The sequence below is a fragment of the Mytilus galloprovincialis genome, chromosome 13, assembly GCF_965363235.1.
Source record: "Mytilus galloprovincialis chromosome 13, xbMytGall1.hap1.1, whole genome shotgun sequence".
NCBI classification, from domain to species: Eukaryota; Metazoa; Mollusca; class Bivalvia; order Mytilida; family Mytilidae; genus Mytilus; species Mytilus galloprovincialis.
This window is the reverse complement of record NC_134850.1, coordinates 23,494,172-23,566,260: the sequence shown is the minus strand read 5'-3', so window position 1 is coordinate 23,566,260 and position 72,089 is coordinate 23,494,172. Positions and strand designations below refer to the sequence as shown.

At 31.8% G+C, this 72,089-nt stretch overlaps 2 protein-coding genes across 3 annotated transcripts; both read left to right on the top strand.

The window, feature by feature from the left end:
- The first annotated feature begins 24,528 nt into the window (after positions 1 to 24,528).
- On the top strand, positions 24,529 to 43,761 carry LOC143056517 (neuronal acetylcholine receptor subunit alpha-3-like). 2 transcript variants are annotated; one of them, XM_076229598.1, is made up of 6 exons: positions 24,529 to 24,673; positions 32,642 to 32,799; positions 36,642 to 36,686; positions 41,235 to 41,344; positions 41,662 to 42,194; positions 43,302 to 43,761. In XM_076229598.1, the coding sequence occupies exons 1-6, from the start codon at positions 24,622 to 24,624 to the stop codon at positions 43,670 to 43,672; spliced, it is 1,269 nt and encodes a 422-aa protein (XP_076085713.1). In that variant the 5' UTR covers positions 24,529 to 24,621; the 3' UTR covers positions 43,673 to 43,761. The 2 variants fall into 2 exon arrangements, with proteins under 2 accessions (XP_076085713.1, XP_076085712.1); XM_076229597.1 differs by lacking the exon at positions 24,529 to 24,673 and adding an exon at positions 30,826 to 31,084.
- Positions 43,762 to 48,771: 5,010 nt separating this feature from the next.
- On the top strand, positions 48,772 to 55,413 carry LOC143056975 (neuronal acetylcholine receptor subunit alpha-6-like). Its single transcript, XM_076230186.1, has 6 exons — positions 48,772 to 49,012; positions 50,294 to 50,451; positions 51,054 to 51,098; positions 52,515 to 52,624; positions 53,367 to 53,899; positions 54,625 to 55,413. Exons 1-6 carry the CDS (start codon positions 48,931 to 48,933, stop codon positions 54,993 to 54,995), a joined length of 1,299 nt encoding a protein of 432 aa, XP_076086301.1. The 5' UTR covers positions 48,772 to 48,930; the 3' UTR covers positions 54,996 to 55,413.
- The last annotated feature ends 16,676 nt before the right edge of the window (positions 55,414 to 72,089 follow it).

Here is a 72,089-nt window from a genome sequence, read left to right as displayed (position 1 = left end):
TAATCTTTTATCTAAGTATAAAATAGATTGCACTACAAATCGCTGTATTTGCACAGGCTTAAAATATTCAAATGATGACTCAAGGATGCTGCACACGGAGCGGAGTTTTGTTTTTACTCATTTGTTTAGGTAAGTTCGATACCAACACGTTAAGGTGGCGATTGATGTGGTTTAATAATTGCATCTGCAAACGAAATGAATATATGCCAAGCTGCAAAGTGTTGACGCGATATAAATTTTAATGAGGGTTTTTTTTGTAATCGATTGCAAACTGATTACTCTGATTTTCGCATGTTATCGTTTACATTCGATTACTTCTGTGCTGATATGAATCATCATTGATATGGTCATATTTATAAATAAACTGTTCAAAAACTTTTGAATATTTGAAATACTTAGGGTTTTCTACCTCAGGAATATCTTTGCTGTATTTGGCAAAACGTTTAGGATTTTGGTCCTCAATGCTCTTCAACTCGTAGTTTATGTGGCTTTTTTGATTACTTTTTTGGATTCGATCGTCACTGATGACTTTATTGTAGACGAATTGTCTGGCGTAAATACAAAATGTTATCCTGGTATCTATGATGAATTTATTTACTTTCTACAAGGTAATAACATAACTTGTTGATAAATGTTTTAAATGTAATAATATTACAATTCGATATCTTTATATTTCATAATACAATGATTAGATGGTTATACACAGTAATGATGCTCAATGTCAAGCTCATTTTAATGCAGAATTATTAACCGTCTAATTACGGATATGAAAATGTCATTTTGTCTCTATAAATTTAATATTATACAGCTTATAAAACTGTCCATATAATAAAATGTGTAATGTATGATACTGATATTTGTCTAAAACGGAATTGGAAAACAGTCTATTCTTGCTGCTTTCTACAAATCTTGTATGGAAAATGTAGGTGTTTGCACAAGATGTCTGTAACTAACCTCTTTTGTATAAGTAAGTTGAAGGTTGCTTTTTTATCGGTAATGATTATTGTATTGTGAAAACGTCCAATACGTTGCTTCCATTGTCGGAAAACTAGCAATCACAAGTCTTGTCCTCTGCATTTAATGAGCTAATTGGAACTAAAAAATGACAATAACCATTCTTAACGTATCTTGTTCAAACATGTATCTAATGAATGGTACCGCCTATCAATCATCATGGTTACAAATACCTAAAACCCATAATTATGAAGCAAGTTGTCAGAAAAATAATATATGACTAATGTGAGATTTCGACAAAACCAGTTTTTTTTTAAGTTATTTAATAAGTAGTACTTGTTTTCCAAAGAAAGTTCTTAATTATAAAAATATAAACATGGGTCGAAAATTATTAAACAAAAGAGATATATACATGTACAATTCATTCTATACTTGGTTTTTATGAAGTTAAACTTAAGTTTAAATATTAGAAAATTAATTTTAAAAAAAATGTTATTGAACATGTACAATGGGGGATTTTGAATTGGTGATCTCGCACCTTTAAAGGGACAAGCGGTGCCAAATACAAAAACGATTTCTTGATTTCGTAATTTTTTAACAAAATAATAGTGGATGAATCAGCTCTTAACAGTAACAATGATCAGCAAATAAATTTCTTTAAAAGGTTTACCATAGTCGACAGTTTCAGTCCTCACATGGTCACATATAAAAGAGAAAGGAAATAGGGAATGTGTCAAAGTGACAACAACTCGACCAAAGAGTAATAATATGTTGTTTATAAAACATGTGTAAAGATGCATGCTGCTGCTTCATGTAGCTTAAACTTTATTCTTTTAGATTTATTCGAACCTTTAACATCGTACAACGTGAGCGACGCAAAAAATCTTCATGATAAGTTATTCAATGAATCTAGTTACAATAAACTTTTCCGACCAGACAACCAAGTAACTGTATATGCCAGATACAACTTACAGTATCTCAATTCAGTGGTAAGTATACGCAGTTTTCTTTTTATTTATTTTCACGATTACTCGTAAAACATTTATTGTGTGCCTAGTAGAAAAAAAACGCACATGTAGACAATAAAGATAGATACGACTGATGATACCAAACAAAATAATATTGTTTGTATGAATATAAATACAGAAATGCTGTATAATTGCACGTGAGACAACTAATTATACGCCGACAGTTACCAATTGTAGAGGACATTTTTTGTCAAACTAATTACATCTCTGGGCGTTGAGAAAATTAATTACTACTAGTTAGTTTTGATTACAGAGAGCATTTGGTTTGATGTATTTTTAAACATTTCACCGGTAACGCTAACATTGTTCGAAACATGTTAAGAAGGAAGGTACTTTGTGAAAATACATAAAAATACACAGAACGGGAATGATAAATTACATAAACCGAACTGAAGAATCATCAAAATCGTAAAAGGATTACTACAGCCACATCGGATCCTCAACATTCATTCATTTAATATGTGATTCATTAATTCCGACAGTTCATATTATCTGATCAGCAAACATCAATCAGGATTACGTTCTATATGCATAAATAAATCCGATAGTGGCCGATAGTATGATATTTGTTTTCTGCTTGGACAAACTAAAACACAAAATTTTATTTTATTTTGTATCTTTTAAAAAAAGTATACATTTTTTTTCATGTCAAAACTATAGGGCTTCGACTTTTCTAAGAGAAAAGTAATTAATTTTACTATTTGATAAACGACTTGTCATTTTGTATTTGCCTTGGAGTTTTGGTTTTTTTTTATTTATATTTTCCTTCTCAGATTAGATTATAACTTATGAATTAAAGTTCACATTTTCGGAGCACATTCTATCAAAGTAAACTACAGTTGTACTGACATACCACATATGAGAACAAAATGATTACAGTGCTGTGTTTATCCATCTAATGTTCTTGCTCGTTGTTTCATGGTCGCCATGTCAGGATAACAAGAAACAGAAAGTTAAATTGCTTTTTTTTGTGAAATTAACGTGTATTAATTATCAGTATTTATAAATAAAATTTCCAGATATCAACATTACCATATCTCAGAAGGAGTTGCAACTTTAGTTTTTGGAAATGTTTTGTATGTTAAATCCAAAAAATTCAAAATTTTTACTTTTGTCAGACATTTTTAAGCCCAACAATTGATGGTCTCTATTAAATGTAGTCTAAACTTTGTATAATTCATGGTGATTTAGAGCTTCTCATAGGATAAGATGTATGGTTGAATAACGTATATGCTTGTGTCTTCGTTTTTTCTTTTATTTTGATTACGCCATTTTTGTCATATAATTTTATTTCAATCAAATAGCAAAATCAAAAGCTCAAACACCTTTTCTGAATGAATTACAACTGTCATTATCTTCGTTTGGTACTGGTATTTACTTTTGTAGAAAATGATGGCTTAAACCTTACTTAATAGCTAGCAAAAACTCTTACTTGTATGACGTCGCATAATTCTATGATATTGACAATGATTTATAGACCAAATTTTTGTACCATCTGACGTGTTTAACTTGTTGTCTACCTGTTTTTATTCTTGATAGCTTTTCTTTAATTATCTATTTTAGAATATAAAGACCCAGATTATGTCCACTACAGGATGGTTTGACTTGGTAATTAAATCAATATACGTATATATATCTTTTAATTGAGCTAGGTAGAAACAATTTTGAATTGCCAAATACAAATAAATGTTTTCATGGTAAAAAATCTTAAAATAATAGAGGTCAATAAATAATCCAACAGTAGACACCGAAACATCGTTCTATTAGTTAAATCATCCTCAAATAATGGAGGTTACTATACGGTATAGGTTTTTGGTTCTCTTATAGTTTCTTACATCCATGTCATTTTCATTTTTATCAATAGATGTCTTATTGAGAATCATACTGCATCCCCTTATTACAATTTTGACTTTTCGGCATTTTGATAAAACAAATATTTTATAATCTTTTACTTGATTTCAAATGTTGAGATAGAAAATAAGAAGAGCTGGTAACCTTTCCCTCAAAAGGGTGCCAGAATCCGAACGAGGATAAAAACCCAAAAAATAGCACATGAAGAGGAATAACAATGCGGATATGGATTAATTAAGGATCGTGTTGTTACAAATCCTCATTCTCATCATATCTGGATTTAAGATGTCAATTGTATAAAATTTTATCAAAGTACAATCTCGACATTTGACATTTACTGTGTCATACATTTTCAGATTTGGTATGACAGCCGACTGGTCTGGGACCCATTATCATATGGAGGTATTAAAAATATATACGTACCTGAAGATTTACTTTGGCACCCTGATTTGATAGTTCTGAATTCGTACGTATTTTAAACAATTAACATTAATTATCATTTGTTAAAAAAATAAAGGAAATATTAAAAACAAAACGCATTAAACTTTGTTGATAAAAAAGAAATGTTAAATTAACATAACTATTTACGAGTTATAACAACTTATAATACTTTTATGTTACACATATGTGTATTTATATATAATTCGTATTTGATTAGCATATAAGGAAATACGTCAATATGATTCGGTCGAGAGGGATTATGTTAGTATCATTTGTATTTCGAGTAAAGTGTTAATGACGTTTATGTTCTATATATTTTTAAAACACTTGCATCTTTCAATTTTTACATTGATTCTTTCCAAGTCTACCTTTTTCATATTTTCTTGAATACTGAAGAGTTTTATGAATTTAGTATTCAGGCATTAGAGAATTTCGGTGCTGAAAGAACAATCCGAATATCTAGTGCAGGAGTTTTACGATGGGAACCAGTCGCAGTGTTGTCCACGTCATGTGCCATGATTGTCGCATACTTCCCATTCGACAAGCAAGAATGTAGCTTAGAATTAGCTAGCTTTGCTATTCCATCAAACGCAGTGAATTTAATATTTGCATCCAAGCCAGTTCATCTAGGATTGCATGATGCAAATGGTGATTGTGAGGTATTAAACACAAATTATCGATCATTAAAAATATATGAAGGTGAAGTGTATTTTTCGATTCTGATATTCGAATTGGTTATTAAAAGGCTGCCTGGTCATTACCTTTTGATCGTTATATTACCGACCATTCTAACTGCAGTATTAACATTTGTTACGCTGAAATCTGGAACCAGGATTGGATATATTGTTACAGTTGTACTTGCTTTAGTGGTTCTATTGACATTATTTGCAGACACAATCCCTTCTGCTGCAAGATATCCTTCAATTCTAGGTAAACTTACAGGTTTTTTTAACGTATTTATACAATATTTCTTTCGTTTTTATAAATGATTTGATTTTCGAGTTATTGTTTTACGTCAACCTTTTGATGCTTTTACAAGTAGAAACAAAAAACTGAAATTTAAAACGCATGATTTTTCATATTATATACATGTATATTTAAAGGTAATGAGGATGGTTTTTCATCTTTCATGTTAAAATTAACAGAGTTTTTTTATTACGTTAGATATAGATGAAAGTAAGCAGGATTTGCAAAGCAAAAGAACAGAAAAGAAGACAGAAATATATATTTTATCTAAATTTCCGTCTGAACACTGCAATTACCGAATTTAAAAATCTAAGCAAAGTGAAAAACGATTTAAAGTTCATTGAATGTCGTGAAATCTTTATCTTTAAAATTAATTAAAAAAAAAATTAATTCTTTGTTATGCCCCACCTACGATAGTAGAGGGGCATTATGTTTTCTGGTCTGTGCGTCCGTTCGTCCGTCTGTCCCGCTTCAGGTTAAAGTTTTTGGTCAAGGTAGTTTTTGATGAAGTTGAAGTCCAATTGACTTCAAACTTGGTACACATGTTTCCTATGATATGATCTTTCTAACTTTAATCCCAAATTAGAGATTTTACCCGAATTTCACGGTCCACTGAACATCAAAAATGATAGTGCGAGTTGGGCATTCGTGTACTTATTTTCCAGTGGCAATTTTTACGGTAACTTTGGGAATGGCCTTCCTGTTGATCATCATAACGATATTTGTCATGAGACTTTACAATAAACCGAAGAATTATTCTGCTCCAAAATTCATGCATTCCATGGTAAGGAAGATTCGGAAGTTGAAATCAACGTTAAAGCTAAAGTTCAAGTGTAGGGCCATAAGAATCAATCATCTAAAAGAGCAGCCTATAGAAGATGGAAGACCGACAGACGAAATACGCAGCGGAGAGGAAAGTTTGCCATTAAAACCGTACAGCACCAGGAGATAGCAGAATTCTTTGACAATTTTTTGTTTGTTGTTTTTACTGTTTTATATATTTTGATTCTTGCAAGTGCCCCAGTAGTAGCGACCATTTGGAGCAATAATTCGAAAGCAAACTAAGAAAAAAGTCGTTATTGCACATGTTCCTCTTCTTTACTTTCAGTCTTCATTTTTGTTTCTCGATAAACACATTATTTGTTTTTGTGTAATTAAACCATCTAGTTTTTGCTTCACCTATATTCTATATTCATAAGTATGATGCTTTCGATTCGTTCATTTTTAACACAGTCATATACGTACACCATAATACTACGCATATATTGCTAGTTCTTCTATATTTTAAATGGTTATCTCTCTACGGGCATAAAGAATATAGCTTTCTAAAATGTACTTATCGCCATCTCAATTATGTAACAGAAATATTCATTTTCAAGTCTTACTATTCCTTTTGAATTTTGTGTAATATTGTTCAAATGAGTTAGTGTAGAGCATCAGTGAAGAAATATTAATTGCCGAAATGTGCTGCTGGTGCAGTACAATTGGTTGTACCGTTTTTGTTGTTTGGCCTGCCAGGCATTTAATATTTTACTATACGGTGCTTATTGTTATAGGCCGTACCGTGTCTTATGATTATATACATTCTTCTTTAAACTTTAATTTACATTTTCCCAGTACTTACACTCATACTACTACTTGTGTTTTTGCAGATGTTATTGTCAAATCTAATTCTTCAGGTGAATATGCTAGACGCGATATATGAATTCGCAGCCCGTTATTGAATTGTTTATTGTGTGTTTTATAATTTATTGTAAACATTCTATTTTTTTTTAAAGTGGTTTCCATTCAGTCACAGGACTTCAAATATTTCAATCCTTTATGGGTTGATTTAATATATATATAAGTAAGCAATGAATGTGGTTAATAAATTTGATAGATGCTTTATGTGCTTTTTTGTAAAATATTTGTTTGTTTTTGTTAAAATATAGATTGTGATGACTGCTGTATCCCTTTTTTGACAATTTTACCTATTATGTCTGTTTTATTCACACATCGTTGTAAATATAATGGAATTTGATCCAACTGTTATACCAGTGAGAGGTTTAGCGCTATAAAACAAGATTGAAACCATCATTGTCTACATTCGAAAATGTTGTACCAAGTCAGAAATATGACAGTTGTTGTCCATTCGGTTGATGTGTTTAATCATTTGATTTTGCCATTTGAATAGGGACTTTCTTTTTTTAATTTTCCTGGAAGTTCAGTATTTTTGTGATTTCATTTTTTCTTATGATAGATATTTAACACTTATCAAATAGAAACAACAAAGCTTGGCCATAAAAGATATAGTGTCAAGGTCAAACGTTAAACTGCAGCAGACGCAGTATGTAGTATAACTATGATATACAATAAATATTGTAAAAACGTCTAGAACACTAAAAAACGTTATGATGCATAAGAAAGACTTATTAAAATTCACAGGTTGTGACGTAAGGAAAGGGGACAGCTACATTTCCCGACACTAGAAAGCAAAAGAAAAGCAAAGGTGTAATAGTTGTAAAACATTAATAGTCGTTTTACTGTTTTATTAATTACCATTTTCAGCTTGTATCTTTAAGCTAAAATAAAATGCTTTGACCACGATTTTTTTACTTTCTTTTTTGCTTTTCAACCATCTAAGTCGACCCGGAAACGTACTATGTAGGTAAGAAAACATCAGTGGAAACAAAACATTGTAATAGATGTGATAAACCCTTAATGTGGATTTTCGTGTTGATACGGAAATTACAGGAATAACAATGTAAAACAGTGTATGGATGTGCAATAAATTTTCCGACCTCCATTATATTATTCCTAAAAATGTAATTTTTTGTTTCGATTCAACATATATACCTTATATAACATGTATAAGTATTTTCTTCTGGCATTCGTTTTGCCATTAAACCATCTTCAGTTGCAACTAAAAGTGTAGGATGCACATTTTCAGCTTTATATCAATTTCATGATGATTTTCGTGCAGAAATGATATTATCTTATAAAGAAGAACAAGGCAACTGCATTGACATGTGCATTTACATTATATAAATTTTGAGGACACATCGAAAATATGTGACATTTTTTAATATATCGCAGAAATCAATTCCCATATTTAACCCCGCCACATTATTTATGTATGTGCCTGTCCCATGTCAGGAGCCTGTAATTCGGTGGTTGTCGTTTGTTTATGTGTTTAATATTTGTTTTTCGTTCATTTTTTACATAAATAAGGCCGTTAGTTTTCTCGTTTGAATTGTTTTACATTGTCTTATCGGGGCCTATTATAGCTGACTATGCGGTATGGACTTTGCTCATTGTTAAAGGCCGTACGGTGACCTATAGTTGTTAATGTCTGTGTCATGTTGGTCTTTTGTAGATAGTTGTCTCATTGACAATCAGTGTTATCATTATACTTCTTGATCTTCGAAGGTCGATCGTGTTCTGATAGTGTATACAATCTGATGTCATATTTAGAAGTGTACGTACGCCCGATTTAGTTTGCAAACATTAGCTATGATATTTTAAGTTGTTAATCATACACACTTAAACAAAAGGCCCATTGGATTTTGCAAACATTATTTCCATTATTCACAAAAGATCAACATGTTGAACTGTATTATGTACTAATTCGTAGGTTATAGTCCACAGGAAACCATGTCTCCCTACCTGGACAAATTATTTTGCATCCGAACAAACCAATCTTTAAATCCAGAAGAGGTGCTTTTCTTGATTTTTCTCATCCATAGCTGGGAATAGAAAAAAAAAGATAATTATAAAGATCTCCGGTTATTTGATTCAATTTACAACCGTTTGCACTCGGCACGCGACGACCAGACCGCCAAAGGGGTTGACTAAAACAGGAAGAAGTAAATACAGATAACAAGACGTTGGTGATATATCATAGATAAAGGTGTTTCCGAAAGAAGAAAAAAAGCACTAGTCAAGAAAAAGTCCCCAAAAAAGGGACGGCAGGTCAAATGTTAAGTATATACTTAATATTATTAGGCATTTACGAAAAATCCTTGTTATGTGTTAAAAATACAAAATAAATAAGGCAACGTAGGTCTTCGTCGATGAGCAAAACAATTACTACATAGTCGGATATAAAAGGCCCGTAAATGTCAAATGTATAACTATTTAAACTATACAGCATCAAACCTTAACCACTGATGTACATGCTCCGGACTTTGAACAGATACATACAGAATGTGGCGCAGTTATACATGTGATCGTAAGATAGTAAGATAGTGGTGTTGCAGTACAAAAATTAGCAAACAAATCAGTAAAAAAGGACCTTACTTTGGTATCAGGAAACAAAAAAATCCTTTCTGCTCTATAAGTGCCATTAGTTGATTTAATATGTATGGCTGTATTTGTAGTTTAAGAAAAACGGCGAACATAATAGTATTAGGTTTTTGACTTTCAAGTATTGTTGTCTACGGCATCAATATAGAGACTTTAATTGCGTAAATGTACATCGAGTGTAGTTAAATATGTACCAGTCATGTCATTTAGCCTGTTGTCTATTTTACACTTATTATACCATAGGTTTTGAAAAATATCCCATTGGCGTCCCCTTAGTTTGATATCAAATCACCAACACCTTTTGAACATTCTTTAAAATTAGAATTTTACAATAAATTACTTTACATAGAGGCATAAAACATATAAATGAAATCGATTTACACATATTAAGCTTATGCATCTTATCCTAGTTATGTTACATAAGATATTACACTATTCCCATACTTGTTTTATTTAACAGGTCTTGTCTATATAGACATTCAAATGAACACGAAAAAATAGGTTTATTTTACCTTTATTCAGGTAAGTCAGGAGCCTGTAATTCAGCAGATGTCTTTTGTTGTTTGTCAAATGTTTGCATTGATAATGTTTTCTGTGTTGTTTTTGTACAGTATATCAGACTTTTAGATTTTTCGTTCAATTTTTGTTTTCATTTTTCATTTTTTTGTCTTGTATTGTTTGCTACGCGGTATGATTATGTGCCCATCGTTAAAGGCTGTGTGGTAACATATTAATAGGATTGTTGCTTCTATGTCATTATGGTCTTTGTGGAGGTTGTCTCATTGGCATTCATACAACATCTAAGTATTAACTAGTTAGAGTTTCAAACACATTGTTCAAATAATATAACTATCGTTTTACGAATTTTGATTGGTCTTGAAAACGCTTTCAACACTAGTATGCTATTGTGTGGCGGTCAGTTTATATATGGCAAGTGCCCGGTTAGAGCAATCACCATTCGGAAGTAAAACAAACAATCCTAGTCTTTGATGAATGTATTTGCACCCACTTGCCTCTGTCAGGATAAGAACTCACAATCTCAATGTTGACTGGCTATTGATTCAATATAGTTCGACTACTTCGACATTAGACCTTATGTCACAGATGTACGCATATAAGTAATGGAGAACTATTTCTGATAACGATTCAGTTCCCAATTACTCAGTATTGCATTGATGGTTTCTACATTTTTACAAGGAAATGTGTGTACCAATCAGTAATAAAGCCATTTGTTTTCCATGTTTTTTAAGTGTTTGACTCTCTAAATTTGCCAATTGAATAGAATTTTCCGTTTTGAATTTTCGTTCGAGTTCGTTTCTTTTTTGCTATTTTTTTTAAGACAATGCCCGGCTTAACACAGCACGTGTAGCTATGGATTTTTTCTTTACAGATCTCAGTCATATTACCCTTCCACAACACCTCAGATCAACCCCAGATTTTGGTGGGGTTCGTGTTGCGTAGTCTTTAGTTTTCTATGTAGTGTCTTTTATACTATTATTTGACGTCTGTTTGTCTTTTCAATTTTAACCATGGCGTTGACAGCTTATTTCTGATCTACGAGTTTGACTGTCCCTCTAGTATTTTTTGCCCCTCTTGCATTATATTGAAGCTGTTAACTAGTTCATTTGAGTCTAAATAACACATGGTAAGATAGTCGGTAAGATAAATTCGTTACATAGTGTGCTAGTGACCTAATATGATAAATATTGGGTAAGTTAACTCGCTCTCACCCAATATGAAATTTACTGACCCCATATATATCGTATTAGGTCACAAGCACACTATGTAACTAAAAGTAATCTAGTAATCAAGTATTACATAATAGACAAAATGCATCAAATTTTACCTCTCTTATATTTGCTTTAACCCTTCGCAACATTAATCCAATGGAAACAGCAGAATTCAAAATTGAACAAATATTTGTAAATGTTATATATTTTGTCTTTTTTGCTGTGTAATGCTGGTCGTCAATAGAACCCACAACCCTCCTGAATCGACGCTAGCACATTACGACCAGAACTCAAAAGGGGTTATTCACGAAGGACGTGTCAATAACAGGTTACAAGACTGTTAAGAATTGTTGACAGTTTATGGTGAAAAGAATTAATTATCAAAATTATCAACAGATGTAAAAACGGACGAGAGGTCAAATACTAGTAAAAAGTATAGAACGTTCTGATTTTAAGGGCACATTGTAAATTTTTTACCTTATACTAGGAATGAGAGGGCAATATAACCAGAGAACAATCATACAAAACAGTTAAGGTGTTCCTGGGTGATGTGTAGATTCTGCTACAGTTTTTGTATACGAAATGAAAAAAAAAGGATATAGCGAGTATCATGGATACGACAATTGAAAATTATGGCATGTGTCATGGAAAAATAAATAATCTTGATATAAGCCAAATACAAAGTATTGAGATCGTTTATTTCAAACATTCGTTTCTGACATAAACTTAAAAAAAAATATAACAGATTACAAACTTTTCATGGTTAGCAAGGTCGTACAAATTTAGCGTTACAACAACATGAAAAACGAACAAAGAAAACTCAAGATTAATCAAAAATAAACACAAATTAAACGGTGATGATGATCTTAGAAACTCATTGGTAAGCATGGTCTGCTATTACTGTGGTACCCATTATGTTAATCGTCTTAGGAAATTCTTCGTCATTCGCTAATTAGATGAGATGACGTAGGCATCATACCAAAACACGTTTCTCTAAGTAAGAGTGGACGCACTTATCAACACTTAGAGCAATAATTGTATATATTTCGTTTTTGATGCAGATACAAGTTGTTGTCAATACAGCCTAGCCGTGACCAGACGCATTACCTCATTTTCTAAGTACATAGATTATAATTATATTTATAACAAAAAGTAATTGTAACAGGATGCTGTTACGGAGTCTCCCAAACAAAGCTCCCATAATTAGCCATTCCCATGGTCCCATATTTTATTAGATTTGTTTTATTATCCCATACAAGAATATATAAGGTTTAGAGGTGGGAACCTCTACTGTTTACAAGTATTCTAACAAAAGGGTGTGGGGTAACCCCATAGACCCCCCCCCCTATATTTGGTTTGATTTGTTAAATTGTCCCATTCAAGGATATATATGGTTTAGGGGTAGGGATCTTGGCCGTTTACAAGTTCTCAAACAAGAGGGGATGGGGATGACCCCCAGGGACTTCCCTTTTATTTCATTTGACTTGTTTAATTGTCCCATACGAGAATATATATGGTTTAGGGGTGGGGATCTGCATGGTTTACAAGTTTTCAAACAAGAAGGGGTGGGGGTGAACCCCAGAGACCTTCCTTTTATTTCATTTGATTTGTTTAATTGTCCCTTGCAAGAATATATCTGGTTTAGGGGTAGGGATCTGGACCGTTTACAATTTTTTAAACAAGAGGGAGTGGGATGACCCCTAGGGAATTCCCACTTCTTTCATTTGATTTGTTTTATTGTCTCATGCAAGAATATATATGGTTTAAGGGTGGGGATCTCGATCGTTTACAAGTTCTCAAACAAGAGGAGGTGGGGGTGACCCCCAATGACTACCTTTTTATTGTATTTGATTTGTTTTATTGTCCCATACAACAAGAATATATATATGGTTTAGGAGTGGGGATCTGGACGGTATATAAGTTAATAGCACATTCTCAAATTGAAGGGGTGGGGGTTTTCCCCAGGGTCTCATCCTATATTTCATTTGATTTGTTTTATTGTCCTGTATTCATTTCTGAAGACTGCATGGGTTTATCACTTACAGTTTTCAAGTTATAGTCATTTGAAAAAATTTAAAAATAAAATCCCATAGTGTTCTATAGTAAACCCCTCTGATTTCTAATGAGTAAGAAATACTACGTTTTAAATATTCATAAAGTGCCAACATAATCTATCTATAATGTTAGAGTTGATCGAATTCTTTACTGCCTCCTAGACTGCGGATCATACCTTCTCTTTTCACTTCTTATTTCTAAATAGTATATATACATTTATCTGACTTTATGCAATAAAGGGTCTGTAAAATAGCTGATATTTTTGTAAAATATGTCTGCTTTAATTATTTGCAATACACAATATCTTTTTTTGCTATGTTTAGCTTTTTGTTGATCAATGTAGGCGTATATCCTTCTTTCGTTGTTATAAATTGTGTCAATTTGTTTGTTCTGCTGGATTTAATTTGACAATTTTGATAATATCGACACACGAAGATATGGTATCAGTGTCAACTCCTTCAAAAAATGAATATGACCTATACAGTATAGTAAGTATCAAATGTCTGGCTGACAAAAATGTGACATGAGTCCGATCAGAAACCCAAGTACCTGATTCAAAAACAAATAAGACTGACAGCAACATTTTGATAAACATTATGTTTGGGTATAAGAAATAATCAGTTCGTCTGAAAATAAGACACAAGAAAACACTTCACTAGACACATTCAACGAGGTAGCCGTTGTCCATAATATTTTAACAATATTTAATCGATTACGATGAGCATTTATAAGAGAGTACGAGTTTGACTTGCTAGTGGTTACCCTTATAAAATTGTAAAAGAAATGATTTGTTGTTAGTATTTTTGAAATATATAAATTGGCACTTTTAACGGATCAATGTTAATTCATTTTTCATAATATTTCTTTTGGAATGAGAGTAGTTTAACGAAGGCATCCAAAAATAAATATAAAATAACCGTTAGATAATTTAAGAACAAACAGCAACCTCACATGAAATTAAACAACGTAAAATATGAACTCTGTAGAAGATTAACGAGTAACTCGACTAATGTTGACTGCTGTATCTCATTTTTTATTTTTTATATCTATGCTTTGTTCACACATCGGTGTTAATATAATGGAATTTAAAAAAAACTATCATACAAGTGAGATGTTTAGCTAGATATCAAACAAGGTTTAATCCACCATGTCCTATATAATAGTTATCAAAGGTACTACATAAAGGAAGAGCTGCATAAGTCATGAATATGACAGTTGTTATCCATCAATCGGATGTGATTTGAAAATAGAAATATGAAATCGCATGTATGTTTATGAATCCAAATTACATGTTACTCAATGATTCTGATCATGAGAGTGATACAGAAGGCATGTACATCCCTAGATTAAAAAAGAACAGCGTATGGAATCCATCAAAAAATTAAGAACGTTAATTGAGAATCGTTTATATCATCAATTATAACTGAATTCAATTCACCAGTCATTGGCAAACGCAAACAAGAAGGCACAGTAAGTGTTGTTGTTGTGATGAACAAAACCGAATTCATTGAAGAATGGCAATGGTGTTTATATTTCACAGCTCGTTCGCTATGCCCGTGTCTGTTGTGTCGTTTTTGATTTTAACGAACGCAATCTATATATTACTGGTAAATTATTAAACCAGGGATATCGTTACCATACAGGTATCGACAGAATGTAAATCCATGAATATGTATATGTATATAACATACTAGTTATATTAAGTTAGCTTTTTATTTACTGATAACAAAATCAATATTAATACCAATAAAAACAATATTCAATGATCTTATTACAGTTTAGAATATGTAACCTTTTAGAATAGGTTTATTTAAAGGAGCGACAAGTTTAAATGGATCATTTCTAAATTTCCGGGCACAGTTAACAACAGTTCCGTAAAAATGGAATGTGCTATCCCTTTTGAAATAAATTTTCTACAGGTACAACTAAACTTCATAACCAAATCTTTATATCTATGGACAAATTTAGTAAAGGTTTAAGGTAAATCATACCACATTTTCTTTTTTCTATTAAACTTTTACTGCAACGTTAGGTAATTTAAGCTACACATATATGGTGTTATATCATTGAAAAGCCCTAAAGTATCTCCCTTTGTTGCAGTAATGCCATTTTATTGCATTGAAATTGAAAGGTCGTCTTTAACTCATCGGTGACCTGTATTTTTTATAACTATTTTCCGATAAATTGTATTGAAACTAAACAATTGTAACATTTAGGGGATTTCTGTAATTTAGTTCTTTTTTCTTCTTTTTTTTTCGATTTTACCTTTATTTCTCCTATTAGCAAATGATTAGTTTAACAGAAAAAAAGTACCTTAATATAAATGCATGCTTCTTTCGAAGGCAGATGGCTTGTATGATAATGATCATTTATAGAAAAAAAAGCGAAATCCTTTATTTAAAAAAAAATTGATTTAAACCTGCGAGCCCCCTTAACTATTTATAAACACAAAAACAATCAAAGTTTAATAAGTTTGTGTTTTGTTTTTTCGTCTTTTAAATTACGACTTACATTTATTCTATTCAATATATAATGTTTTAATCATGAACAAAAAATACATGGATTTTAAATAAATTGACGATAGCATCTCCTTGGTTGAATCACAAAAAGGCTGACCTAAATCTCTTTAAAGATAATTTTGTTATTTAGAAATCAAAATCTGACCGATATTTCTTTACCAACCTTCGCCTCTAGACAGGTTTAAAGTTTGGGAATCATTTCCTATTGAACCCATTTATAAACATTCTTTCGAAGTATTCACAACGATCTTTATTAAACCAAGAGGTGAAATTGATTTGATAATAATAGCAATCTATACATTTTGAATTTCATTCCTGACAATTATATGAAACGTAGATATATAGGTTTTTACTAAGTATTAGTATCCAATTATGTAGAAGAGGGAAGACATATACCAGAGGGACAGTCAAACTCGTAGATTGAAAATAAACTGACAACGCCATGGCTAAACAAAAAGACAAACACATTAATAAAAGTACATAAGTGTATTAACCAACAAAACGAAAATATATCGTTTCGGACCTTGACCTAATTACCTGTGCACTATCCAGCAGCGGTTGTTACCGGCATGTGTCTTGGTTACCTTTGTATTGTATATATTACGTGAGGCGTCTGTGCACTTTTCTGCGGTAGTTGTTGTATAGTGTTCACCATTGGTTCATATCAGTCATTTTTTTTTTGTAAATCGTTAGTTTTCTCAATTGAATTTTTCATATTTGTCATGTCAATGCCTGTTAAAGCCGACTTCTTTATTTTTATTTTAGATTTAAAATGCCATACCACTAATAATCATACAACATCTCCTAAACTCGGGAAACTTGTGACATGAATCAGAAGAGGACATCACACTACTTATCTAACTCTACAACCAACAAACGATAACCCAAAAATATAGCTGACTATGAGGTATGGGCTCTGCTCATTATTGAAGACCGTACGGTGAACTATAGTTGTTAAATTACATGTATGTGTCATTTGGGTCTCTTCTTTTTTATATAGACAGGGACAAGTTTGATAATACATTGTCTATAAGGAACATGTAAATGAAATTGTATTGCGTCAACAAAACTGATGAAAAAACACTCTAAAAGTCGCTTCAATGAATATTTGAGCATAGCATTTGAATGATTGGTTACATTTCAATACTGAACCTTTATAAAAGAGAAGTGCAAGATACCAGAGTGACGTTCAATATAAATATAAAATAAATTGACAATGCCATGGCTTGCCACAAAAAAAAGAAAAGAAAAACAGACACAACTATGAAAAAAACAGGCTCAGCAACACAAACCCCACCAAATACTGGGGATGATGTCAGGTGCTCCTGAAGGGTAAGCAGATCCTGATCAACATGTGGCACCCGTCATGTTGCTCCGGTTAGTAAAAACCCGGTAATAAGTCTAATTCAGTAGGTCACATTTGTGAAAAGGGAACGAGGTTGTAGTTAGGAAATAAACATATCATATATAACCTGTGAAACGAATATTCCATAACCTTAAATAACTGGTGATGGCGTCCGTAAAATTTATGAAATATGATTTCAGCTTTACTATTTATAAGTCTTGGTTTAATATAAGTTTGTCGACTGCTATTTCAATAAATTGCATTAACGACTGTTAAGAATTAAGTTAATTCAAATCACGTTACGGCGTTCTGTTTGCATAAGAAAATACCTGTACCAAGTCAGGAATATGACAGTTGTTATCCATTCGTTTGATGTGTTTGGTCTTTCCTTTTTAGATTTTCCCCAGAGTTCAGTATTGTTTTGATTCTACTTTTTATATCTTTTTTTTATGGATGGCAACTTTACCCAAAGCTTAAATTGTGTAAATGAAAAGCTTAACAGTAATGCATTCAATTGTTAAAATTGAGAAAAAAAAGCAGAATGTGTCAAAGAGACAATAACCCGACCAAATAGTTTGACCAAATTTTAGCTGGTTAATACCTAAATTAGAAAATATCATTGTTGTGTTATGTGTCTCTTTTACCGTTAACGATAGTAGGTAAAATTTGTAGACACGTGGTTACCTACATATTTATTCAAAATAACTACTTGTGAGACATGACATTAAATTTATAAAATGGAATTTTTGTCAGATCAAACTTACTTCTTAAAAGTCTTAGTAATCAATAAGAAAAAAACAGGAAACAGAAATTTAATATTCAAAATTGTTTTTATGATCGATTACAAAGCAGCATACTTCAGTTCTTTCAATCGGTTTCTAGAAGGACATATACATTGAATTGTATATATCTGTGAGGGCAAATATTCATAAAAACAAATCAAGTTGAAGGCATAATGCCAAATAGTTCCAAATTGAAATGATTGAAAGGTATATATATATTGGAAGCATTTCACATCCTTGACCGAATAATGTTGTGATCCAAATTTTAAGAATCAAGGTTCAATGCTAAAGAAAAATAATAGTTTAAAGAGGATATAGATATTTTATATTATTTCTCTGTCTGGGGGAATATATTTATAAATATAAATATAGATATATATTATTAATTCGTATATTTTAACAAATTTGATTCGTTTAGGGATAGTCACATGTTAAACTATATTTTCGAAGTTAGAGAGAAAACGGCGTATAGCAAGAAGCATATTGACCGGCAAAAAGCATATTGCACGGTTATTTTTAGAATATCTAAAAACTGATATACTTTGTGACGTGATGTAATGAATTTCAGGATATTGTTTAACGTTTTGAAACAAATGATATCTGTGATTTATTATTTGACGAAAAAAAATCTTCAAATACATAAGATGTCAAAAAATAAAGTAAATAAAATAACAACTAATATGTTGTTATTGTCAAGGAGACAATGTAATATATATAAAGTTCCAACAAACCTAAATGACGATTTTGATACAAACATGGTGGGAAATTAATAATATAACAAATATAGCCTTTGTATGAGGTCAATACAGGATATATCGACCCAAAGAAGTATATCGACCTCGGACTTCGTCCTCAGTCAATATACTTCTTTCCTTGTATCGACCTCATACAAAGGCTATATTTGTATAATACAATGTTGATATATAGAAACTATTAGTTTGTACACGTGTTTTATTTTGGCTCCACCTTTTTGTGATTTAAAGGTAATACCGTCAACAAATATAAAAACCAAGCATTCCCGATTATAAGTTAAAATAAACCATCGTCTTATAGATGGATAAGTTGCGGATGACAGAGACCATCAGCAGATAAAATTTTATTTTACAGTGGCTTTCGATAAAACTAATTATCAAATACTAAATCGAAATATAATACATTAAGAAACAAATATCATTACTTGCAGCTTGCCTATCATTTTAATCGAAAAATGATAAATAGAGGATTATCCACAAGCAGGGGAATTTTATTTGTACTGATTTGTACAGGTACATTGGAGGGAAGGAGGGAAGAACTTTAACGGTCATGTTTATTTAATTATATAATCAATCCATTAACTAAAACAAAAAAATACAGGTTTCAAAATAAGTGTTTTGCTTTCTATGAAAAAGATAGGTATGATAAATATCCGCAGCTATAGATGATAGATCGATTGCAAAATATTTTTTATACAATCGAAAATTATCGATATTTCGGATTTTGTTTTGCATGTTATCGATTACAATTAATTAAAGAAGTCGGAGCTTTCTCAATATCAGTACATGTAGCAAACTGGTTGGCTCTAAACTGTACTAGGAGTTTTGTCAAATCATTTAATTTTGGTGGTGTGTCCTGTCCATCAGACAATCATTTAGACTTGGATGACTTGGTGATTGACGACAACTGCAGTCGTATACTATTCGTATAGGAGTTGTGCTAGATTCCTTGTGTATAGGGTGGTGTGGAATGTAATGAATTTTACCGCCTTTTTGTTCTTTTTCATCTACTGTCTCAACAAATCCTCTGTGTTCATGTTCGGCGATAATATCTCCATACTTCTTTAGTAGTTTGGGATCTTGACTAAGTTTCTTAATAACGTTCTCTGTTCTTCTTCTTGTGACTGTATAGTTTGATGGTAGTTTGTCATGTTCCTGTTTCCATAGCAATTTTGCAAAGTATTTATTACCTCTGAGTTCAATCGAAGTGTCTTGATATGTTTCCAAAAAATCCGTATCGTCTTCGTCTGTTTCCTTCGAGTTAATACCAATCGATTCCAATCTCCACAATGTTTCTATATCATGCTCCTCCGTTTTATGAGAAACAAGCATATTAAAAATGCTAGTATCCATCAACGAGTTATCCCTCTTGTCGCTTACTTGACCGAAAAGTAAGAAACCTAACTTTGACCTCACGGTGGTTGGACCATTTCCCCGTATGACTTCATCCTCGACTAAGTCCCAGTAGTAGTCAGCTCCGATCAATAACGATATTTCGAAAGACTCTTCCTGTGTTACCGGATGTGCTAACTTAAGTCCCCGTAAATAATTATGTCCTCTGTTGATGTGGCGAATATTGTTCTGCAAAAGTACGGCAATCATTGGTACAATTAGAACGTGTATCGGTATTTTCTGTCCGGCATCTGTTTCTACGAACACTGTCGATTTATCTAAATGTCTTACATTTTTGTTTCTATCTCCAAATGCTGATAACTGTTAAATTAAGTTTTTTTCTTGCTAAATCTTCGGTCACAAATGATCTCTGTGCTCCCTCATCAAAAAGTATATGGGTGTCTCTACATGAGTGGTCTGACCATACGGGTGCTACTGCAGTTTTTAAAAGAACATTTGTACGTACTTCGACTGACGATGAGTATAAAATTGAAGTGTCCTCTTCCTTCTGATTCGTGTCATTTACCAAATGTACCGATGTCTGGTTAGCTTGTCCATTGTTACCATGAAAATTCATATGTTGTTGGCTGTAATTTGTATTGTGCACGCTTTGTCTACTCTTGTCATTATCGTGGTTCTTGTTGTTAAATTGGCGTACAGTACACAGACTTGTGTGGTGTCTTTTGTTGCAATTTCGGCATAAGTGTTTTGACTTACATTCATTTATACGATGTGTTCCAAGACAGTTGAAACACAATTTCTCGCGTTTTACAATGTTCATGCGTGATGCTGGATCAGATACGTTCGCGCAATACGCTGGTGCGTGTACATCGTGGCAAAATATACAAGGTTTAGTGTCTAAATTCTGGCGTATATTTCTTGTATTTAGAGCTTGATTTTGGCGGGGTTTTGTTGATTTAGTTCCGGTAAAGAAAGATGATGTACTTGGTAAATTGTTAGAAGATTCAGTGTCTTGTCCCGCATCAATTATGTTTATTTCATTGCAAATACTTTTCCGGAGGTCTCGTAATAACCAGTTGTCTGTTCCATGTTCACGGGCAAGGTTTTTTTTAATTTCTCCCAGTAATTTTTTCAAAATAATTGGTACAAGTAATGTTCCATACGAGTCTTTTGACCGGCCCAAAGATTCCAGCCCTCTGACGTAAGTTTCCATTTGATCATAGAATTGTCTCAAACTGACAAGATGGTTTCGTGGTGATGGAATTTCTAAAAATGCTTGTATGTATGCTTGCGTGATTTTGTGTGTTTGTCCGAATCTTTCCTTCATTAAAAAAATGGCGTCTGCGTAGTTTGAATTAGTAAGTGCAAAACCAGCTATGGTGCGTGATGCTTCATTCTGTAACAGCGCTTTGGGGTAATTAAATTTCTGGACATCGGTCAATGAAGGGTTTAAATGTATGGCGCATTCATACGAATCGCAGAAAGTTTGCCACTCTGATATATTCCCTGTGAATATCGGAAGTGTAAGTTTGGGTAAGTAGTGATTCTGACTGCTTGCGGATGTATACGAATTTATATTAGTACTCACTGTGTTACTAGTAGCTTGAGAGAACGGATTTTGGGACGACTGCGTGCATGAGTTTTCTGTGAGGTTTGATGAGACGAACGGTTGAAGGTTAACATTTAATATGAGTATCTTGTACAAAATTTCTTATGTGTCTGATTTTGGTTTCTAACGTAATACAATACTCATCTGAGTCTGGAATTTCACTTTCAATATCTTCTGCTTCCGTTAGGTTGAGTATCTGCTCATTCAAATTGTTCAGTATTTTTTGCTTCTGAAGAAGGTTTTCAAATGTTGCGTTCAATTCTTCTGGATCGAAATCTGTATCTTGCTTCGCTGCATCTATCTTCCGAATAAGTTTTGTAACAGCACTTCTGTTCCCGGATCTTATCGACTTGAGCTTGCTTAAATCCATTGGTCACGGTACCATAAATGTGGAGGTTAAAAGTAGGATACTTTCGCTAATATAACAAATACGTCTGTTCAGCCATAACTTTTGATAACAACTCAAAGAGCCTACGGCGACGTCACTGAAGTCGCCAACGTCGCCAATGGTAATGTACAAACTTAGGAACTTCGTAATCTCGCGGTAATCTCGACAACAGTAATACAGTACAAAAAAATGTAGAACAAGTAAGAATTATATGCGAAATAATATTTCGATATTGCTGATTTATGTATAAAATAAATGAAACAATTAGAGATATTTTTACGAATGGAAACGGCCTATTTGTAAGAATTATATCTATTCTTATTTTCTTGTTTTTTTATATTTTCTAAAAGATACATATATATAAACAGTAACAGAACAATACTTTATCACTTAGCTGCCACTATAGTTAACTAATATGTAAGCTTTTTGTAAAAGCTACATTTTTCTATACTGTTATTGCCTATTTAATTTAAATGTAAGCCCTTTGTTAAAGCTTCATTTGTCTATACAATAATTGACGTTTACGGTGCTAACATTATTTGCCATCTTTGCCGGCCGTATTTTTGACGTTAATTCTATGATAAAATTATTTCAATTTATTAACGGCAGTTTTATTATTTGGATTGTATTTAGACACAAAATATGAATTATAAGAGAGCATACTCGGTAATAATATAATTGGTCTGACTTAAACATTATTTCTTCAACATTAATTAATATTGTTACAATGTCCCATAAATGAAATATCTTGATTTAATCTTTCGTATTTTATTGGAAAACGTGTTTCTTTATCTTTTATTGTCGACTGAGAAGTAATTAATACACTGTATTATCTTTTTATGATTATTGGAATTTGGTTTCACTATTATTTATGATTTAGAATGTATGAACTGCATATAATCGTATCGTATACATCAACATTCAAGAATCAATTAATATTCATACTTGACTTTGTTTTCATTTACTGCGTGGATCAAAACACCTTTACTTGCATGTGTCAAACCTGATAGGTGTCGTTTGTTGATCTAGTTCTGCTTGTTATATAGATGAAACCAGTAGTTTTCCCGTTTGACTCTAGTTATTCTGCGACCATTTATAGCTAGCTGTTCGATGTAAGCCATGGCTCCGTGTTGAAGACCTTACTTAGACTAATAATGGTTTACTTTTACAAATTGCGACTTGGGTGAAGAGTTGTCTTATTGACACTCATACTCCATTTTATATCAATGTAACAGAAGATAAATCGACAAAGGGTTTTTGATGCCAGTTGTTATCTTTGGCGGTTTTGTTATTATTATTTTTAGTTGCTTCATTAGGTGACAACTGACAGTCGGCATTTCACGTGTTTCATAGTGTGTTCCTCTAAGTCTGAATATATCAATTGTTATTATTGACTAATGCCAACCCTCTGCATATAACGTAGAATAACAAAAGTAACACGACGGGTTTCACACATTGAGAACACAATGTTAACGAATAGGGTACACTTTGGTCTATCCCCGGTTTTGTTTTGATTAATTTAACCCCTGAAATTGAATACAAATAGATTCAAATAAATAAAAGGGGGATGCACAATTTCCTATTTTGCTACCTGAACTATCACCGTTTGACAAACCTGTCTTAATATAATGGAGAATAGAAAAGGGTAATGTACAAAAGAGACAAATACCCGACCACAGAACAGAAAACTAATACTCATGAAAACAAAACTTTTTTTTGTTTTTGTTTCTTTGTAGCTATGTTAACTGAGAGAAAGTTTTGGAATTGACTCACCGATTAACCGATTTGTTTTTATTTTTTAGAATTTAATTTCATTAATTAATAATTATACCTGAAATTAAAACCCTTATAAATTTGAGACTCGTTTCATTTTGTCACGTTCGATTTCTTTAATTAACAATACAAGTTGTTTGTTATCAAGTATAAAGAAACAGGAAAAAGAAACATAATCTTTGAAATGTTCCTTCCAAAACGGTATCTAGCATCAAATGACTTGCATATTAATTCTTCTTTGGGGGTAACTGATTATCAAAATAATGACACATAAATGCAAATTGATAAGCATGTTATTGTAAGGAATTTAAAAATGTATTTAAACTTCTGATTTTTTTTTGATTTTTTTCTGTAATTAGATTTACTGAAATCAAAATATATAACTATAAAAAAAATATGACATTTAGCACTAAATGGAAATTTGATACTATTTCTCTGTGGTGATGTATATTAATCAATATAGATTATTTTAAAGTTATTTTGATAACTCGGTTTCGCGATCAATCAGGAATATCATGAATGTGTTACTATGCAAGTTATATTAAGCCATGTGCTCTAGATTTATCATTTAAGCATTATCCGTTGATTTTTGTAGATGTTTGTTGTTATTCTAAAAACAGTTCAATTCATTTGATGTCGGAGTTCTGATCTTATAGATTTAAACTTTAATTAAAACAGACATCCGCGATAGAGACGATATAATATATAGTTACTTCCATTTATTTTTAAAACTCTAAATCAAATCGAGAAACGGATAAATTTGTTGCTGCTGCATATTTTTCTAGGAAATAATGTCTAAAGGATTCTGCACAAGAGGACTTTTACGTTTCCTTATTTATATAGGTAAGTGTAGAGGGTGCTACGTGAAAGGTCGTGTGTATTCTATTACATCAAGTGATATAAAAATAAGAGGGTCGGTGTGAATGTTTTTCATTAGCTTATTTCCTCTACCGATACTGGACCAATTACTGATCACAGTTATTTTAATAGTAACTTTTTGAAACATAAGTCCGAGGATCCTGTATGTAAATCAACATTGCTGTTAAGGCTAAAACTTGATTATAAGAGGAAAGACGCAAATGTTGTTGCGTGTATGTAAACCGTTTAAGATAGATAAAATGAGCAGATTAACAAGATCTGTATACTGTCTTTTTAACCAAACTGTTCTGACGACTACTTGTTGTCCTTGAATTATCTGAAAATCATTCAGATATCGAAGTTTGATAGTCGAGTGCTCAAAAATGATGTTGTCGATAAAAAAAAGTTTCAACCTATTTGGCATTTCGGGACTAATCATTAAGATAATGAAGTAATTTTGACAATAACCATGATCAGTAAATCTAGATCTAGCAAAAGGCAACATAGCTATAATTGACTGTTGATACCTGGCCTTGGAGGCATAAAACTTTGCTCAGTGCTCGGAGCACAAAAATCATGCTCGAAACATGAAATCCAGCAATTTGATTGGTTGATTTTTGAATCTGAGTACAAAAATCATGCTCGAAACATGAAATCCAGCAATTTTATTGGTTGATCTTTGAATCTGAGTACAAAAATCATGCTCGAAACATGAAATCCAGCAATTTGATTGGTTGATTTTTGAATCTGAGTACAAAAATCATGCTCGAAATTTTTATTACCGTGAGCAGATACTGGCATTCGCTGATGATTGATATTGATGTTTGACACTTTTTAAACAATATAATAGTAAAATTAATGATTGTAAAGTGCCAAAAAAAGTCGTCAAAACAATATATCACTACACATAAGTTGTTCAAAATTGCGGACCAATCCCTTTTTGCACTATAAGCGTAGTTAAGAGAGAACAGTAGTAAGCCTAAGCAAAAAAAAGTAATTAAATTTTAAACAAATCCAACATAAATGCTGCCTTCTTTGTACATGTTGTATAGAAAACAATTTGTATACAATAAAATTGAGAATGAAAATGGGGAATATGTCAACAACCAGACCAAAAAGTACATGACAGACGAAGGCCATCAGATGAAAATCCAACACACTACTCCCACAAGGGGTTAAGTTATCTACCATTATATAAAGATTTTTTGTAGGTTTCAGGCAGATATGAAGAATCAACGAATAAGAAATATGAGGAAAAAGTCACAAAAGAACACGAATTTACAAAACTCGCAGTTCAATGTGATTTTGGTTAAGAATGTATACTGACACTCAACAATATCGTAACGAAAGATATTGAACATAATTCCTAAGAAGTAATGTATTTCATGCCTTGCATTTCTTATCAAGAGGCTTGATCATATTCTACAAAAATACAAACAATTTTCATTATGTATTCAAATACATATTATGAATCAAATTAAAGATTCTGTCTTCCACACATTACTATTCACAATAATAAAAAATAACAGATAAAAAATACATTAAGTCGAGTGTGAAGGCGGGAAACTTTACGGCACCGATAGCGAACCTCGAATGACAATATCTTAAATTCGCATAGCCGCCAAAAGTATAGCACGAAATATTTGAATTGACCTTCTTCAAATATTATGGTCAGTTGTAACTCGATCAATGAAAAAAATGTAACCTATTATATACTTTCAACACATGTATAGTAATAAACAAATATACGTGGTAATGTTCATATACCGGTTTACATAACTTTAATAAATATATTTAGTATACCTCAGTATTTTTTTTTTATATATATAAAAAATAATGAAATAGTTGTCCTATTTCATTCCACAGACGATTTGCCAGTCAATAGTTTCAAAGACTATTACTCCGGTTAATAGTTTCATAATCATCTTTCCCGCACTTTTGCATGCTTATTTTTTATTGGACAATAATGATGTCATTGACTATTTTGCTTAGCAACTTCAAACTCTAATATTGCAAACGGTATAATCTGTTTGTGCCGATTGTAATTTAACTTACAAGTAGCAATTATAAAAGAAAAGAAAATCTTCGCGTGCATTTTTTTAAGATTTTAAATATAGTAAGTACCTTATTTATAATATTGGTTCAGTAATCGTATTCAAAAAGTGAATTTGCGTTTGGTGTACTTTAGCTTAAATGTATTATGTGCACGAAAAATTTAACACAAGTATTTCTAGTCTTGATTGCAATTTATGAAATATTTAAACATACAAGAAGAACTTTAAAAAAACGTATGTTTCATCTTGTGCATGTCAATTTATGTGACATTTTTTTTTCTTTTCTTTCAGATGATATAAACAAATGTACACTATTAGAAAATTTGTTAATTTGGTATATAAAAACACTTAATGACTGTGTTGTTCAGTATAATAAAACACTAATGACTGGTTGTGCGGATAATAGCAAGTTTGTTGTCCCTTCCATACCGACTATTGCTATCGGATTTGCCTCGAACAATAGTCGATAGCTCAGGGACAACAAACTTCCTATTACTCTCACACCCAGAAAAAAGGTGTATATTATTTTACAGTGACGTTGTATCATTTTAAATATCATCATAAAATATTTGCATTATTTCGTTGATATTGACTAAATACGAAAACGTAATTTCAGTCAGTTTAAAAATATTTAATAAAAAGGAGAATACATGCAATACGTATTGACATCCTTACACATTCTAAGATTCTAATGATATGCTTCATAAAATTGTCTGGGAAGATGCAAAGTTACAATGATTTACTAACAAATATGTAGGTATGATATTTTTTTGTCTATCCAACGCAAACAAAAAATAAATAAATAAAGGTAACTGAACAGTACTAAACAATGAGCAAAATCCATACTATTTATATATCTATAAAATACCCGTTAATATGTTAGCAGCTCTTCTTGTATGTGTAAATATTTCATAGATTTATGTCAATATATTAGGCATACTTAACTGTATGTGTGGTGACTTGAATCTGAGGTTTGATATGTTAGGTGCTTTAAATATGGGCACCAAATTACAATAACATATTCTAAAGGTTACTGTACAATTCGCGCAAATGATCGGAGGAGTAACAAGGCTTGATGTCCTTGTAATTCACAAGAGAGAAGAGTGCTTAAGTTATTCATAGATGATATATCTAGCCAGAAATGCAAATAAATATGATAACTCATACTTAGTAATCTTCATAGATAAAGATAAATCATATTAAGTGAGTAATGCCTTTTCATTTTCCAATATAAATCATGTAAGCAGCGACTTTGTTTCTTTATTTTTCGGCTCATTATTATTTTTTTTTTCAACCGCTATGACTAGAAAACAATACATTTTGTAACTAACTAATAAATACACAACGTGGCCGGGATGACAGACAATTCGGTTACACTGTCAACCTATATATTAGCAATATATAACGGATTCATATTTTAAACATCAACCTCCGATTTCGTGAACGTTTGTCGTATTAGTAATTTAGAAAACAAATCGACTTGTGTGACATCGTTGTTATACAATTAATAGTTGATTAGACGCCTACGACAGAAACAGTTGATTTGGATAAAGTAATTAATTAATTATTTTATCGAAGTTTTGAATAGATTTGAGAACAAATCCCTGTACTTGTACAGACGGGATATATTCATCAGAAAATGAAGTATTAAGGAAGCTGCACACTGAGGGGAAGGTTCTTTTTACTGCTTTAAATAAGTTTGTGTTTTTGTTTTTCTTCTTCCTAAAATTACGACTAACATTTATTCTATTCAATATATAATTTTAATCATGAACAAAAACACATGGATTTTAAATAAATTGACGATAGCATCTCCTCGGTTGAATCACAAAAAAGCTGACCTGAATCTCTTTAAAGATAAATTTTGTTATTTAGAAATCAAAATCTGACCGATTTTTCTTTACCAACCTTCGCCTTTAGACAGGTTTAAAGTTTGGGAATCATTTCCTATTGAACCCATTTATAAAACGTTCTTTCGAAGTAATCACAAGAGGTGAAATCGATGTGATAATAATAGCAATCTATACATTTTGAATTTCATTCCTGACAAATATATGAAACGCAGATATATAGGTTTTTATTAAGTAAATTTGCTTATCCAATTATGAAGAAGAGGGAAGAAAGATACCAGAAGGACAGTCAAACTCGTAGATTGAAAATAAACTGACAACGCCATGGCTAAAAACAAAAAGACAAACAGACAAATAATAGTTCAGAAGTAGATTAACCAACAAAACGAAAAAGATATCATTTCGGACCTTGACCTGATTACCTGTGCAGAAACGCTATCCAGCAGCGGTTGTTACCGGCCTGTGTCTTGGTTACCTTTGCATTGTATTAAATACGTATACGTAAGGCGCCTGTGCACTTTTAAACGGTAGTTTTTTGTTTAGTGTTGATCGTTGGTCCATGTCAGTCATTTTTTTTTCATAATTTGTTTTGTTTTAAAATAGATCTTTAGTTTTCTAATTTGAATTGTTTCGTATCTTTCATGCCTGTTAAGGATTACTACAGGCTTAAGGTTTTTCTCATTTGGAAGGTCATATCATTGACAATTATATCACATCTCCTCAATCTCATATGACAGGAAACGTGTCACATGAATTAGAAGAGAGCATCATAATACTTATCTACTCTACAACACATGTCTGTAAGGAACATATAAATGAAATTGCATTGCGTAATCAAAACTGATGCAAACATACTCTACAAGTCGCTTCAATGAAAACTTATCCATACTATTTTAATAATAAACATTTACAACAGAGGGACGTTAAATATCAATAGAAAAAAACGTCAACGATATGGATTGCCCCTCAAAACAAAAAAAAGACAAACATACATTTAATAATACACAAAGCAGAACATGGACAACTAAATACTAAGCAACACCAACCCCACCAAATACTTGGGGTGATCTTATGTGACCTGAGGGGTAAGCATCCTGCTCCACATGTGACACCCGTCATGTCAGTACAAACCCAGTAATAAGTCTTATTTGGTAGATCCCATTTGTCAAAAGGGGTCAGAAATGTAGTTAATATAAATTTGTTCACAGCTATTTCCATAAGTTGCATTAACGACTATAAGGTAATACTTTCATTCAAATCACGTTACGGCGTTCTTTCATATCATTTATTTTCATGAATGGCAACTTTACCATAAGGTCAAATTATGTAAATGAAAAGCTTTACAGTAATGCACTGGGAATGAAAATGAGTTATGTGTCAAATAGACAACAACTCGACCAAAGAGTGAGACCAAATTGTTAGCTGGTTAATACCTTAAATGTATTTAGAAAATATCATTTATTTGGGATTTTTTTCTGTATTACTATTAACGATAGTAGGCAATATTGGTGAACAAGTGGTTACTGTAATTTACAATCAAAAACTGGTATTTATGTCAGTTCAAAACAATTTCTAAATGTCTTTTTTGACAGCCAAGGTTCCGCAGGATGATGTTCAACAAGCTTGATCTATTTCCAAAAATTTCTTTGTTAACATTAAGTAAGAAATAGGAAACAGAAATCTAATATTCAAAAATGTCTTTGTTATCAATAAGAAAGAAACAGGAAACAGAAATCTAATATTCGATAATGTCTTTGTGATCGATTACAACGATACATGCCTAAGTGCTTTTGAGACAGTTTCTAGTTGGACATGCACGTTGAATTGTATTCTCTCTACGTGAGGGCAAATGTTCATACAAACAAATCAAATTGAATACACAATGCAAAATAGGTGCATATAGAAATTATTGAAAGGAATGACATGAGAAATGTACAAACCTTTATATATATATTGGATCCATTTCACATCCTTGACCGAATAATTTGTAATCAAAATTTTAAGAATTAAAGTTCAATGCTAAAAAATTGTTTTTAACAGGATATAGAAAATAGATATTATTTCTCTGTGGGAGAATATGTTTATAAATGAATATATATATCTATATATTGTTGATATATACTATTAGTTTGTGCACGTGTTTTTTTACTCCACCTTTTTTGTGATTTTAATCCGGTGGTGATACCGTCAACAAATATAAAAACCACGAACTCCCGATTTAGGATTTAAAAATCATCCGTCGTCTTAATTAAATATTTTTCGTAATTAAGAAAATATAGATGGATACGTTGCCGATGACACAGACCATCAGCAGATACATTTTATTTTACAGTGGCTTTCGATAAAATTAATTATCAAATACTAAATCGAAATATATAGTACATTGAGAAACAAATAACTTTACTTGAAGTTTGCTTATCATTTCAATCGAAATATGATAAATATAGGATTATACACAAGAAGGGGGATTTTATTTGTGCTGATTTGTACAGGTATGTTGGAGGGAAAGAGAGAACTACTTTAACGCTCATGTGTATGTAATTGTATAATGCAATCCGTTAACTATAACAAAGATTTACAGTTTTAAAAGAAGTGTTTTAATGTTTATGAAAAGGATGGGCATGATAAATATCCGTAGTTATTGACTAAAGATCGATTGCAGAACATTTTTTTGTATGATAGAAAATTATCGAAACTTCGGATTTCGTTTTGTATGAAATTGATTACAAAGTAAATTTTACGGACGCCATCATGAGTTGGTTGACCGTTATGGAACAACCGTTTCACAGATGATATCGGATATGTTCCTGATGTTGTTACTACAATACCCTTCCCTTTTCACGAATGTGACCTACCGAATAAGGCTATTTACCGGATTTGTAATAACATAAGCAAAACGACAGGTGTCACATGTGGAGTAGGATCTGCTTACTCCTCTGGAGCACCTGAGATCACCCCCAGTTTTTACTTTGGTTTGTGTTGCTTAGTCTTTAGTTTTCTATTTTGTGTCTTCTGTACTATTATTTGTCTGTTTGTCTTTTTATTATTAGTCATGGTGTTGTCAGTTTGTTTTATATTTATGAGTTTGACTCTCCTTTTGGTATCTTTCGTCCCTCTTTTTTAATTAAGAGATTTTTCTTAGTTGGAACGTCACCCATCAGTATATTTGTAGAAACTCGCGTCTATCGTACATAATATATATTCTGGTATCTATAATGCGTTTAAATACTTTTAAAATAAATAAGAACATTTTTATCACTTACAATTACATCCGTCGTATATAACATAGTAAAAAAGACATTTAAAAACACTTATGCTGTTTAATGATGAAAATTCCGAATATATAATTTTACACATCACTTGATCAAATTGATAAGATAATCGAATTGATTTCTTGTTACAAAACTGTTAATTACGATAAAAGGATACGATAGGATCTTTCAAAAAACACGTTTAATTCTCAAGCATGTAATGTAAATATTTACGATCATAGATAACTGTCGATGTCTAAATAAAAAAATTAAAAACCTGCGTATGGGAACGATTGCTTATATAGCTACACACGCCGCACCTAATAAATCATCGATTGAATGTTCTTTTATGAACCTTTTGCTACTACAGTTGTCCAATAAAGCTGTTTGATATCTTAATCTACTAGATTTATCCCGCCGCAAAGTACACGTCTTACATGTCTTTAGTCGGGAGCCTGGTTTGATTTTAATGTATAAAATATCATTACGTGTTTGTTGCTTTGGGGAGTTGCTGTTTGTGGTAGATCTTTGAAATATTGTGAAACAGATTTTCGACGTATATTTAGAGCTTTTTATTTTTTAATATACATGTTTATTGCTTGGTAACTGTTTAACTAACGTTTACACAACATTTCCTTTTTATAACAGATATACAAATATACAACGCACATAAAAACCATTGTATGATATACAATTTACAAAAGTCAGTTGTATTCATGCATGTTCCTGTGTTTATATAAATATTGCAGCTTTCTGTAGTTTAAAATAAGGAATTATAATATTTAATATATTTTCTAGGTTTATTGAAACCATCGACATCTTACTCTGTGAACGACGCAAATAAAATTCACAAGTTATTATTTAATCAGACTGACGAAGGTTACAACAAACTGGTACTACCCGACAAACCAGTTAATGTCAGTGCAGAGTACAACTTTCTAGCTCTCAATTCTTTGGTAAGTATTTTTTCAGATTGTGTTTTTTTTTTCTGAAATTTCTAAAATCATTAATATGAACAAAATGCAAAACATGTATCGATATGACCATGATACCATATAAAAAGGTATATTTGATGTATGTTAAAGCTTTTACGTGATATCTCTTTTCTCTGGTGAATAGGTCAAAGGAAGAAGGAAAATCACAAAAATACTGCACTCCGAGGAAAATTCAATCGGAGAGTCCCTTATCACATGGCAAAATCAAATGACAAAACACTTCAAAAACGAAGGGATAACAGCTATCACATTCCTGACGTGGTACAGGCAGTTTTAAAAGTACATAATATTATTTAATGGACGTCATCATTGCGTTTAGGGGCGTCGTGACTTCCGTTCCAATGTTGAGCGAGTTGTTGGAAAACTATAATTCTACATTGTACGAATTATTCGGCAAATTGAATTCTCAAAATTGACAATCAGCATTGCTGTCATTAGGAAATTGTCATTAAGTACCTAAAGAACAACCATTATTTCTAGTTTATCCTGCACAATGACGATCACTAAGACGATTGATGAACGTAAATAGTGCAGGGATACAGGCGACCCCCTCTTTCGGATAAATGACGTCATAAAGGCGCGTATAATTGACGAGTTTTTTTTCCGGTGACGGATGAACTCGAAAGTGGTCTATTGTTTTGGTATTACCCCATATTCATTCCTGAAACCTCTGAATAGTACGAATGCAACAAACCTTTGCGCATATATTAACATACCTTTAATCTCTGTTTAAGGTAGTTCAGGGGTATAGAAAAAATGGCAAAATTTTCTTATACCATGCTAAAATAAAGGTTTTACTATGCTTAAGATAGTTCATGAAAAAACATATGTTTGTGCATATAAAGAAGTCTGCGAGACAGAATTGTGAAATTAAATATTAGAAGATAGGTTTTATAATAAATATTTTAAGAAAATAAAAAGAAAAAATGGTGTCACCAAACTTGTTTTCTTGCAAGAAGAAAAACAAATGAAAATTCCCCTATTTGTCCAGTATATTAATAATAATAAATGTTGTACTAAATGAGTTATCTCACCTTAAACGGCTTATTTGAAAAACTAATTATAAAAGCACAAATATTTCATATTTGTTAAAATGTTTTCAATAATGCAGTGCATAACTAAGTTTTCTTATAAATTGTAAATCTGTCTCCAATTTGCAGATTTTAGCAAAACAGTGTTCTTGCTCTTTGAACACCGTCTTGGAAGAGAGTTATTAACGTTCTATTTATATCCTGAAAATGATTGAACTTTATATAAAATCATTTCATTCTTAAATTTCAGAATAATTATTTCAGTAATCTAATTGTCCTCTGAATATAAATCATATGATTTGAAAAAAGCAGTTTCAATTTAAATCATCAAAAGGTGAATCTGAAGTTCACCATACAATTATATAATGCAAAGTGGAAAGGAATTAATATAATATAAGTTGCAAAACTTGTTTCCCAATCCACTATAAATAAATATGTTTAAACTAATTATATTATGTTTTTAACTGCACTAACCGAGTTTTATCTGGTGCAATTTATTCAATCGTTATGAAACGGATATACTTCGGCAATAAACAATAATGAAACACATAACCGAATTTACTTCTACAAAAGTTTAAAGATTTTATTATATTCAATTCTAAAGAAATTTCATAACTACATTTAAAGTTACGTACGGTTTGTTATTTGGTTTAAATGGTTTTGTTGTTGATTTTTTTTTTTAAAGGACAGTAAGGACACAATATATTTATTGTAAAAAAAATAATATTTGAATTAAAAACCAATTGTTCAGAGAACAATTGAAAGTCTTTCCACACCAAAGATATTTTGATAAAAAGATAGTTTCTTCATACTGATGCGATAAATAAAAGTTTAATTATATTTTTGAGTGATATAAGGGATATAATATGCTACTTCCGGTGAAAAGAATATCATTTCCGGTCTCATATGATAGCTTCTTTCACACTGATTCCAAAAATATATAGTTTTTATATACTTTTGTATGTAGAAGTGGAAATAATTGGCCACTTCCGGTTTGTTGGAAGTCATGTTTAGTCTTCAGTAATCAGTTTATGTATCTATATAACAAAATATATGGATTCTGAGTACTTTTAGATGAAACAATTGCAAAAATAGCTACTTCCGGTTTTCTCAAGGTCACTTCCGGTAGCCATTTTTCAAGGTCATTTGTCACCTAACCTTTTGTACAAGGTCAAATGCCTTTATAATGAACTTATTTAAAGCTATAATCAAATAACCTCATATCAAGACATTTTAGGGGCAACAACTCCTCTAAGATGCCATATAATAGAATAAGACTAAATGTAGCATATCTTCATTACATTAAAGCTGACATTTTGCACTTGTTCTTTAATATGTATCTTTCAAAGTGTCGGAGAAAATGCAAAAACAAGCAAAAGTCTTAATTGAGAACTTGACCTTGACCTTTGACCTTGACCTTATTTTCTAAGTTTGGACCTAGGGGACTCAATTAAAAACATTCCAAGGTTATACGGTTAACGGTTTATGAGTTAAAAAAACATACCGACAAATTTATTCCGTCAAGGTAGATAACTCCTATAAAATTTAATCGAATCGCTTCGATCCAAATACGCCAAAAATTACTGAGGATGTAACGAACAATTTGTAAAAAGAATTTTGTCGCTATCTTGTTTTGTTACGAAGGAGATGCACACAGAGTGTAAACAGTGAAAAGGGAGATAACTCTTACATAGAAAATGGTTCGCCTAAGCAGGGTGAAATTTAAAAGCGCATAAACTATACGATACCATATGAGAAATATCTAAGCGACATATTGCGAAACAAACATTTTGCGCAGGAACAAAATTTGGCGGAAGAAAAAAAAAAAATAGTAATCAGAACAAAAACAATAAGTCTTTCCACAGAAAAGTGGAAAGACTTAATTATAATGTTCAAACATTATTTTTTTAACATCTAAGCTATAATGAACTTTGTGTTTGAATCATATTTATACTGTATGAGTTATTCCAACCCAAACGTTTGCCGTGTTATCAAAGTACTCTGAAACTAGGTATTTTACTTTAATAAGCAGCGATTTAAAGTATCAATTTGCCATTTATAAGTACGATGGCGAAATTATGCTTTGACACAAAGCCCGATCAATCATCAACCATTCATATTATAGTCAATAAGTACATGAATTGTAATATTTAAAACTTTAACAAAGGCTTTTAGGGGGACATAGCATATTTTTTAAAACACATTGTCAACCAAGATGGAACCCCCATATCGCCATGAGTGAAAAATCTAAAAACAAAATGACTACAGTGTAACGTGTGTTATCTGACACACTGGGGGACCAGAACAAAATGTCGGATTGAGCAAGGTGTTGGAATACGAAGTAATTCTTCTGCAAGGATAGACATATTTTTGGATATTTGTCGGTTAAAGCAGGATGTTGGAATACTCAGGTGTCGGATCAGGCAGCTTACACTGTATTTACAATGATTCTACTTTATGCATCGTACTACTACTTATTGTTTTCGTCAAGCGGGTTTCCCAAACAATTCTGACAAATCAGAAGGATGGATATACATTCATATTACAGCGACAAATATGAAAATGTTTCCCTTAAAATGTATATAAAATGTAACTTTTTAAAAAAGAAATCATTTATTTAAATATATAAACGTATTAAAGTCTTCTTTAAAAGTCTTTTTAAATAATGTATACAGAATGACCGAAAACAAGCTGCCATTAATATCTGAGAATGTGCATCATGTTCAATTCTGATTAAAACATAATTTTGTTTTTTATCTTATTTTTTTTAAGAATGTAAAGGAACAGGTATTGGAAACAACAGGATGGTTTACCGTGGTGAGTAAAACAATTTATTTTTAATATCTTTTAATTGACCAATGATGATTTCACTTTTATTCCTTTATATGCTGGATGAATTGATGTATATTTTTGTATAATACACAGACTCTTATTTAAGTGTGATCCTTGCAAAGTGTCTTTCTTTAAGTCTGTACTTGTTTGGCAAGAAAAATGGCATGATGTTATGTGTTATTTTAATATTCATCAGTCATATTATTTGGCAATATGCGTTTTCATACATGTGTTATGTGGAATGTTAAGAAAACCTGAGCGCTACATGAGACCACCCGTAAAGTATATCGCCGGCTCTTTCTTCAACAATGGAGATGTTGAATTTATCGTTACATGTCAACAAATAAATTGACATATTAAATAGCAAATTCATATCAATAGTAATTTTGTCAAAACAAAATGATTTCATCTGATTCGTGTGACTATTGTTATAAACTCCTGCATATTAAAAACAAAACAAAAGTATATACTTAGTAGGTATGACTGCTTTTGTTTAAAACTCCAAACTGACGTAGACGGGAATCGGTACGTTTGACATTTCAATAATGGCATTGTATTAGTTGAAAGGCCAGATTATTAACAACGCATACGCTCTTCATACACCAAACGAACTCATAATATTTTATGACATTTTAAACGAGAAAAGACAACATGAAGGATTTTTGTTTTACGAAAATATTTGTCATACAATTTCAATTTAATTGATGTTTTGTTTTTGTTATTTCTTTTATATTTGGCAATGAATACAAAACAAAGAAGATGTGGTATGATTGTCAATGATACAACTCTCAACAAGAGACAAAAATGACACAGAAATCACCAACTACAGGTCACCGTTCAGCCTTCAACAATGAGCAAAGCCCATACCGCATAGTCAACTATAAAAGTCCCCGAAATGACAATGTAAAACAAATCAAACGAGAAAACTAACGATCTTTTTTATGTACAAAAACTGAACAAAAAACAGATATGTAACATATAAACACACGACAACCACTGAATTATAAGCTCCTGACTGGGGACAGGCACATACATTCATAATGTTGCGGGGTTAAACATGTTAGCAGGACCCCAACCCTCCAATAACCGGGGATAGTGGTATAACAGTACGACATTAGAACAAGCTATAAAAATCAGTTAAAAAAGGTTTAACTCCTCAGATAGCAAAATAATACAAGTGGAAGTATCCGATTACTTGTACATCCCAACAACAAAAAAACACTAGGTACAGATCTGAGAGTAAGTATGTTAAATTACAAACTTATAAAAACAATTTTAACACATTTTGTATCGATGATTGATCATAATGATATTATAGTTATCAAAGATACCAGGATTATAATTTAGTACGCCAGACGCGCATTTCGTCTACATAAGACTCATCAGTGACGCTCATATCAAAATATTAATAAATCCAAACAAGTACAAAGTTAAAGAGCATAAAGGCTTCAAAATTCCAAAAAGTTATTACAATAGATTTGATTTAGTACCAAATTCATTAAATTCTGCTCCTAAATTCCACTTCTGATCCATTTTTACTTTTTGCGAAGGTTTGAGAACAATGCATATTACGGTAAAGAGAATTTTCTTTCATTATTCAATATATTAAATATTTGAGGCTCCCACAGTGTACCCCTCCCCTCCCTCAGGTCGCAAGGTCGCTTTTAAATTCGTCGAGAGGTCGTTTTTAAGGGAAATGTACAGGTCGCAGGTCGTTTTTCCCAACACAGAGGACGAACGTCGGTCGGAGGTCGTTTTTTCCCAAATTTTACAGGTCGCAGGTCCTTTTTAGAAGGCCCTCAGGTCGAAAGTCACCTCTAAAAAGCCTAGAGGTCGCAGGTCGTTTTGCGGGAGCCTTATATTTGATTCCAACATTTTATGCAGACAACAACATGATTTTACAACTGTAAAAATAGAATTTATATAGGAACATTATATCATTTACTGTTTAACTGGTAACATAATCCACATTCATATCAAAATTAAATGTGTTTGCTCTTAAGTGCAAAACAAATGTCCTAATTTCAAAATATCTGTCATTAATAACCAGCATTTTTATACAGTATGACTTTCGCATCAAAATTGAAAACATTTTTTTTTTTTAATTTTTCTTGTAATCAAGCATAGTTCAGTTTCCATAAATTTTGATTTTAGTATAAATGAATAACACGATACAACCGTATAACTAATCCCAAAATAAAAATTTAGAAAAATTTCTGGTTATTATCAAAAGCGTAAGCATTTTTTTTTTTGTTTTCCCCAAGGGGATTCGAACCCTGCATCTAATGAATCGTGATCAAATTGTCTGTGTTGTGTCCAGCTCTCTGTAAAACATGGCTAGCTAGGCTATATAATATAGCTTTTGTATGTACAGTAATTATTTGCTGGTCGGTTTTTCAACCTTTAATGTCTGTTTCTTTTGTTCGCACATCATTGTCAATATAATTGAGTTTTATGCGACTGTCATACAAAAAAGATGTTTAGGCAGCTATTAACCCGGTTTAGACAACAATTTTCTACATAAGAAAATGTATGTACAAACTCAGGAATATGACAGTTATTCCTTCGTTTGATGTGTTTGAGCTTTCTATTTTTGCCATTTAAATTTCAGGCTTTGAATTTTCATCGGAGTTCAGTATTTTTTTTAACTTCACTTTTTAAAGACCCGGTCACACCTTACCGGATAGCGCGAACGGATCCTGAACGGATAACTTTTTTTTTCAATCCGTTTATATCCGTTAGTAGTCCACTCTTATCCATTAAACATCCTTCCATATCCGTTGCATGTCCGTTCAATGTTCGTTTTAAAATTTTTGAACGGATGTCCAACGGATGAAGTGTCCGTTGAACGTTCAGTAGGCGTCCGTTTTTTATGGTACTCGTCCGTTTCGTATCCGTTTTTTATCCGTTACTTGTCCGTTATACATTGGTTCAAGGTCCGATATACAAATTCAACAACGAACGTTAACCGGATAAAACGGATGATGAACGGATGTTTAACGAATGGGAAATGGACATAAACCGAAGGATAACGGATAAAACGAACATATACCGAATGTAAAATGGATAATTTTCAATTGAAAATTTTGCCTCAGATTTTTTGAGTGTCATGAATGTTTTTACGGTACTCGTCCCTTTCGTATCCGTTTTGTATCCGTTACCTGTCCGTTATACATTCGGACCTTCAAGCAGCTCTTATTCAGGTTAGTCTGAATTTAGATGTTGCAAATACCAACCTACTAACTGTCGAAAGAAGAAGACATCTTATCCTCGTCCTTTTCCACCTCTATCGTTTTGTAGTATTTTGAAGAATAGACTAAAACCAATTACACAAACACTTTTTTTAATTGTGTAAGGTCACGTGTATGTTATTTACATGTACTATATAGTCTTGTTTCTTCGCATCACGGTAAAGAGCTTAAGTTTCAGTCGACATACACGCCATCTTGAAATACTTACTTATCATATTTTGATTCTGGTTGGTTGCCTTATGATGCAAAAGAGATCATACAGCAACATCTATCGGTTTTTAAACGAGATAAAGAATAACAGACTTTTTTCGTCTCAGGGTAAGACCTCAAATGCTTGAAAATTAACTATGTGCATGTCAGTTCCTATCAACTGTCATTAATTCATGTTTGCTTTATTATGCATGAACACAAACATTCAATATCGAAATATCAATTGTGATACTTGTTAATTGCTTTGTATATTTACAATATTCACGATTTGTTTTGCTAAACATTGTTCCTATAAAATGTTTATAAACATGCTTTATCTGTATTTATTTTCAAACTTGTGCCAATCTAGGAACCCCTTCTGAGTGAGCGGCATACCTTTAGTGCAGTGCATATTTGTAAATGTTTTAATTTGCAACAAGTAAAGTTAACAATATTTCATAAGCATGGATGTATTACGCACACTCTTTACAAGAAATTATATCGCATATCAATCTATATCTATCAATAACAAATTTCAAGTACTTAATTAACAACCATTTGCACTCATATTACCTTAAATTAGTACAGAGTGAAGCAGTCAACAGCTTTTTAGAAAGCTCAAAACTGTCGAGAATAATTTTTCGCCTATCTTGTTTATCCGTTTTATTCGGTACGCCTCCGTTAGCTGCTCGCTTTATGCGGTACTCGTCCGTTGGATGTACATCCGTTCTTTGGTACGTTTCCGTTTCTCGGACGTAAGATATCCTGTGTGGATCCGTTTGGCATTTGTTATGCGTTCGTTTTATTTGGTCAGTTCACCACAGACTCCCAACGGGTAACTATTTTTTCAACGGAAATATTTTTGTTTCATCCGCTTGGAGTCTGTACGTTCTAAGCTTAAGGGTTGTAAATTAGTACAGGATATCACATCAGATTCAAATTTGATCATATATCTATTTATATATATATATATATATATATATATATATATATATATATATATATATATATATATATATATATGAATTTAGCTTTACATTTAAAATTATACTCGATAATTTAATGTAGCTGAAACTGTAATGTGAAATTTTAGGTATGGAATGATAGTCGATTAACATGGGATAAATCTTCATATGGCGAAATTGACTATATATATGTACCCGAAGATACAATTTGGCACCCTGAATTGATTGTGCAGAATTCGTACGTATTAACATTGTATTACAATTCTTAACAGTAATAAACAAAAGAAAAAGTAGGCTTATTGTACAGAATTGTTCTAACTTATATATGAATACATTATTTTATTTTTTATAAAAGCAGAATTAAACTGAAAGAATATATTGTTTGTTATGAAAACTAGTAAACACACATGTGAATGTATTCAATTTATGTTGTATATTTGATACTTTTGGATCATCTATCAGTTCATTTCAACTTTAATATGTAACAATAACTCGTTTTTCACATTTTCTTGCGAAACAAATATCTAATAAAATAATATTCTATTTCAATCTAAGCATTTTGGTATTACGGAAAAATCTTGGTGCCGAACAAACTGTTAGAATACAATATAACGGAGAGGTACGATGGGAACCACCAGCTGTTTTGTCTACGTCATGTGACATGGATGTAACGTACTTCCCATATGACAGTCAAACTTGCGAAATAGAACTAGCTAGCTGGGGTTTCTCTGCTGATGTTGTCAACTTAGAATTCTTCAAAACTCATATCAATTTAGAAGACTACAGACCGGATGAAGAATGGGACCTTCTAACAACCTTCCAAGAAACATCTAACCTTACTGAAGACGAACTGGTATTTGCGGAACTTTTGTTCCGAATGGAGTTTAAGAGATTGTATGGTCATTACCTAATGAGTGTAATATTTCCGACAATCCTTACTGCTATATTAACATTCGTTACATTTTTTCTGCCGCTTGAATCTGGAGATAAGATAGGATACATACTGACAGTGTTACTTGCATTGGCGGTTTTATTGACGTTGTTTTCAGACACTATGCCTACGACATCAAAACATACTTCAGTTCTAGGTAAAGTTACATTTATTGTTTTGACTGCCTTATTAACCAGATTCCGCTGCTGGCCTTGAATTTATAAAATGTTCGAGTATTTTATTGTACTCATACTCCCAAATTAACTAATCAAAATGCTGGATTTCATGTTTCGAGCATGATTTTTGTGCTCCGAGCACTGAACAAAGTTTATGACTTCAATACCTATTGCCAATATTATACATCGCCGTAATAAGGCTGCGTTCAATAAATATCAATAAATCAATCAATTATGTTCCCTTTTTTAAGTGACAAGGAGTCTGGTTCTTTATGGTATCGACTAATAGTGCATTTGCCAATTACCGTTGTATTTAGAGATCCTATTTAAACATTAGTTTTTATTTACAAAGGAGAGCTAGCAGAAAGTGCACATTTACCTGTGCGTAATGTGAGTAATCTTTAAGGTTTTCAAATCTGTTAATTACATTAATTTGTTGTTCAGCTTAATACTTTTAACATCAGAAATCATTTTTCATGAAACGTTAGTTAAACCGTCGATACATCACTTTCAATTCATAATGCTTTGCAATTGGCAATAGCCAATTTTGTCCGGTATAGAACCAATCTACGGAGGTAATTCGTTTAAAAAGTGTGTAATAACAGAATCAAATCCGTAATTGGCAAATGGACTATTTGTGTATTCCAATATGTTTAATATGGTTTAGACGCATATAAGATAATAATTATTGCAAGGTTCCTCAGTAGATTTCTTGTTCGTCGAAATGTCACCATCGTATTAAAATGTCTTACAAAATTACTGAACAGAACTTTATTGACTGTAAGCAAATTATCTGTCCAAATCGCGGATTGAAATCAGTGAATAAGTCCCACAATTTACTGCAAGACTGAACATGTCCAATTAAATGATTTTTTAGGCATTTAAGATGATTGTTAGATCAAAATGACTATATAATACTAAAGTACATTTACTAGTGCATATGTTTTGGCAGATTTTGTGGAAATGTCATAAAAGCTGTTGCATTAAGCATCATTTTCGCAGATGATGTTTCCGTTTTAATTAATACATTGTTGTAGTTATTAGTAAAACGGTAATACTTTTAAACTTATAGCACTTTTCTTTTGCAGTGGTATTTCTTACAGTAACATTGGGAATGGCCTGTCTTGTGATTATCTTTACGATATTCATCATAAGACTTTTTCATCAACCAGAACACGACAAGGCTCCGAAATGGATGCATTCCTTGGCGAGGAAATTTCTGAAATTAAAATGCAAAGCCGGAAAAATAAATCATCTTGATCATCTTGATCAAAGTCAGGATATTGAAAATGACTCACCAAAAGACGGAAGAGTTCACTTGAAGAGTAAAAAGAAGTTTACACCTTACACCAACAAGGAGCTAGCAGAATTCTTTGATTATTTCCTGTTTGGTGTTTTCACAGTTTTATATATTTTGGTTCTTTTATGTTTCCCAATAGTTCTTAGCACGTCAACATGAATGATGCAAACAATATATTGAATATAAACTACATGTGTGTGTCGATTTCATTATTATATAATAGTTTAGTAAAAGAATTTCCTGCTTTCGCCATGATTGTATAATACAATTTTATATATTCCCATTGTAATCACATTCACTTGCACTAATCATTTCACCAATGTATTTTTCCTTGAATTATTTTGACATGTTTACTGAAACTTTTTGGTAATTCAAGGCGAGAAGTTTCTTTGTTGCGCTTTCTCTTTTTTTTCAGTTGTATCACATTTACTTGCACTAATCATTTCACCAAAGTGTTTTTTCTTGAATTATTTTGACATGTTTACTCAAACGTTTTGGTAGTTCAAAGCCAGAAGTTTTTAACGTTGCGCTTTCTCTTTATTTCCTTCAGTTCTGCCTGATTTGACAATTGTTTCAGGCAACCATTAACAAAATTGGCTGCTGGATAAATTAATTTAAGGTGGTACATAACACTACAGGGAGATAACTCTGTACGTTTACACAAAATTGTTCCACCTTAATGTAGCAGGTTTGGCTATTTAGCCTCAGGATATTCGCTCCTCTTGTTTTTGAATATTTGGCCAGATATTCAGAATCCTCTAGATTTTTGTATATAGTGAGATTAAAACATTTTGCCCAATAACCCCAATTTTTCTTTTCATTACTATATTAGATATAGTTTAAAAAGCAATATTTGAAAAATCTTAAAAACTCCTTGTTATGTTTTCAATGTTTTGGAAAGGAAAGGGTGCTAATGCTAAATGTCAAGTCTATAGAGAATCATTTCAAGCCAAATTAGACTTTTATCTCACAAACAAGCACACGGACCGTTAATTTTGTTCTGTATTTTTATATATAAACTATCAATTTGTAACAGTATTTAAAAAAAAAGCTTGTTATTTTTAAGACAGAGTAGAGAACATAATTAAGCATGACACGTGTGTACGATGTTATTACTACGACAGTTTGTATAACAAAACACTAAAAAAAAATTAATATTGCTGTTTTTTTTAAGAATACATATATCTGTTGTCAAAAATGTAATCAGCGCCATTAATGTGGTGTAGAAGAGATTTTTATAAAATATTTGATATCATTTCAATACCTACTTTTATGTATATATATATATATATATTTGAAATTTTTTGAATGTATACATTATGTTTATAGTTTTACAACATGCCATTGCTTTATATTACCTATTTATGTTTTATATCTCCAATTTTAAATTGATAATCATTTAAATTATCTGAAATACCATGTTAGAAACAGCTTAATTTCTCGTTTTAGTAAGATTATAATATGTGGTTTTACTTCACATTTCGATCGTTTATTAGATAACGAAACATCTGAAATAAAACTTTGATTCTATGTCCAATTTGAAAATTCAAAAGTTCTGTCGTATTTACCAGGATATAACTAACAAAGAGGGACGAAAGATACCAGAGGGACAGTCAAACTCATAAATCGAAAATAAACTGACAACGCCATGGCTGAAAATGAAAAAGACAAACAGACAAACAATAGTACACATGACACAACATAAAAAAACTAAAGAATAAACAACCCTTACCCCACCAAAACCTAGGGGTGATCTCAGGTACTCCGGAAAGGTGAGCAGATCCTGATCCACATGTGGAACCCGTCGTGATGCTTATGTAGTTGCAAATCCGGTGGTCTAATTCGGTAGGTCACATTCATGAAAGGGAAGGGAGTTGAAGTTACGACGTAAGGAACATATCCGATATAATTTGTGAACAAAGCCATTAGGCTTATTTTTAATTTGAAATAAAACTCACTGGTTATTCTGAATATAATATATAAACTTTCGACAGCATTGTTCAGTTATAATATAAACTGCGCTTGGTGTCATATGCGTGAAATAAATCCTTAAAAATCCCTGTTAAATATATATTTAAACGTCATGGTCATGATAAGAGAAAAATAACAATTAAATTAATACTAAAAAAAAATCCCTGTAATAAGCGGTCGACCGAAATGAAAGACGAAAAAATTGTCCTCAGTTTTTGGTGGGGTCGTGTTTTGTTTTCTGTATTATTATTTGTCTGTTTGTCTTTTTATTTTTAGCCCTGGCGTTGTCAGTTTATTTTCAATCTATGAGTGTGACTGTCCCTCTGGTATATTTCGTCCCTCTTTTGGAGTGCAACTAGAAGTAAGCATGCTTTTGGTAGAACAGACATCCAGTGAATGTGTAATTGTTCTATGATAATTTTTGTATTCTTGTTTTTGATTTTTTTTAACATGAATTTTGTGTATACCTGTTTGTGTTTCATTGTTACATATCATGTGGCTCTGTACATATACATCCCTTCCTTATGTTATTGTTATATGATCATTCATGTATTCTTGTCGTTCATTTTAACTAATGGGGTTTGTCTGTGTGCCTTTTTGTATATCCTTCTTACATGTGACATGACTCTGTACTTATAATTCCCGTCATATTGTTATTGTGCCATGGTACATGTGTGTTTATATACCTGTTTGTTTTTATAGTGATTAAAATAATAACATTACGTTGATTGATGGCAAGATGGCAGACAGAGGGGTTAAATGGAAGTAAATATTTTTGTAATACGTTAAAAAAACATTACACAGAATTCTTGAGGAAGAATCTAAGATAACAGTTCTAACATTTATTAAAAATGAACAAAAACAAAATGTATTATAGTTCTTACCCATTGTTTTCTGAAACTCACATGGAACACATTTCTTAAGCATTCTTATACTTTTATTATAACACCAACAAGGAATAGGTGTGTTCCTGTGAGGAACCTTTACCAGTGCAGGAATGTCTGTCTACTCTTAAACATATGAAAAACGCTGAATTACCTGGCATAGATGGATTCACTGTTGAGTTCTATAAATTCTTTTGGAATGATATTCAGACACCACTGAAAAGATGTTTAAATGAGGCTTTAGAATATGAAAAATTCTCTCTCACTGAAAGACATTATTTACCGTGTCCTAATTTGTTTTGTTTGGCCTTAAAAATGTTTACATTATTGAGTTGTAACTATTTTATAGGTATAAACAAAATAATGCTAGTTTATTGTGATAGTTCTGTTTGTGCATTCAAAAAGTTTGAACAGGAAAACCAACGGTCTAATATGTATAAAAAAAACGAGAAACGAGAAACATTCATGAACCACACCAACAAACGACTACCACTGAAAATCAGGTTCATTGCAAACAAATGCAGCGGGTTTAAACGTATTAATAGGTTTCATCCTTCACTCTTACCCACAACAATAGCGAAATTTATACTATAAAATAGTATTTGAAATGGCTCAACTCAATCAAAAGTCATATGAAAACAAACCAGTGAATATATACTGAACGAATAAATTTGATTTATGACAAAATATAAATACAAAATCAATAAAATAAGGGATGAGATAATAAACAATTTCATAAAGTCAACCATATATTTGATAGCAGTACCGCCATATACACGATATAACAATGCAAATCTTGAAAGATTTATTAAATACAGTCAAATATAAAAGTTAACAAAGAAAAATGAAAAAAAATGTAGAGTAATTGAGAACGGAAAAGTAGCTGTTTTTAATTTTTTGTAAAATTTTTTTTACGTCTAAAAACATAAATCATGGATGATTCGTTACTTAGGGCTATATCTCTGCTTCTCACACGCGGTGTTTTGCCTTGGTTCTGAATTCTGCTTGACGGAATTTTATGGCGTCTTCCGAATTGTCTGTAAGAGTGTCATTCATATACTCGTCGACGACATCCCAGCCGTACTTGTCACCGATCCTTAGTGCGGTTTTGTATGGTTTGCAAACTTAACTTTAGGTCGTTTCAGAAACAAATCTCCTTCTTCTCTCAAGATTAGGCTGCATCTAACTTTGTTGAGAATAGGGAAAGTGGGGCCACAGGAGAATAGTGCTTATTATAACTTTGGACTGCATGACTATGTATATCGTGAACGTCAGTTTTATGCGAAATTTCCCCTTCGTCACTCATGACTGCACTTGTATAAAAATTTAATAACTGTCAAACTTGCTTTATTGATTTGTCGAAAATAAGAAAAGTCGCAAAAAAAGTAAATAAATGTCTTGAACCGAGTTATTTCTTAGAACGCAATTAACGGAAATACAAATATTTTAATAAATAATAAATATTATATAGTACCAAACATCAAAACTTCAAGTCCATCGTGTATTATGTGTGACGTTGATACGGATTACTTATCAACACAGTCGTGGTACTATCCAATGCTTTTTTAAAAGGGACCAGACGTTCTTTGACACACCTCTGGTTCATCAACTTTCTGTTTGTCTTTTTCATTTTTAGCCATGGCGTTGTCAGTTTATTTTCGATCTATGAGTTTGACTGTCCCTCTGGTATCTTTTATTGCTCAGACATTAGTGACATAGTCTAGGTAGCAGCTGCAAGCCCTTGAATAACTTGGGAAACGTATATCACATATGCAGGTGAATACAAAAAAGATGTGTATAATCTGATACAACTCTCCACAAGAGACCAAATGACAATATAATGAAGTTGGTATATTGGTTCAAATACTTAACAAATCGCTACAATATTATTATGGATGTCTTTATCCATTTATGGAGTGTAAATTTGTAAGACATTTGATAAAATGTATACACTGGTAGTTTTGTCAGATTATTTTTTTTAAACGTCTTTGTTATTAAAATGAATGAAACAGGACACAGAAATCCTGTATTCGAAAAATGGATTTGTGTAGATTGTAATGAAGCATGCTCAAGTGTTTTCAAGACAGTATCATTTACACAGGATCCATTTCACTTCCGTTTACCAAAAATATGTAATGATCAAAATTACAAAAGAAATCGGTTAATTCTTTAAAAATAGATTTAAACAGGATATGGAATTTACTATATTATTTCGCTGTGGGGGTATATGTTTATAAATAAAGATATTTAAAATGTTGAAATATAGATACTGTTATTTTGTGCACTTGGTATTTTTTTGATTAGTTTTTTTAGCTCCACCTTTTTATGATTTATTACCGTCAACCCTATATAAAAACCATGCACTCCTGATCTAGTATTTAAAAATTGTTCATCGACTTTATAAAATAGTTTCCGTAAATAAGAAAATATAGATGCATAAAATGCCAATGACAAAGACAATCGGAAAAGACAATTAATTTCATTAGCATTTGATGAATTGATTTATAAATGCTAAATACGAGAAATAAAATATATTGAGAAACAAATACATCTACTGGCTGTATGCTTCAAATGCCAATCAGGAAAATGATATATAAAGGATTCTACACAAGAAAAGGAATTTTGTTTTTACTCATTTGTACAGGTATGTTTGAGGGACGTACCTTAAAGGTCAGATTCATTTATTTTCATAATGCATACACCTAACTATTGCCAAAAGTGAGAGCTGATTTTAATATAAATGTATACAGTGCAGGAAATGCTACCGTTCCGGAGCACCTGATTTCACTCCCGGTTTTTAGTGGAGTTCGTGTTGTTTCTTATTTATTATTTATAACTGTCGATGTAAATGTCCTTTGGTTTTGTGAGTCCTTGTTGACTCCTTGGTTTTGATTGTTATTGTCTTTCTGCTTTCTGCATAAAAAAATTGATAGCAAAATAAATTAAAGATTATTCTGATTTTTTGTGTATGTATATAATTGATTACAAATGTTTTCGATTTGAGCGTCACCGATGAGTTTATGTGGACGAAACGCGTGTCTACCGTACACTTTAACTTCGTTAAAAATCAGTTTGAATCAAATCAAATTAGAAAACAACTAATTTAAAGTTCTTGATCTTCCGAGAAGTCCAAGCAACGAATATTTAAAAAAAATAATTGATATATATCCTTTAATGAATATATTTCTATTATTAGTGTCAATGATAAGTTGTTGGTATTGTTAACCAGTTGACTTATCCCAATGCAAAGTGCATGTTTTAAGTCGAAAGCCTCGTTTGATGTTTTTTGTATAAAACATCAGTTTGTGTCATTTTCTTTTGAGAGTTGATTTGTGGTAGATCCTTGATATTTTGTAAAACATATTTAAACATATTCGAAACTACTTTTGACGTATATTTAGAGATTGACTTGTTGTCATATGCATGTCTTTTAATCGGTAGTTGTCTAATAAATCGTTTACTCAACATATCTTTTTCCAAACAGATATATAGTATATATAGGAAGATGTGGTATGAGTGCAAATGAGACAACTCTCCATCCAAGTATTAATTTATAAAAGTAAACCATTAACGGTCAAAGTACGAGTCTTGGCTCACACAGAACAGAAAGCTATAAAAGGTCCAAAAAAATACAAGGTAAAAAAAAACCACTCAAACGACGGGGAAACGAACGGTTTAATCTATATAAAAACGAGAAACGAGAAAGACTTATGAACCACATAAACAGACGACATCTACTAAACACCAGATTCCTGACTGAGGACAGGTGTAAACAATTGCAGCAATAACCTACAAACAATGGCATCATATTCTCATATAAACGAGTAAGTTGTATCTATGCATTTATCTGTGTTTATATATATATATAAATATATATTGCAGCTTTCTTTTATTTAAAGTAAAGAGTAATTTATTTTTTTTCTAGATTTATTGAAACATTCGACATCTTACACTGTTAGTGACGCAAATAACATTCACAAGTTCTTATTTAATTCAACTGATGAAGGTTACAATAATCTGGTACTACCTGACTATCCAGTAAATATCAGTGTAGAATACAATTTCTTGGCCCTTAATTCTTTGGTAAGTATATTCTCAGTTTCTGTGTTCGGAAATTTGCAAAATTATCATGAAAATGCAAATCATTGAAGGGGCACTAGCTACGAGATACGTAAAAATTAAGATTTAATTTGTTCAATCATAAGTGAAAGTAAAATAGTCAAATATAATTCGCCTTTAGCAGCAAGAATGGTTCATTCTTGTCAAAATAAGCCAAGATACATTGATGATGAATTATTAACTTGCAAGTGAATAATTCGACCCCATTGAATCAATATTCATGTGAACTTCTATGCAACGCCTTCGCTAGAGATGGATTATGCATGATTGGTATGTGTTATGCTTTTAAAAGAAAACAATGACAACATTGACAGTGAAACAAAGGTTGATCATTTGATTTACTGCTTCGATCCACGAAAAAATCATTTTTATACAGGATCATATTGCAGTGACAAATATGAAGATGTTTCCTTTAAAATGTATAGAAAATGTGCCTTCCAAAAAGAAAATTTGAAAATATATGCAGAATGAACGACATTTCTAGTTTTTTTTTCTGTTTAGAAACTATTATTTATATCTGAGAAAGTTTATTCATCAATAAAACAGACTTTATCTTATTTTTTAAGGACATAAAGGAACAAATATTGGGGACAACAGGATGGTTTACCGTGGTCAGTAAAATATTTTATTTTGAATATATTTTAATTGATCAAAGGTTAATTCTATATTCTTTTTTATGGTGGATGTACTGATATAATATTTTCGTCTTCAACATTTGAGATGTTGAATTTATCGTCGAAAACAAAGACAGATATAATGACACATTTTTAAAATAGCTAATTTAATTCAATGATACTTTTGTCAATATAATATCATTTCATCTCATTCGTGTGACTATTTTTCTATACTCTTGCATATTAAAAATAAAACAAAAGTCTGCACTGTCTTCCTTTATATATGTAACTCCAAACTTATATAGACGTGAATTGGCACGTTTGACATTTCAATAATGGCCTTTTATTAGTTGAATATCGGATTATGAAATGAGCATACGTTTACCTTAAATGACATCTTGAACTTGTCTATGTGAATGGGCTCTTTAAACACACAAAATATCTTCTTTTGTTATAATCTTTATGTCATTTTGAACAAGATTAACACAGATGAAGGACATTTCGTTTACAAACAAAAAGGTCAATAAAATTACATGTCATCCTTTTGTGTTTCATTTGTTTTATTTTTGGGGTGAAACATGTGAAATTACATACTAATATACACAACGTATATCAAATAAGTTACTTGTACGATTTATCATTTGAAGAAGATATAGTAAAATATATTATTAAATATTTCATACATTAAATGCTTCTTCTACCAATTACCACTTTTGATTTATTTTAACGTTTGCTCAGAGGTTAAGAAACATACACATTTCTATGTAGAGAATTTTCCATCAAAATATTTTGTGAACGATATGCTCTTACATCTACATTTGTGTATAAGGTATTTAAATAGCAACATAATACAAGTAACTGTTGAACTGGTAACAAAGTCCTCAGCCATTCCAAAACTGCATTTGTTTGCTCAACGAGTGTAGCAACACTACATGTACTGTGGCATGCGTCCTGGACCACTCGGCCAACTTTTTTATATAATATAGTTTCTGTTAGTCGAATAACGCTTTGCTCGTCGACTTTATCGAGGGTTGTTGCACAAAACATAATTTCAAATCAAATCATATACATTCAAATATATGAATATTTTTGACAGACTTTCTTTATCAAGTAACCAGTTATTATACAGTGCTTACTTCATAATTTATTTAACAATGTTTGATCTGCGAATTTGCGTTATATATACAAAACTAGTATACATATTTTTCAAGGGGCCAGCTGAAGGACGCCTCCGGGTGCCCGGAAGACCCATTTGTGGCGTTCGGCTGTTGTCTGCTCTATGGTCGGGTTGTTGTCGCTTTGACACATTCCCCATTTTCTTTCTCAATTTTAAAGTAAGCGTTACGTTTAAAATTAAAATTAAAATTAAACTCGATTATCTACTGTAGCTGAACAATTTATGTCAAATTTCAGGTATGGAATGATAGTCGATTAACATGGGATAAATCATCCTACGGAGATATTGATTACATATTTGTTCCTGAGGACAAAATTTGGCACCCTGAATTGATTGTGCAGAATTCGTACGTAATCACATTTTATTGTATTGTAATTATTAACAGTAATTAAAAGTAAGGGTATTGTATCGTACAGAATTGTTCTCATATATTGATATATTATTAAGTTTGTATATAAAAGCAGAATTTGACTGAAAAGTAAATGTTGACTAGCTATGATAACTAGTAATTATTATATACTTAGTAGTAAATACAGATAAATTATATGTGTAATACAATAAATGGCAAGCGTGCTGTATCAGCCACCCCTGATGATATCGATATCAGCACGGTTGCAAAAGCTTCATCACACCTTTAATCTGTATGACGTCACGTCCTTGATTGCAGTCACTGTTGCAAAGCTTTATCAAATTCCTAATCTGTATGACGTCATGTCAAACCTATAATCTGTATGACGTCATTTCAAAACTTCTTATCTGTATGTCACATAAAAAACATCTACTTGAGGTAAATGTAGATAATAAAGTGTATATGATATGGCTTTTTCAATATCACACACCATATCAACCCTCAACCAATATAATCCCTCGAGCAGAGCTCTAGGGATTATATTGGTGTCTCGGGTTGATACGGATGCGATATTGAAAAAGCCATATGATATTCTCTATATATCCAATTTATTTTGTACATTTGTGCCGTTTGGATCATATATTAGTTCATTCCAACTTAACGATTTAAAAATAACAAGTTTCTTTCGTTTTCTTATGAAATAAATATCTAACAAAATACTATTTTACTTTAATCATAGCATTGTGCAATTACCGAAAAATCTTGGTGCCGACCAAACTATAAGAATACAATATAATGGAGAGTTACGATGGGAACCACCCGCTGTTTTGTCCACGTCATGTGACATGGATGTGACGTACTTCCCATATGACAGTCAAACCTGTGACATAGAAATAGCTAGCTGGGGTTTCTCTGTTGATATTGTCAACCTAGAATTTTACAAAACTCATATAAATCTAGAAGACTTTAGACCAGATGAGGAATGGGAAATTATAACAACCTCCCAGCAAACATCTAATCTAACTGAGGATGAACTGGTTTTTTCGGAACTTTTGTTTCGAATGAAGTTTAAAAGATATTATGGTCATTACCTCATGAGTGTAATATTTCCGACTATTCTTACTGCCATACTAACATTCGTTACATTTTTTCTGCCGCTTGAATCTGGAGACAAAATCGGATATATACTAACAGTGTTACTTGCTTTGGCGGTTTTATTGACGTTATTTTCAGACAGTATGCCTACGACATCAAAACATACATCAGTTCTAGGTAAAGTTAAATTAATTGGAAAAATATACATAAACAATAATTGTTTTGTCTACATTATCAACCAGATTCAGCAAATGATATATATGTCATTCTGTTGCCTTTTTTAAGTGACAAGATACTTTGTTTCTAACGGAGTCGACTCAATTCTGTATTTAAACACGTTTCACTATGGTTTAATCTTGAAAATGATTATTTTAACGTTAAATTTGTATTCAGACTGTTCGGTAGATATTTTTATTTCCTGTTCACATCAACATCATATTCAAATGTCCGTAAAGTTACTAAATAGAACTTAATTGATTTAAAACAAATAATCTAACCAGATCGGACTGAACAGAGCGAATAAGTCCCACAATCGACTGAAAGACTGAATATGACCGAATGATTTAATTCTTGTTATTATTTTTTAAATGATGGTAATTAGATCAATATGATCATTTAAAACTAAAGTTCCTTTGGATTAGATAGTTTATTCTCATAAAACCATGATAGTACAAAGTTACAGATAAGTTTAAACAATAATATACATAATAACAAAAATAAAAATGCGTTAAAATGCTTGACGATTGCATATCTACTGGCAAGTATTGTGAAAATGTCAGCCAAAAAATTGCATTATATTAATTATTTCTCACTTGCCTTTCGCAAGATGCAGTATCTGTTTTTATCAATATATATAAGTAAAACTCTAATGTTTTTTAACTAATAGAAATTGTATTTTGCAGTGGTATTTCTTACTGTAACATTGGGCATGGCCTGTCTTGTGATCGTCTTTACGATATTTATCATAAGACTTTTCCATCAACCAGAGCACGATAAGGCTCCAAAGTGGATGCATTCTTTGGCGAGGAAATTCTTAAAGTTAAAATGCAAAGCCGGAAGAATAAATCATCTTGATCATATTGGTCAAAGTCAGATTACTGAAAATGACCAACCAAAAGACGGCAGAGTCTGCTTGGAAAGTACAAAGGAATTTATACCTTACACCAACAAGGAGCTAGCAGAATTCTTTGATTATTTCCTGTTCGGTGTTTTCACAGTTTTATATATTTTGGTTCTTTTATGTTTCCCAATAGTTCTGAGTACTTCAACATGATACACTCAAGGAATTGAATATTAAATATATGTATGTTTCGATGATATTATAATGTAATAAGTTTAGTAAAAGTAGTACGTTTTTTTACATTTATAATGCAAGTCGATATTTGTCACTTATTCATCGAATAGCATAGCACAAATGATTTTCACTGAATCGTTTTTCATAGAGTTAATAACTAGTTTTCAGGGCATGAAATGCCTTCATTTCGCTTTACCTGCTTATTTCCGTTCTGCCTATTTGTCTAATGGATGCATTAATTTAACGCAGCCGGTTTGAATAGTGTGCTAAAGCAAAATACATGTGTCAAAGGTAACACTATGGAAGTTTTAAAACGTATAATTTATATTTAACAAAAAATACAAATAAATGTTTGTATTTCAATTTTAGTAATTTCAATGTTGTCACGCATAGATATTAATATTATCAAATATGTATTCAGTGGCATATAATTGATGTAGAAGAAATATTTAATAAAGTACTGAATTTCCAAACAAACATGTTAAGCATCCAGTGTTGTAACATGCACCTGAAACCCTGCAACACTCAGTGTGTGTAAAAAGTAGAATGACACCGATACCGGATTGCGAGGAAACCTGTTGTATAGCTAGCTAAACGTCTTATTTGTATGACAGTAGCATAACATTCCATTTTATTGACATCATTATGTGAACAAATCAAGCATACATATGGGCACGTTCACTCTGTGTAGTATTTCTATTTGTATCCATATGATTTTTATAGTTCGTTCTTGTGCTGAACTGTTACACCTCTGTCCCAGGTTAGGGGAGGGTTTTGATCTTTATGTATTAAATTTACATATAAAATGAAAAATTAAAAATAAATACGATAGACAGTGACTGCCACCTGAATTATATATTCCTGACTTGAAACAGGCACATATTTGTTTTTCGTTTATTTTTTGTTCATAAATTAGGCCGTTAATTTTTTCGTTTGATATTATACCTTGACTTGCAAAATCGTTACCAATGTTTTTAAGAGAAAGCAACCCGCCCAAAGAGCGAATGACAGCCTACGGCTATCAATGGGTCTTCCATATTGAAAATCACCCATCCGAAGGCGGGGTTCGACTGGCCACAAAACCATTATAATTATATATTATAGTTCAGCGAAAATTGGCGACAAATTAAACTTCGAAACAAACAAATAAACCAAAATAAAATTAAATTAAAAACAAACAAGACTAGCTAAGGCAAGAAGTTTCTGATTTGGTGCAGGCGGGCAAATGCGGCGGGGTTATGCATGATTAGTGAGATGCCAACCCTCTCTCTTTACCTATGAACAATTTGGATATAAATGAACACAGTGCAATACTCACAGTAAAACTAGTTTGATATTACCTGTAACATTTAACTACTTTTGACGTAATTACTTGAACTTGTTAATTGAAAAATTATATATTAAGAATTTTACACGAATAGAGGACTTGTACTTCTCATGATGTAAACTTGATGACTTAATTCACCTGTAATTCAAATGAATATTCGGAGATTGTTTTGATTTTTTTTTTTTTTTTTTGCTAATTTGGAAAAGTACTTATATTGGTTACATGTATATGTAACGAAAAGCAAAAAAACAAGCTTTAAATAAATATCAAAACAAATACGGATTGATTTGAATAATGATGTAAAAAAAGGTATATTTGTGAAAACAGTTGTTCTCACAGGGCCAATTATTTATGAAATATCAACATAATATATAAAAACAAAATAGTTCCCTACATTATACGTCGTATAAGTAAAAGATACATGGACTGTTGAATGTGTTTATGTAAACGGTATGACCCATGTGTTTTTGTGATTTTAAAATGTATGTTATATTATAAAGGTACTATTGTAATTGTCCTATACGGTATTTTACTTTGGGAAATAACCATAAGGTAATCCTTTCTCACAAAGTAAAAGTGTATTCTTCAGAATAATTACAATATAGCATTTCTTTTATTCAAAATCAAATGAAAATTTTTTAATATTGTAACTAAGATATAAAGAGTTACAAAAAAGGGGGGAGTCCATAATCACTGGAGTTTTGATTCCTCGAGTGTATCACCAGCCCTGCAGTCAGCACTTCTGTGTTGACTTCAGTTATCATTTATGTTCATAATTATAAATAACTGAAAATTACAGTTAACAAAACTTAGTATTTTTGAAATACTAAGGCTTTCTACCTCAGGAATAGATAACCTTAGCTGTATTTGGCAAAACTTTTAGGAATTTTTGATCCTCAATGCTATTCAACTTTGTACTTCATTTTCCTATTTTACATTTTTAGTTCGAGCGTCACTGATGAGTCTTAAGTAGAAGAAACGCTTGTCTGGCGTAAATATAAAATTTCAATCCTGGTATCTATGATGAGTTAATTCACAAAATCAAATTATCAACAAACGGACCTAGTAAAAAAGTCCCTATGAGATTTTTAAATGTGTTAAATTGTGATTGGTAAAGTTACAAGTACCTTCATTTTAAATCTATAATCTTAAATACGACAAATACTTTTAATTCAACAATGAAGATATTCACCGGAATTAATTCAATACACGATGCGTATAATTGGATGTTTGCTTATATAATGCAAAATAAGATTGAATTACGATATTTCAGTATTTTTATTTTTCGTTTTACTTGATAAATAGTTCAAATTATTACTTTTCCTGATAAATCGGTTTGCACTTCGACCATTCTAAACAAATTTATTTGTAGTGTCAAGTGTCAAACTCCGAAACAGTGGTGACGTTGTTTCGCTAAACTATCATAAAGTCAACGTAGCGTAGTAAAGAGGACGTAATCGCTGTTTCGGAGTTCGGTCAAGTGTAAATAAAATAGATGTCGTTTATTAAAAAATCCAAAGTCTATCAGCTTATCTCCTGTAGTCATATCAATTTCCAAAACAGATTTTCTACAACAATAAACAATACACTAAAACCTATTAAGGTTAAACATTTATTTATAGTCTTTTTTTAAATTAAATTCTTAAGAAGTAAATGCTCGTTCCTTCAAATCAAGTTAAAAACGATTTTTAAAAATAATTTCGTTTTAAATGGATCATCACCGTTCAAAGAACACAATATATCGGTTGTTGAGGACCAAAAATATACGTGTTCCTTTTACATTAAATCAAGATTGCATCTGTATATCTTTCCGTTTGTATATCTTTTCGTCTGTATATATGTGTTCATAATATGTTTGTTATTTTGAGGTATAGCATTTCAATATGTTAACGCAACTAACAAAAAGGATTTTAGTTCAAAATCAATAATTGAAAATAAAAAAAATAGCGATGCAAAGTTTCAGAGGTTTTTAGATGAGATTGTGAAATGTTCTCCTGGTAAAATTGTGTGACACCCTTAGTTTTGACTAAGTTTGAAGTCTTTATTCCCGTAGTAACCATATGCTCTATTAACCTCTCAGCTCTGACCGATTTATATATAAATGCTTCTAAAAAAACGTTAACTTCCAACAAGGAACAAGCCTTTAAGTTGTATTTTGTTTAAATCTTAAATTTGAACCACTAACAGCCGTAGCTTAAATTCAAATACCGAGAACAGAGAATTTATAATTATGAAAACATGTCATCTGCAAAGAAACGAAACATATAGGCTCGGGGTGTTGGGGTGTCGGGGGATAAGTTTGCTCAGTAATAGGAGGTGGTGTAAACATTTATGCTAAGGTGATATGGACACCTCCATATCTTAAGAACTTGTCTATTAATCCTTATTTATACATATGTCAAAATACTAGTCTAGATCAGCTGTATCCCAATCATTTTACCTTGACCTTGAATTCTTTTGTGCGACGTTGACAGTTTTGATAGTTCTTGTAGCATTATTAAGGGTTTTTTGGCACCTCCACATCTAAAAGATCTATAACTCCTACATAATAAACAGGTGCCCCATTAATAGTATAGCACAGCTGCATCCTTATTCTTTTTTTTTAGATTGTCTGTTTCAAGATTGCCCAACTTTGACTGTTTTCAATAGTTTTAATATCAATGTTAAAGTATTTTTACATCTCCATATCCCAGAAATTACAATTCCTACCTAGATTAATGAAACTTGGAATGCAGTTCACGCTCCAGTAATAAAATAGCACAGTTTCATCCCATCTTGTGACTTTGGCCTTTATTTTTCAATTTGAGTGACTTTTACCGTTTTAAATAATTTTGTAGCAGTGTTAAGGTTTGGGTTTAATCTTTTTTCATTGTTAACTCATCTGAATCAAAGGATCAAGTAAGCTTTCCTCGTCTGGCGTCCGTTGTCCGTTAACTTTTCTCAAAAATACAATCGTCTGAAACTAATACACAAACTTTACCCAAACTTGGCCTTAATCATCCTGATGGTATCTTGTTTAAAATTATGTCCGACGACCCCGCTCACCAACAAAGATGGCCGCAATGGCATAAAATAGAACATAAGGGTAAAATGCGGTTTTTGGCTTATATTTCAAAAACGAAAGCACTTAGAGCAAATCCGACAAGGAGTAAAAATGCTTATCAAGACAACATCTATGGGCTATGAAAATTTCAGACCAATCAAGACAACCCATTATTCAATAATGGAAAGGTGCCACCCCTGCCCAATATTCCAAGAAACCATTTAAAGACATGACCAGCATAACATGCATATTGTAACAATGATATATCCTTTTAAATATGCTAAGTTTTGTTCGTACGGTGACCTATAGTTGTTAATGTCTGTGTCATTTTGGTCTCTTGTGGACAGTTGTCTCATTGGCAATCATATCACATCTTCTTTTTTATATAATCGAATTTCGGGAAATTAGGACAGAATCTTCTTAATGTCCAAAATACAGTATCCAGGGCAAAATTTTGCAAATATTTATTTTCATTTTTCCGTATTTTACTACTAGATTGACTTCGTTTTTCCTGAACAGTTTATTTCGTGTTTTGTCTGAGGTTTAAGTTTTTCGTGCAGTCATCAATAACCGGTTTGTTTGATCGTCCAGTTGCAAGTTAAATGCATATCCATGCAGGCCAAGATCATGATAATGATATATGAATGTTGAAACTGTTTTGTTCTACATTGCGCTGGACTTTTCACTTGTTTGTTCAAAATGCAACAGTCAGAGTAAAGACATTGTATATATTTTATTAGGCTTTCAAGTTTGCTAAAAGTTTAATTTCATATGACGACCTGAAGCTGTTTGATTTTATGGGAACTTATTTTATTATGGTTTGAACAAGGAACGTATACACTGTCCCAAGCCTTTGACGATCAGACTATTTATACAGTATTGAAAACATAAAATTTATGAAGCCATGGTTATTTTTTATGGACTACATCGCATAATATCATTCATGATATCGACTATAATGTGTTATGACCAGCAAAAACTTTTCAAAAAGCTCCGTTTTACATGACAATCATATGGTTTAAATTGTTTATCTAATATATTCTCCCGAAACAAACTAAAGAGAATAAATTATGTAGTTTCGCCGTTGTATGATAGACTGTTTTGGCAATTAATGCCATTACCCCAGCATGTTTCTGGAAATTATTCTCAATCGCCAAAGATGATATTTCTGCACATAATCCTTCGTTACTCCTCTAATATTCGTTGCGGAGCATATTGACTATATACATTTTGTTCCTCTCTTAATAAACTTTAAAATCAGGTATAAGGTATATCTATAATTAGGGGCTAAAAGGTCGCAGCAGTTCATTCCATTATTTAAAATATCTATTTCATTATTCAAAATTGGCTATTTCTTAATTTTCACGCGTATTTTGGCATTTAGGTCCTCCGAATCCCTCTAATGGTCATTGCGGCACATATCATTTATACTCAGTTTATTCCTCTATCAATAAGCTTTAATTTGGTTATAAATTTGGCCTTGATTAGGGACTGAAGGGTTGCAGTAGTCCATTCCATTATTCAAAATAAGCTATTTCTCAATGTTCAAGCGTATTTCGATATTTAAATCCTTCGTTACTCCTCTAATATTCGTTGCGGAACATATTGACTATAAACGTTTTATTCCTCTCTTTATAAGCATTCGAATGAGGTATAAGGAATATCTATAATTAGGGGTTACAGGGTCACAGCAGTTCATTCCATTATTCAAAATATCCATTTCATTATTCAAAATTGGCCATTTCTTAATTTTCATGCTTATTTTTGCAGTTATGTCCTCCGTAACCCCTCTAATGGTCATTACGGCACATATCGTTTATACTCAGTTTATTTTTCTATCAATAAGCTTTGATTTGGTGTTTAAATTTTGCCTTGATTAAGGACTGAAGGGTTGCAGCAGTCCATTCCGTTATTCAAAATCAGCTATTTCTTAATGTTCAAGCGTATTCCGATATTTAGGTCCTTCGTTACTCCTCTAATATTCGTTGCGGAACATATTGACTATATACATTTGTTCCTCTCTTACTAAACTTTCGAATGAGGTATACGGTAAATCTATAATTAGGGGCTAAAGGGTCGCAGCAGTTCATTTCATTATATAAAATATCAATTTCATTATTCAAAATTGGCTATTTCTTAATTTTCACGCGTATTTTGGCATTTAGGTCCTCCGTTACCCCTCTAATGGTCATTGCAGCACATATCATTTATACTCAGTTTATTCCTCTATCGATAAGCTTTGATTTGGTGTATAAATTTTGCCTTGATTAGGGACTGAAGGGTTGCAGCAGTCCATTCCATTATTCAAAGTAAGCTATTTCTCAATGTTCAAGCGTATTTCGATATTTAAACGATCCTTCGTTACTCCTCTAATATTTGTTGCGGAACATATTGACTCTATACATTTTGTTCCTCTCTTAATAAACTTTAAAATGGCTATTTCTTAATTTGCACGCGTATTTTGGCATTTAGGTCCTCAGTAACCCCTGTAATAATCGTTGCAGCACATAATATTTATACTCAGTTTATTCCTCTATCAATAAGCTTTAATTTGGTTAGAAATTTGGCCTTGATTAGGGACTGAAGGGTTGCAGTAGTCCATTCCATTATTCAAAATAAGCTTTTTCTCAATGTTCAAGCGTATTTCGATATTTAAATCCTTCGTTACTCCTCTAATATTCGTTGCGGAACATATTGACTATAAACGTTTTATTCCTCTCTTTATAAGCATTCGAATGAGGTATAAGGAATATCTATAATTAGGGGTTAAAGGGTCACAGCAGTTCATTCCATTATTCAAAATTGGCTATTTCTTAATTTTCATGCTTATTTTTGCAGTTATGTCCTCCGTAACCCCTCTAATGGTCATTACGGCACATATCGTTTATACTCAGTTTATTCTTCTATCAATAAGCGTTGATTTGGTGTTTAAATTTTGCCTTGATTAAGGACTGAAGGGTTGCAGCAGTCCATTCCATTATTCAAAATCAGCTATTTCTTAATGTTCAAGCGTATTCCGATATTTAGGTCCTTCGTTACTCCTCTAATATTCGTTGCGGAACATATTGACTATATACATTTTGTTCCTCTCTTACTAAACTTTCGAATGAGGTATACGGTAAATCTATAATTAGGGGCTAAAGGGTCGCAGCAGTTCATTCCATTATTCAAAATATCAATTTCATTATTCAAAATTGGCTATTTCTTAATTTTCACGCGTATTTTGGCATTTAGGTCCTCCGTTACCCCTCTAATGGTCATTGCAGCACATATCATTTATACTCAGTTTATTCCTCTATCGATAAGCTTTGATTTGGTGTATAAATTTTGCCTTGATTAGGGACTGAAGGGTTGCAGCAGTCCATTCCATTATTCAAAGTAAGCTATTTCTCAATGTTCAAGCGTATTTCGATATTTAAACGATCCTTCGTTACTCCTCTAATATTTGTCGCGGAACATATTGACTCTATACATTTTGTTCCTCTCTTAATAAACTTTAAAATGGCTATTTCTTAATTTGCACGCGCATTTTGGCATTTAGGTCCTCCGTAACCCCTCTAATGGTCATTGCGGCACATATCACTTATTCTCAGTTTATTCTTCTATCAATAAAGGAGCTGAGGGGTAGCAGCAGTCCATTCCATTATTCAAAATAAGCTATTTCTCAATATTCACGCGTATTTCAATATTTAGGTCCTTCGTTACTCCTCTAATATGCTTTGCAGAACATGTTGACTATATACCTTTTGTTCCTCTCGTAATAAGCTTTCGAATGAGGTATAAGGTATATATATAATTAGGGGCTAAAGGGTCGCACCAGTCCATTCCATTATTCAAAATATCCATTTCATTATTCAAAATTGGCTATTTCTTAATGTTCATGCGTATTTTGGCATTTAGGTCCTCGGTAACCCCTCTAATGGTCATTGCGGCACATATCGTTTATACACAGTTGATTCCTCTATCAATAAGCTTTGATTTGGTGTATACATGTTGCCTTGTTTAGGGACTGAAGGGTTGCAGCAGTCCATGCAATTATACAAAAAAAAGCTATTTCTTACTGTTCAAGCGTATTCCGATATTTAAAACCTTCGTTAGTCCTCTAATATTCGTTGCGGAACATATTGACTCTAAACATTTTGTTCCTCTCTTAATACACTTTCGAATGACGTATAAGGTATATCTATAATAAGGGCTAAAGGCTAACAGCAGTCCATTCCATTATTCACAATATCCATTTCATTATTCAAAATTGGTTATTTCTTCATTTTCACGCGTATCTTGGCATTTAGGTCCTTTGTAACCCCTCTAATGGTCACTGCTGCAAATATCGTTTATATTCAGTTTATTCTTCTATCAATAAACTTTCATTTGGTGAATAATTTTGTTTTCCTTAATTAGGAGCTGATGGGTATTAGCAGTCCATTCCATTATTCAAAATAAGCTATTTCTCAATATTCATGCGTATTTCGATATTTAGGTCCTTCGTTACTCCTCTAATATGCGTTGCGGAACATATTGACTATATACATTTTGTTCCTCTCTTAATAAACTTTAAAATCAGGTATAAGGTATATCTATAATTAGGGGCTAAAAGGTCGCAGCAGTTCATTCCATTATTTAAAATATCAATTTCATTATTCAAAATTGGCTATTTCTTAATTTTCACGCGTATTTTGGAATTTAGTTCCTCCGAATCCCTCTAATGGTCATTGCGGCACATATCATTTATACTCAGTTTATTCCTCTATCAATAAGCTTTAATTTGGTTATAAATTTGGCCTTGATTAGGGACTGAAGGGTTGCAGTAGTCCATTCCATTATTCAAAATAAGCTATTTCTCAATGTTCAAGCGTATTTCGATATTTAAACGATCCTTCGTTACTCCTCTAATATTTGTTGCGGAACATATTGACTCTATACATTTTGTTCCTCTCTTAATAAACTTTAAAATGGCTATTTCTTAATTTGCACGCGTATTTTGGCATTTAGGTCCTCAGTAACCCCTGTAATAATCGTTGCAGCACATAATATTTATACTCAGTTTATTCCTCTATCAATAAGCTTTAATTTGGTTAGAAATTTGGCCTTGATTAGGGACTGAAGGGTTGCAGTAGTCCATTCCATTATTCAAAATAAGCTTTTTCTCAATGTTCAAGCGTATTTCGATATTTAAATCCTTCGTTACTCCTCTAATATTCGTTGCGGAACATATTGACTATAAACGTTTTATTCCTCTCTTTATAAGCATTCGAATGAGGTATAAGGAATATCTATAATTAGGGGTTAAAGGGTCACAGCAGTTCATTCCATTATTCAAAATATCCATTTCATTATTCAAAATTGGCTATTTCTTAATTTTCATGCTTATTTTTGCAGTTATGTCCTCCGTAACCCCTCTAATGGTCATTACGGCACATATCGTTTATACTCAGTTTATTCTTCTATCAATAAGCGTTGATTTGGTGTTATATTTATAACAGACAAGTTATATTTAAATAAAAACCAAACATGCCCACGTACAGTGGATCATGAATACAACACAACATTAAGCTACAATTCTAACAAATATTTTTAAAAGTTTACTATTAAGCGAAGAGTTGTAGAGGTTAACACATTATAGATATGTCCAATGCTTTGTTTTGCTCTTATTGCATATACTACCAATATTCTAAGTACTGTGGATTCTGATTATTATTCATTGGATACCAAATTTCGTGGGTTTCGTGGGTACAGTTGAACCATGAATTCAAATGTTCAACGAATTACAAATTTTGTAAAGGTTTTGCATACAGAGAGTATCAAAACCACGAAATCAAATATCCACGAAATTACAAATTTTCCCTCAATCCACGAAAATTGATACCCATGAAAATAAATGAATATTATGAAAGCATTAAAAAAAGTTATAACCTCATTTTTGAAATTTTTCCACTATAAAGTAAACAAAATTTTAATTACCTGCATGTTTTGGATAAGGACAATGGAAACATATTTTTTTACAAAATGTTCGTAGCTACTGCATAGAATAGAATAGAATAGAATAGAATAGAATAGAATATTTTTATTCACCAAATTAGGGCCCCAGGAGGGCATATAGCATACATACAATATTATTATAAACAATAAAATATGCAATACACAAACAATAAAAGATATGTAACAAGTGTTATAAAAATAATAAAATAAAATAATATACCACAGAAAATACACTCAACAAAATAGTAGCAGTGTATTATTATTCAATGAATACTATGTTGACATTGACTCAAGTGCACCCGGTAAGTGTATTTTCACTTTGAAAAGACAAACATGAGGCATTAGTAGTTTGTGCGGAGAAATCTCAATATAAAAAACACAAAAAATATAACAACAAAAAAAAACAATTAAGCACTCGCACATTTGACTATGAGGTATACTGCAAATAACAAGTATATTCAATAAAGGATATTTAATATGACTTATCTGCAGAAAGCACCAAGAGTCGGTGCTTAAAGGGAAGTCCCTACTTGTACTTAATGCAGATGAGTCAAATTCCTAAATTATTAAAATATATTTTAAAAATATATTTTAAGATTATAGATTCTGTGTCCAGCCAGCAAGGATCATCAAGGGACGGTGCCAGAGAATTTGAAATTCTTCTTATGATCTGTGCAGGCTTAACAGGGTATCCAAATTCATATTAAAAAGTTAAAATGAATTAGTTATTGCAGATTAAGTTGTCCTTCAATTCTTAGTATCTTCTATATATATATATAAAATGCAAATAGTACATTGGGATCCTCATTATTCATTATCCAAATTAATTTGTTATCATTATTTAAATTTTGAAAGTTTGGACATGATTTTAATATATTTTGCATCAATTCCTCTCTTTTTAATAAATGAGTGTCACATTTAAATAAAAAATGAACTTCATCTTCAACCTCACCTGAGGTGCACCTGAGACAAATTCGGTTTTGTCGAAGAGTACCCTGGTATCTACCAGATTCAATTTGTAATTTGTGAGCAGATATTCGTAATCTAGTAATACATTTCCTTTGGTCAAAATGTTGAATTATTGACAAATAATTTTCAAAACCGAAGTTGCACTTGAATGTGACATAAGTTCGTAGTTTACCATCTGTATGAATATCTAGCTGTTTTTTCCACAATGCAGTATAGTATCCCTTAACAATCTGACCACAGTTTAGTTTAAATGTTGAATATTTTTCAGGAATATGCTATTCTATGCCCGACATTTTTTCCCTTAAAATATTAATTGATCCATACCAAGAGTTTTTTTTTTGTTTCAAATAGATTTTTAGAACAATTATATGCAGTTTTTAACAAGAGAAATGATGAGCCAATATTTTCTAAATGATGCCAATATCCTAAAACATGTTTGACTATATCATAGTGAAGTGGAAAACGGCCTAATTCAGACAAAACTGCAAAGTTTGTACTTTTTCTATTAACACCTAAAATATATTTGCAGAATTTAATATGAAGTTTTTCACAAAGTATCCTTGAGTAAATTGTATCCACCGATATGTTTTCTTTTTTTAAACGTGCAGTAAAGGGATTGAAATATCCCCAAATTTAACACCCGTATAAAAGTATAGGCTTTATTGTATGGTCAAAAACATGAATTGCATTTTTAACAGTAGGATTATGCACTAAAAAATCATTACATAGTTTAAAGTATGCTTTTAAGGCTCTTTGGTATAAATCATTCTGAGCATATGAAAAAGAACATGATGCATTAAATTGGATACCCAAATATTTATAATAAGATACCCACTCCAGTTCATCTTTGTTGAAAATAAATTTTTGAGAGATATGTCTGCCTGCCTTGCTGAATATCAACACTTTAGTTTTCTTAGTATTTATATTTAAGCACCAATCATTGCAAAAATCATGAAGTTTATTTAATTTTTCTTGCAGTCCTTCTGCTGAGTTAGATAAAATTACAATGTCATCAGCATACATAAGGCAATGAATGAGTTTGCCATCCAGCATAATTGGATCTCTGGTTTGTGTAAAATAATCTGGAAGGCTATTTATAAATATTTTAAACAAGTTAGGACTCAAGTTATCTCCTTGTTTAACACCAAGCTTTGTCTGAAAGAATTCAGTTATTCTATCATGTATTTTTATACAAGATCTAGTTTCAAGATACATATTCTTTATAACGCTATAAAACCTTGAACTAACCCCAATCTCTAACAGCTTAATTCTAATTCCTTTTGTATTACTTTATCAAAAGCTTTATGAAAATAAACAAAGCAAGCAAACACTCTCCCATCCTTAGTATTACAGTATTTATCAAAAATACATTTTAAAACAAACATATGGTCAGATGTTTTTGCCTTTCTTGTGAAACCTATTTGACAATCATTAATTACATTATTTTCTTCTAAAAAACTATCCAACCTTATATTGAGTATACTGTTAAAAAGCTTACCAATTGCATTAGTAATGGTTAGTCCTCTATAGATATTTGGGTCAGTGACTTCACCTGACTTATGTAATACTGTGATATAACCTTCGGTCCAATTTCTTGGGTATAAACCATGAGACAGACAAGAATTAAATATTTTCGAAAGAGACGATAGTAAAACATTTTGACTGTGTTTAATCATATTGTTTGAAATGTTATCCAATCCTGGTGATTTGTTACAATGTAGTTTAGAAATGGCAAAAGAAATTTCTCTCTGTTATAATTTTATCAAGATTATTAAAACAAACATTTTTTTCAAGATTATCTAGCTTTTTTTCCAACTTAGCCACTCTTTCTTTGAATGAATCAAGTAATTGATATAATCCATTGAAATGTGAAACCCACGCAGATGGTGCCACAGCAGAACTATGATCCTTATTATCATTATTTTTTAAATCATTAATTAACTTCCAATATGATTTAGGATTATCATCATGTAGATTCTGTAACTGCTCAACAAGTGATTTTCTATATTCTTTATACTTAAATTTTCTAAGTTTAGAATATTGCTTATTCAGCTTACAATAGTGACCTCTCACTATTGGGTCAGAAGGAAATTTTGAATATATTTTACCATAACTTATTAATTTGTTTCGGAGATGGCACAAATCTCCATCAAACCATTTTTTTGTCTTTCTTTTCTTATTTCTTAGTTTATTTCTTTTTAAAGAATTAGTAGCAAAAATGCAGGCTCATCGACAGAGGATTGAGACTCTTTGATTATAATTTTATTAAATGTATCAATTTGTGTTTGTATATCTGGTAATAATAAAGCTGTCTGAAAGTTTGAAGGTGATTCATCTGACCATATGAAGTTTGGAGATTTATCAAACATATTAATATTACAATCATTATCATCAACAGTAAATTTACTTGACATTTCCCATTCCAGTATACAATGACAATCTGAAATAGTAGGCATGAAGTTGTGAACATAAAAATATATAATTTGATCCAGAATACTCTCCGACACCATCACATAGTCAACCACACTACTGCCGTTTGGCGTATAACATGTGTACTTTCCAAAAACATCCCCTAGGACTCGACCATTTAGTATCCTTAACTGGTTTAGAATACAGAGATCTAGTAGACTCTTTCCCCTTGGATCAATTGTTGTATCACTGCTTTGTCTTTTGAAGATTTGCTTATCAATTGGGTAGTTATTAAAAAGAGGAAAATAAGATTGATCATCATTTAAAATATAATCAGGGGAATTGGCAATTCTTGCATTAAAATCACCACACAGTAAAACATTACCCATTTTCATATATTTTGCAGTTTCCTGTTCTAAACATTCAATAATGTCCCGGTCGAGTCCCTGAGTATATGATGACATTGAGGTTGGGTTATACACTACACACATATACAAGTCTTTTTGAAAACCGAAAAAATCCTTTTCTAACTTTATCCACATAATGTCAGTATAAGGTTTTTGAGAATTTTTACATAAGGTTTGATATTTTTTTTAACTAAGACTGCCAACCCACCAAAAAATCTGTTGTTTGCCCTAGTTTTAGGTCTACATACATTATAACAATTGAAAGGACCTATTCTATGAATATTGGACTCATATCCGATGTGTGTTTCAGCAAAAAAAGCTAAATCATATTTATCAATTTTGTTTAAGAAAAGGGGATCATCTGTTTTGTTACTGCAGCTATTTCGAGTATATCGCATTAACGTAGATATTAATTCGGGGTAGACCTTTATTTCTATATTCTTCAATTTCGCGAGCAATTGCAAAGTTATCTTTGATTTGTCTGCCTATTCTTGTATGTTCTTTATTCTATATCACTCCATTTTTCTTTTTTCGCAAATTTTATGCCCATTGTTTCTTTTTTCATTAATCTTATCCTGTTAACCCTATCCACACCATCATTTGCCACCAATGAAACATCTTCAATAACTTTATTAACATTTTGTGATCAATCTATTGCGAGTATTATTTGATATGGGATTGTATTATATGTCCAATATATTATTCTTAGATCAAATTATATGTTTGTTATGTTGACAGAGAGTACATTTTCACAATTTATTTGTAGGTAGTTATCGCATAATAATACCAAAATATTATTGTTTTATTATTTGATAACTTGTAAACATATTTCTTTATATGGATTAGACCGTTGGTTTTCCTGTTTAAATGGTTTTTAACTAGTAATGTTGGGGCCATTTATAGCTTGTTGTTCGGTGTGAGCCAAGGCTCCGTGATGAAGGCCGTACATTGACCTATAATGGTTTACTTTTATAAATTGTTATTTGGAAGGAGACTTGTCTCATTGGCACTCATACCACATCTTCCTATATCTATATAAGACATAATACATCCATTTATTTTCTATCGATACTATACAAACGTTGAGTTTGCTGCTACTGCATCTGATTTGTAACAAGTAATTAAGCAATGGCTTTGATCTATTTTAGTTCATGGCGGTTAGATAATCCCTGTGATAATCCTGTGAGTAACTCTCTGACTTACAACTATGGGTTATTCATATTTGTAAGACCCAAATTTGGTGTAGGTCATATAACTAGTTGAACCACGAAATCCAAAATTCATCGACGTATAATATTTCTTCAGTCCTGTATTCAGATTTGGAAAAAAACTCATAATCAAATATTAACGAAAATGAAAGATAGTTGCTATTCACGAAAATTGTGTTTTTTACAAAAATAATGATTATACATCATGAATATCTGTCATTTTGTGTGGTATTCATGATAAAGAAGAAACAAATCTTCAAAACATAGCGAGTTTAGCGTAAACTATGATGTATATATTTTGTTAATGCGTATCCACATAAGGACATTATCGTTTAATCGCCATCTTTTATACTTTCCGAATCATCATTGTAGATTTCTTCAACGATTGATATTTCCATTTATTGTATTTTATTCCTCCAGAGGTGTATTTCCCATTCAAATAAGCTCCAGTCCAGCAATTACTAAACCACCACGCACCATTCATTATTTTGGCACAATTCAAACGGGAGACTCTGTCAAGATCTCTGTCATATGTTGAGAAGTAATAACCGTTGTAATTTGTCATACCATCACCTGAAATTTAAAAAATCAATATTATACTTTTTTTATAATTTGAAGAAACTAAGTTCATGTTGTTTGTAAGCATGGTAACAAATCTAGTTTCGAATAAAAATGTATTTATAAAGGTTACTCGGGAACACGTGAATTTTTACTTTTAGCACGTGTGTTTAAATCAAAACATTTTTATTTTTAATTTGCTAGAATTTTAGCGCTAAAATTATAATAAGAAAGTCTAGAATTGTTATTCGAGGTTCGCCTATCCGACAGTAAAGGTTCGTTTTCGTAAATCGACACTAGATAAAATATCCGAATCTTCTCCACGTCTGGAATTGAATGAAGACATACTACTTGAAGGAGATAATAGTATACCGCCACCTAATATTCATAAAGCAGCTGATAAGTCGTCTGATTTGGTAGATACTGTGGAGCTTTTTAAGACAATTTTAGACAGCAAATTAGGTGAGTTGAAATCTGAACTCATACAAGAACAAGATTGCCTTAAGAAAAAATTAAGGAGAACGTCAATCTAAAATTTAAGGGGGAAGGAAACATAATTCAGTACCCCTTTAACGAGGAATTATTAGACACTGTTAACAAACTTTCAAAATTCATCCCTAACTCTAATACACAAGCCTATAGATTAGTTCTTGACATAACTGATAAGATCAAAAGCCGTAATAAGAAAATTCGCATAGCTGATTCTTCCCCTGCTGGCTGGGGTACCGTTAGGGAATACGAAGCCAATGCCGTGGCTTCAGATTATGAAAATGAGAGAAAGATACGACAAGCTGAGACTAAAGCTATCCGTACCTCCAAGGAGAAGTCTAAATCTCGCCAGCAACTTTACCTTAAAAATCCGCCTCGTCAACAACCTGCGGAATCATATGGTTACGTATATACCCTGCTTAAGCTCAGCATTATCATCGTAATCAGCAACAGCCCTTTCGTGGGAGCTTCGCAAGGCGTGAGCCTTGCTCAATCGACATGTGCCACTACTGCAAGCAGCAAGGCCACTGGAGAAAAAAATGTCCTCTTCCCGCCAGCCTCAGGTCATCAAACTGCAACTCCACAACCTACCAGAAGTAGTAAAGAAGAGCCTGAACTTTACTCTTCAGTCATTGTGAATGATAAGTATTTAGACACTATTAATGACCAATTTTCTACATGTTT

Bases quoted from the DNA above. Each gene is read 5' to 3' on its own strand.
- LOC143056975 (XM_076230186.1), top strand. From the start codon at position 48,931: ATGCTTCAAATGCCAATCAGGAAAATGATATATAAAGGATTCTACACA. The intron at 50,452-51,053 runs GTAAGTATATTC...TTATTTTTTAAG, and splicing joins TCTTGGCCCTTAATTCTTTG to GACATAAAGGAACAAATATT. The intron at 51,099-52,514 runs GTCAGTAAAATA...GTCAAATTTCAG, and splicing joins CAACAGGATGGTTTACCGTG to GTATGGAATGATAGTCGATT.
- LOC143056517 (XM_076229597.1), top strand. From the start codon at position 31,027: ATGATAAATATAGGATTATACACAAGAAGGGGGATTTTATTTGTGCTG. The intron at 31,085-32,641 runs GTATGTTGGAGG...TATATTTTCTAG, and splicing joins ATTTGTGCTGATTTGTACAG to GTTTATTGAAACCATCGACA. The intron at 32,800-36,641 runs GTAAGTATTTTT...ATTTTTTTTAAG, and splicing joins TTCTAGCTCTCAATTCTTTG to AATGTAAAGGAACAGGTATT.